The sequence below is a fragment of the Ovis canadensis genome, chromosome 11 (assembly GCF_042477335.2).
Source record: "Ovis canadensis isolate MfBH-ARS-UI-01 breed Bighorn chromosome 11, ARS-UI_OviCan_v2, whole genome shotgun sequence".
NCBI lineage: Eukaryota > Metazoa > Chordata > Mammalia > Artiodactyla > Bovidae > Ovis > Ovis canadensis.
This window is the reverse complement of record NC_091255.1, coordinates 49,636,970-49,707,797: the sequence shown is the minus strand read 5'-3', so window position 1 is coordinate 49,707,797 and position 70,828 is coordinate 49,636,970. Positions and strand designations below refer to the sequence as shown.

At 41.4% G+C, this 70,828-nt stretch overlaps 10 protein-coding genes across 13 annotated transcripts; all 10 read left to right on the top strand.

Annotated features, from left to right (window-relative positions):
• The first annotated feature begins 2,702 nt into the window (after positions 1-2,702).
• LOC138414717 (keratin-associated protein 4-7-like) lies at positions 2,703-3,329 on the top strand. Of its 3 annotated transcripts, none has more exons than XM_069542448.1 (2): positions 2,703-2,890; positions 2,978-3,329. In XM_069542448.1, the coding sequence occupies exons 1-2, from the start codon at positions 2,703-2,705 to the stop codon at positions 3,327-3,329; spliced, it is 540 nt and encodes a 179-aa protein (XP_069398549.1). The 3 variants fall into 3 exon arrangements, with proteins under 3 accessions (XP_069398549.1, XP_069398548.1, XP_069398547.1); XM_069542447.1 differs by having other exon boundaries at positions 2,703-2,897; positions 2,955-3,329; XM_069542446.1 differs by having other exon boundaries at positions 2,703-3,329.
• Positions 3,330-11,212: 7,883 nt separating this feature from the next.
• Positions 11,213-11,842, top strand: LOC138414716 (keratin-associated protein 4-7-like). 2 transcript variants are annotated; one of them, XM_069542445.1, is made up of 2 exons: positions 11,213-11,385; positions 11,503-11,842. In XM_069542445.1, the coding sequence occupies exons 1-2, from the start codon at positions 11,213-11,215 to the stop codon at positions 11,840-11,842; spliced, it is 513 nt and encodes a 170-aa protein (XP_069398546.1). The 2 variants fall into 2 exon arrangements, with proteins under 2 accessions (XP_069398546.1, XP_069398545.1); XM_069542444.1 differs by having other exon boundaries at positions 11,213-11,842.
• An 11,935-nt stretch (positions 11,843-23,777) lies between these two features.
• Positions 23,778-24,176, top strand: LOC138414715 (keratin, high-sulfur matrix protein, IIIA3). Its single transcript, XM_069542443.1, has one exon. It carries the CDS (start codon positions 23,778-23,780, stop codon positions 24,174-24,176), a length of 399 nt encoding a protein of 132 aa, XP_069398544.1.
• A 6,574-nt stretch (positions 24,177-30,750) lies between these two features.
• LOC138414714 (keratin, high-sulfur matrix protein, IIIA3A) lies at positions 30,751-31,149 on the top strand. The gene has a single exon (XM_069542442.1). It carries the CDS (start codon positions 30,751-30,753, stop codon positions 31,147-31,149), a length of 399 nt encoding a protein of 132 aa, XP_069398543.1.
• A 4,724-nt stretch (positions 31,150-35,873) lies between these two features.
• Positions 35,874-36,272, top strand: LOC138414713 (keratin, high-sulfur matrix protein, IIIA3-like). Its single transcript, XM_069542441.1, has one exon. The coding sequence runs from the start codon at positions 35,874-35,876 to the stop codon at positions 36,270-36,272; it is 399 nt and encodes a 132-aa protein (XP_069398542.1).
• An 11,968-nt stretch (positions 36,273-48,240) lies between these two features.
• Positions 48,241-48,639, top strand: LOC138414712 (keratin, high-sulfur matrix protein, IIIA3-like). Its single transcript, XM_069542439.1, has one exon. It carries the CDS (start codon positions 48,241-48,243, stop codon positions 48,637-48,639), a length of 399 nt encoding a protein of 132 aa, XP_069398540.1.
• Positions 48,640-52,340: 3,701 nt separating this feature from the next.
• LOC138414711 (keratin, high-sulfur matrix protein, B2C) lies at positions 52,341-52,799 on the top strand. The gene has a single exon (XM_069542438.1). It carries the CDS (start codon positions 52,341-52,343, stop codon positions 52,797-52,799), a length of 459 nt encoding a protein of 152 aa, XP_069398539.1.
• Positions 52,800-59,588: 6,789 nt separating this feature from the next.
• LOC138414710 (keratin, high-sulfur matrix protein, B2B) lies at positions 59,589-60,062 on the top strand. The gene has a single exon (XM_069542437.1). The coding sequence runs from the start codon at positions 59,589-59,591 to the stop codon at positions 60,060-60,062; it is 474 nt and encodes a 157-aa protein (XP_069398538.1).
• Positions 60,063-64,554: 4,492 nt separating this feature from the next.
• Positions 64,555-65,073, top strand: LOC138414709 (keratin, high-sulfur matrix protein, B2A). Its single transcript, XM_069542436.1, has one exon. It carries the CDS (start codon positions 64,555-64,557, stop codon positions 65,071-65,073), a length of 519 nt encoding a protein of 172 aa, XP_069398537.1.
• Positions 65,074-67,436: 2,363 nt separating this feature from the next.
• On the top strand, positions 67,437-67,985 carry LOC138414708 (keratin, high-sulfur matrix protein, B2D). The gene has a single exon (XM_069542435.1). It carries the CDS (start codon positions 67,437-67,439, stop codon positions 67,983-67,985), a length of 549 nt encoding a protein of 182 aa, XP_069398536.1.
• Positions 67,986-70,828: the final 2,843 nt, after the last annotated feature.

Below are 70,828 nucleotides of genomic sequence, written 5' to 3'. Positions count from 1 at the left end.
GGGTGGGATGGGATTGGGGTGGGAGGGCAGCTTAAAGGGAGGGGACATATACATATAATTATGGCTCAATCACATTGTTGTACTGCAGAAAGCTACACAACCTTGTAAAGGAATTATGTTCCAATTAAAAAATAAAGACTTAAATAACTGTCATTCTTTTGAAAATGAATGTCATTCAGTCATGTCCAGCTCTTGGGACCCCATGGACTATATAGTCCATGGAATTCTCCAGGTCAGAATATTGGAATAGGTAGTCATTCACTTCTCCAGGGGAACTTCCCAACCCAGGGATCGAATCCAGGTCTCCCACATTGCAGGTAGATTCTTTTCCAGCTGAGCTTTCAGGGAAACCCTTCTTTTAACTATTGCCAAACTGTTTGTTTGTTTTCATACTGTTCATGGGGGTCTCAAGGTAAGAATCCTGAGTGGTTTGTCATTCACTTCTCCAGTGGACCATGCTTTGTCAGAACTCTCTACCATTACCTGTCTGTCTTGGGTGGCCCTACACAGCATGCCTCATAGTTTGATTGAGTTAGACAAGGCTGTGGTCCATATGATGAGATTCGTTAGTTTTCTGTGTTCAGTTTTCAGTCTGTCTGCCCTCTGATGGAGAAAGATAAGAGGCTTATGGAAGCTTCCTGATGGGTGAGACTGACTGAGGGAAAAACTGGGTCTTGTTCTGATGGGTGGGGCCATGCAATTTTCTGTTGATGGGCAAGGCTATGTTCCCTCTTTGCTATTTACCTGGGACCAAACTATGATGGAGGTAATGAAGATAATGGCTTCCTCCTTCAAAAGGTCCCATGCACACACTGTTACACTCAATGCCCCGAACTCTGCAGCAGGCCACCACCAACCTCCGCCTCCGCCAGAGACTCTTGGATACTCACAGGCAAGTCTGGGTCAGTCTCTTGGAGGGTCACTGCTTGTTTCTTCTGGGTCCTGGTGCACACAAGGTTTTGTTTGTGCCCTCCAAGAGTCTGTTTCCCCAGTGTTGCCTAAGTTCTTTTGGCTCTGTGGTGGGGTTAATGGTGACTTCCTCCAAGGGGGCTTATGTCATATCCAGGTCTACTGTACCCAGAGCTCCTGCCCCTTCAGCAGTCCACTGATGAAGTGTAACTCCTCAGGAGACACTCAGACACAGTTCTGTCTCAGTCTCTGTGGGGTCTTTAGGTCCTGGTATGCACAAGGAGCCCTCTAAGCGTCTCTAGTATGGACTGTGATTCTAAATGCAATTTTGCCCCTTCTACCATCTTGTTGGGACTTTTCCTTTGCCCTTGGACATGAGGTATCTCCTTAAAGTCACTCCAGCACCACACAGCCACCACTCCAGTGTCAGCTACCATCTTGCAGGTGCTTCTCTGCCCTTGGATGTGGGGTATCTCCTCACAGTCACCCCAGCACCACATAGCAAATGCTCCAGGGCCTACGACAGTCTTGAGGAGCTGCTGAGTGCTGAATTGATGCTTTTGAACTGTGGTGTTGAAGAAGACTCTTGAGAGTCACTTAGACAGCAAAGAGATCCAAACAGTCCATCCTAAAGGAAATCAGTCCTAAATATTCATTGGAAGCACTGATGCTGAAGCTGAAACTCCAATACTTTGGCCACCTCATGTGAAGAACTAACTCATCTGAAAAGACCCTGATGCTGGGAAAGATTGAAGTCAGGAGGAGAAGGGGATGACAGAGGATGAGATGGTTGGATGGCATCACCGACTCAATGGACATGAGTTTAAGTAAGCTCCGGGAGTCAGACACAGCTGAGCAACTGAACTAAACTGACTGAATCTGTTTCTTATGCATGTGTCTTAGTCAAGAACCTATAGGAAACAGTTGAGGAGTTATCTGTCAAGTTCTCTTACTACCCAACAGAATGTCTTGGATCCATATTTTTGAAGGCTTAATCATTCCAAACATGTTTATATACAACAAATGCTTTTATACTGAAATATCCTGTATACAAGTTTGACCACTAAAAGATAAATCACAACATCCCATTCTGATTGCCTAGCCTGGAAGACATAAAGCAAAAATGTGTTTCTTCTATTTAAAAGCTATGAGTATTGCTACGTGCTTGAGACATTAGAGTGCAATCAGACACAGAATTTGAAACTTCCTTGTGGTCTAACTATCTTCCTGATCACCCAAGATGCCCGCATAGGATCATACTCATCCATATTATTTGTGGGACATCCTCCCCACAAATATCTTTCTGTCTAACTCCTTTTCAGTGTTTCATCTGACAAGCCATGTTCCCCTCACCCTTGACACCAAAATATACACAAGCTGTATAAGAAACTTTTTCTCTCTGATGTCCAAAGAGCTGGGATGGGAGAGAATAGCACACTTAAAAAAAAATGTTAGCGTCATATGACTAATGTTTCATAAGACATTGAACCCACCAGGAGCAAAGGTGACACCCAAAAGGAAGAACTGGGACAGGGCTTTCAATTGGACACACAGGAGCACACTAGGAAAAGGAATAGTGTTATTTTCACCATTTTGGAATACTGAATGAGAAACACACAATTATATGATTAAATGATCAATTTTCCTAGGAGGGTAAACAATAACAAGGAAATAATGATGTCATGATAGAAGCTCTTCTGCAGGGTATAAAGTGGGCTGTGGGCCAAGGAGCTCTCAGACTCAAGAAACTCACTCTCCTGGAAACTCACCCAGAACCTCCACCCTCTGACACCATGGTCAGCTCCTGTTGTGGCTCCGTCTGCTCTGACCAGAGCTGTGGCCGAAGTCTCTGCCAGGAGACCTGCTACCGCCCCAGCTGCTGCCAGACCACCTGCTGCAGGACCACCTGCTACCGCCCCAGCTGTGGTGTGTCCAGCTGCTGCCGCCCCGTCTGCTGCCAGCCCACCTGCGCTCGCCCCACCTGCTGCATCTCTAGCTGCTACTGCCCCTCCTGCTGTCGGTCCAGCTGTGGCTCCAGCTGCTACAGGCCGACCAGCTGCATCTCCAGCTGCTGCAGGCCCCAGTGCTGCCAGCCCACCTGCCCTCGCCCCACCTGCTGCATCTCTAGCTGCTACCGCCCCTCCTGCTGTGGGTCCAGCTGTGGCTCCAGCTGCTGCAGGCCTACATGCCGCATCTCCAGCTGTAGGCCCCGGTGTTGCCAGTCTGTGTGCTGCCAGCCCAGCTGCCCCCGCATCTCCAGCTGCTGCCGCCCCTCTTGCTATAGCTCCAGCTGCTGCCGCCCAAGCTGCTGCCTGCGCCCAGTGTGTGACCGGGTCTCCTGCCACACCACTTGCTATCGCCCCACCTGTGTCATCTCCACTTGCCCCCGCCCCGTGTGCTGTCCCTCCTCTTGCTGCTGAATCTCTGCTTTGAACATACTGCTTCCTCATTTCCTCCCTCCCCACAGTTGCAGAGCTTCTTTTTAAAATGTGGAGGGTTCAAGAGAACTCGCCCTTGAATTTCATAAACACACACCGGACATACTGAATCCACATTCTAACTTCTCTCCAAACTCCCTCCGTTGCAAATGAGAACACTCAGAATCTCCCAGCAAATTACATTCTGCCAACACTCGTCCTTATTTCTTTAGGACATCTGTTTTTCATGCTTAAGGAATTTGTCTCTATCACTTGTAGGGCCCCTGATTTCTCTCTCTCTGATATGGAAATCCAATGAAGATTTTTTGGTGTACTCTTTGGTACAGATTTTCTTACGTCTTGTTATTTCCATGAACCTAAATAAACGTCCTCCTATTGGCACTGAAATTTGAATCTGATTGTTACTCTCTTTATTTTTTTAAAGGATTTAGATTTCGATCCAAGTAATTGAATTTTTCCTCTACCTGCCAAACAGCACAAATTAATCAACTTTCAAGAGAGGTCAAATGACATTGATCACTGCCTAGTTATGTCTAGAAAATAGATAAATTAATCATTTTCTAGTCTTTTTGGGGAAAGGAGGTGAAACTGAAGTGATTGAGCATCTGTGAAGATAATAACATGAGAAAAAATTTGGAAAGATTGAACACAATTCATGAGTTTTAACAACACCAGCTTTCAGGGTTTTTTCACCTATAAAAGCAGCAGGTAGATAGGTTAGTAAAGTCTATGTATTTTCTGCTTCGGGTCACAGGCAATGAGTCCTTCGTCCACATATACTGTTGAAATGTTATTCACTCAGCCGTGTCCAACTCTATGTGGCCCCGTGGATTGTATCCCACAAGGCTCCTCTATCCACAGATTCTGCAGGCAAGAATACTAGAGTGGGTTCCCATTCCGTTCTCCAGGGAATCTTTCTGCCCCAGGGATTGAACCCATGTCTCTTGCACTGAGGGCAGATTCTTTATCTTCTGAGCCAGCAAGAAAGCCCCTGCAGGTATACAGTGGAGTTCTGCTTTGTTCTGGTAGCCAGGGCTTCAGTACATTTGGTTTATTATTATTACTATTCAGAATATTCAGTTTATTCTGCCTTATAGTGGGGCTACCTTCAGTGCCAGTCAGGTGATATAAAGCAATGAAACCGACCCAGGGACAGTTCCTTGGTATTACTGCTGACTGTGATTTTATGTCCAAGAGTAAAAAGGGACCTTTCCAGTGCCATGCTTAGATGTCCACTGAAACTCTATCCTAGCTTGATTTCTCCACCTGTCCATTTCTGCTCACTTCCCTTCCCTTTCCTCCTAGCAGTACTAATCCCAAGATCACTTCTCAATAAACACCCTTTTTGCTAATTTTCATCTCTGGGTCTGCTTCCTAGGGAACTCAAACAGTCCCAAAAAGCAATTTGTAATTCACAACAGTTAATTTGAGAGCTGGTAACACTGACAGCAACGTAGTTATCAACTTTTGTATATAATAAGACTTCCCTGGTGGCTCAGACGGTAAATCGTCTGTCTACAATGCAGGAGACCTGGGTTCAATCCCTGGTTCGGGAAGATCTGGAGAAAGAAGTGGCAACCCACTCCAATATTCTTGCCTGAAAAATCCCATGGACGGAGGAGTCTGGTAGGCTACAGTCCATGGGGTCGCAAAGAGTTGGACATGACTGAGCGATAGTATATAATAAGTACAAACTTAAACATAAATGTATAAAACTCATGGAACTGAATTTGTAGAGAGAACTGTGAATTTTATCTGAGGTACTTTTATTCTTTTCCAAGAATTTTATGTCACTTATACACAAACACATGCTTTTTAAAAACAAATTTGAATAACACAAAAGAATGTGATCATACGTGAGTTGTCCATCATTTGTCTTTGCCAATCCCATTCAAAACCAATTTTTACAAATGGATATACATTCTTATTGAATCCTTTTGTATGACATTTATGTCTTTATTTATAAACACCTTTACCTGTAAATTTTTTTTCTGATGTTTATTCAAATATTAATTTTTGGCCTTCAGGCAATGTTAATATATTCCTCCAATACCAGATAAGTATATTATTTGACAGATTTATTTACATATCTCTTTATATTTATTGCTCAGATCTGTGAATTCATTTTTGCCATTTTATTTTGTGAAGAAATATAAAAGTGCATAAGAAATCTATCAGTTTTGTAAGATAGCCCGCTTCCTGTTAACAATAATATTCAGTTAATTCTGTGGGATTTTCTAGGCTTATATCCATGGCAGCTAATAGCTCCCAGCCTCAGGTAGGCCCCAGATTCATTCCTCAGTTACCCACAGTGACAACTGCATTATTAACCCGGACTTACGGGTTTTCCCTTTTTCCCTGTCTTCCTTTCCCACTTCCTCGTGTGCACTTCTGAGAATCGTTCCCCCAGGTGAACTGCTTGCACTCACATCTGTGTTTCAATATCTACTTCGGGTGCAACTCAGACAAAGACAATAGATGTTCAGCAAATATTTTTAGCTGATTGACATTAAACCAGTGATGGTGGTTATTTCTCACAAAAGAGAGCTAAACTGGGATGTCTGGAAGTGAAGAGAACCAGTGTCAGCATATGTGTTCACCTCCTTTCTATCATATCTATTTCTGTCTTAATACAGCATATGTATCCATGGTGTCCTATAGGTAAGATCCACGCTATGGATCAAATTTGAACTTCCACAAATGTGTTTTATCAGGTGACACGTTGCTTGCCACTTAAACAAATGTGGTTATCCTCAAGTGTAACCATGATCCCTTTGTTTGGAATGTTTCTCCTACTTTTCTCCACCAGGCAAAACAGACATATTTTTTAAAGGACCATTACATACCCTTAATTTATCCAAAAGCCTTCATTCACTCGACAAACATTTGTCACTAATGTGCTCTGTCCCAGAAACAAAATTAAATTTTATAGTGCCCTCAGGGTGTCTGCATCGCAGAGAGTGCAAAATTCGGAGCACAATGCAGGGACAAATTGTATTTGAACAGGGTAGTTAATCATTGGTAGGAAGCATTCAGGGGAAAGCTAGGATTTTGACAGAGGAATAGTAGTTTGCAAAGATAAAGACAAAGATGAAACATTCCAGGAAGATGAAGCAGCTTCAGCAAAGGCTTGCAAGCTTTATTTTTCACCCCTTCTCAGTGTCCTAATACAGCTTAACTTCTGTTTAATCTTACACACAAGCTTTCTTTCTTCCCTCTTAACGTTTCTATGCTTCTTTGGCCTATTGCTTAAAGAAGTAATAAGAATACACACTATATTATATTGCCGGGGGCCAGCGTGAGGAACTCTGCCCATGGCAAAGGTCATGAGGAAGGAGGCTTGGCATACGCAAAGGCATGATCAAGCCTCAGGAAGCCCCCCGTTCCCGAGCATCTACCCCAAAACCAGGGTCTGTTTTATGCTCTCACCTATACCTCTGACTTTACGCAGGGCTCTCCCCCATAACCATTTCTCTCGGAGAAGGAGTTAACTTGCAGCTCCAAGTCAATAAAAATTCCTGGGCATGACAAGAGTGTTTCAGCTTACGAACTCCTCTGAAGGTTATCTAGCCCACCTGTATAGGTTCGTCCGGCCACATGTGATTGTTTACAGCCTCCCAATCTGAGAGGCACAAGATGTTTTAGACTTACTAAAGGCAAATTCTTTTGGGGAGTTGGAAATTATTAGTATAGCGGGTTGGTTAGGAATTATATTGGTGAAGGGTTTTTCATTTGTTGTGCCAATAATTGCTGCTAATTCCCTGCCCTGGGTGTGACAAGGGTGTCTTAGGTCAAACCTCTCTGCTGACAGACTAGCTTGTGTGACAGGATATCCATACTCCTGCCACTAAGCACATGACTGTTTACTACCTCTCAACCATAAACAGCACAGAGAGTTTTGGAGTATTTTGAAAGTCTTAACTAGCATAGGGCTTTTCTCATTGTTGAGTCAATGATTGCCGCCAGGGCTCCATATCCTTAGGCACCTGTGAATATATTAATCAATGTATTTGGAATATAGAAAAGGAAATATAGTAGTTTTTAAGGTTAGCAATACTAGACTTTTTGAGTTAATGGATTTTCTCTTTTGTAATAGATCACTGTACTTTGTTATAAATCGCTGTGTCCTTGCTATGTAAAAATGTAACTTTATCACTATCTTAAGCCTAAATAGATCTTAAGGGGAGCATTGGTGAAAGGATTTTCATTTGTTGGGCTGATGTTTGCTGCTAAATCTCCATGTTCCCTGCCCTTATAATGAATGTAACTAGCATATAGGAGAAATAAGTATTAACCTTTAAGCATATAGGAGAAATAAGTATTAACTTTAAGATTAATCATGTTAACCTTGGGTTAAATAAATTCCTTTCTTGATTGTAACACACTACACCATCACCCTATAGGAATGTAACTTTATTTGGAGGGTGGTGCCTGGTTTAAGAAAAAACACCCTTGGAAGAAATAAGTTTTTTGGTTTTCAGAAAGAAAGGATAATAAAATGTCAGCAGGTCTCACTCATGGCCAGAAGATGATGTAAAATCCTAAGACCTTTTTATGTGAAGCACCTGGTTTTGATAAAGGTCAGGACTGCTGACCCCCGTGTGACTCTGTATTCATCCCTAGGTGTAACAAAAGGTATATAAGCAAACCCAAAAATAAAGAAATTGGATCAGTTTCCGGAAAGACTGATACCCCCATGTCGTTCTTTCTTGCTCCCCTTTTTTCTGGCTGAATTCCCATCTGGAGCATGGATTCTATTCCACGTAAACCAAGTTATTCAGCCTCTTTTTCTCCACTAATTTTCCTACTACACTATCCATTTCTTATCTCTGTATATAAATATGTATTTTTCCAAGGACGTCGACTCCGTCCCCACCTTCAAATCACCCTGGATCCACCGGGGCTGGACCTCCGCATTATATGCTGTATTAAAGATTCAAAACAAATATAAGATATTCAGCACAATGCTTAGTGAATACAGCACAATGCCTAGTGAATTTAGCATAATGAATAGTGAGTACTGTACAAATGATACATGTCAGCATTCCTCACCTTTTATTGAAAATGTATGGAACTTATCCACATAGTATATATGTTGATCTCAGTTCTTCATTTAAAATAACATAGGAAGTTCAGTTCAGTGCTCTATGACAACCTAGAGGGGTGGGATGGGATTGGGGTGGGAGGGCAGCTTAAAGGGAGAGAACATATATATATAATTATGGCTCAACCACATTGTTGCACTGCAGAAAGCTACACAACCTTGTAAAGGAATTATCTTCCAATTAAAAAGTAAAGACTTAAATAACTGTCATTCTTTTGAAAATGAATGTCATTCAGTCATGTCCAGCTCTTTGCGACCCCATGGACTATATAGTCCAAGGAATTCTCCAGGTCAGAATATTGGAATAGGTAGTCATTCACTTCTCCAGGGGAACTTCCCAACCCAGGGATCGAATCCAGGTCTCCCACATTGCAGGTAGATTCTTTTCCAGCTGAGCTTTCAGGGAAACCCTTCTTTTAACTATTGCCAAACTGTTTGTTTTCATACTGTTCATGGGAGTCTCAATGTAAGAATACTGAGTGGTTTGTCATTCACTTCTCCAGTGGACCATGCTTTGTCAGAACTCTCTACCATTACCTGTCTGTCTTGGGTGGCCCCTACACAGCATGCCTCATAGTTTGATTGAGTTAGACAAGGCTGTGGTCCATATGATGAGATTCGTTAGTTTTCTGTGTTCAGTTTTCAGTCTGTCTGCCCTCTGATGGAGAAAGATAAGAGGCTTATGGAAGCTTCCTGATGGGTGAGACTGACTGAGGGAAAAACTGGGTCTTGTTCTGATGGGTGGGGCCATGCAATTTTCTGTTGATGGGCAAGGCTATGTTCCCTCTTTGCTATTTACCTGGGACCAAACTATGATGGAGGTAATGAAGATAATGGCTTCCTCCTTCAAAAGGTCCCATGCACACACTGTTACACTCAATGCCCCCAACTCTGCAGCAGGCCACCACCAACCTCCGCCTCCGCCAGAGACTCCTGGATACTCACAGGCAAGTCTGGGTCAGTCTCTTGGAGGGTCACTGCTTGTTTCTTCTGGGTCCTGGTGCACACAAGGTTTTGTTTGTGCCCTCCAAGAGTCTGTTTCCCCAGTGTTGCCTAAGTTCTGGTGGCTCTGTGGTGGGGTTAATGGTGACTTCCTCCAAGGGGGCTTATGTCATACCCAGGTCTACTGTACCCAGAGCTCCTGCCCCTTCAGCAGTCCACTGATGAAGTGTAACTCCTCAGGAGACACTCAGACACAGTTCTGTCTCAGTCTCTGTGGGGTCTATAGGTCCTGGTGTGCACAAGGAGCCCTCTAAGCGTCTCTAGTATGGACTGTGATTCTAAATGCAATTTTGCCCCTTCTACCATCTTGTTGGGACTTTTCCTTTGCCCTTGGACATGAGGTATCTCCTTAAAGTCACTCCAGCACCACACAGCCACCACTCCAGTGTCAGCTACCATCTTGCAGGTGCTTCTCTGCCCTTGGATGTGGGGTATCTCCTCACAGTCACCCCAGCACCACATAGCAAATGCTCCAGGGACTACGACAGTCTTGCTGGAGCTGCTGAGTGCTGAAGAATTGATGCTTTTGAACTGTAGTGTTGAAGAAGACTCTTGAGAGTCCCTTAGACAGCAAAGAGATCCAAACAGTCCATCCTAAAGGAAATCAGTCCTAAATATTCATTGGAAGCACTGATGCTGAAGCTGAAACTCCAATACTTTGGCCACCTCATGTGAAGAACTAACTCATCTGAAAAGACCCTGATGCTGGGAAAGATTGAAGTCAGGAGGAGAAGGGGATAACAGAGGATGAGATGGTTGGATGGCATCACCGACTCAATGGACATGAGTTTAAGTAAGCTCCGGGAGTCAGACACAGCTGAGCAACTGAACTAAACTGACTGAATCTGTTTCTTATGCATGTGTCTTAGTCAAGAACCTATAGGATTCAGATGAGGAGTTATCTGTCAAGTTCTCTTACTACCCAACAGAATGTCTTGGATCCATATTTTTGAAGGCTTAATCATTCCAAACATGTTTATATACAACAAATGCTTTTATACTGAAATATCCTGTATACAAGTTTGACCACTAAAAGATAAATCACAACATCCCATTCTGATTGCCTAGCCTGGAAGACATAAAGCAAAAATGTGTTTCTTCTATTTAAAAGCTATGAGTATTGCTAAGTGCTTGAGACAGTGGAGTGAAATCAGACACAGAATTTGAAACTTCCTTGTGGTCTAACTATCTTCCTGATCACCCAAGATGCCCGCATAGGATCATACTCATCCATATTATTTGTGGGACATCCTCCCCACAAATATCTTTCTGTCTAACTCCTTTTCAGTGTTTCATCTGACAAGCCATGTTCCCCTCACCCTTGACACCAAAATATACATGAGCTGTATAAGAAACTTTTTCTCTCTGATGTCCAAAGAGCAGGGATAGGAGAGAATAGCACACTTAAAAAAAATGTTAGCGTCATATGACTAATGTTTCATAAGACATTGAACCCACCAGGAGCAAAGGTGACACCCAAAAGGAAGAACTGGGACAGGGCTTTCAATTGGACACACAGGAGCACACTAGGAAAAGGAATAGTGTTATTTTCACCATTTTGGAATACTGAATGAGAAACACACAATTATATAATTAAATGATCAATTTTCCTAGGAGGGTAAACAATAACGAGGAAATAATGATGTCATGATAGAAGCTCTTCTGCAGGGTATAAAGTGGGCTGCGGGCCAAGGAGACTCTCAGACTCAAGAAACTCACTCTCCTAGAAACTCACCCAGAACCTCCACCCTCTGACACCATGGTCAGCTCCTGTTGTGGCTCCGTCTGCTCTGACCAGAGCTGTGGCCGAAGTCTCTGCCAGGAGACCTGCTACCGCCCCAGCTGCTGCCAGACCACCTGCTGCAGAACCACCTGCTACCGCCCCAGCTGTGGTGTGTCCAGCTGCTGCCGCCCCGTCTGCTGCCAACCCACCTGCCCTCGCCCCACCTGCTGCATCTCTAGCTGCTCCCGCCCCTCCTGCTGTGTTTCCAGCTGTGGGTCCAGCTGCTACAGGCCGACCAGCTGCATCTCCAGCTGCTGCAGGCCCCAGTGCTGCCAGCCCACCTGCCCTCGCCCCACCTGCTGCATCTCTAGCTGCTACCGCCCCTCCTGCTGTGTTTCCAGCTGTGGTTCCAGCTGCTACAGGCCTACCTGCTGCATCTCCAGCTGCTGCAGGCCCCAGTGCTGCCAGTCTGTGTGCTGCCAGCCCAGCTGCCCCCGCATCTCCAGCTGCTGCCGCCCCTCTTGCTATAGCTCCAGCTGCTGCCGCCCGAGCTGCTGCCTGCGCCCAGTGTGTGGCCGGGTCTCCTGCCACACCACTTGCTATCGCCCCACCTGTGTCATCTCCACCTGCCCCCGCCCTGTGTGCTGTCCCTCCTCTTGCTGCTGAGCTCGCTGTCTTGTGACCACTGTCTCCACTTACCTCTGTCCCACACATGTAGATCCTTTTTCGCGCTGACCCTTAGGACTCACGGAGTCTAGCTGACATCATTCGTTTAGTTGGATCTCATGATTACAGTGGGTCCACCACTGTTCTTCTGACTCTGTGAACATATGCTGGCTCATTTATAATTCTCCCTTGTCATATTTTCCTTTCTATATCAGCACCAAATAAGAATTAAATTGCAATCCATCAGATAAGAAATGATCTCAGTCCTCTGAATGTTTCATTCTTCCTGATATTTTGGTCATGCTCTGCAGGTGGTCCACAAGGTGGCTATTATCTGCAGGTGCTGAGTGGCACTGACTTGACACCCTGAGATCGGGGGTAGGGGAGTCCAATTTACCCTTTATTTTCTCCTCAAGTGAATTTCTTTTGTTTTGTCACTTCTCTGCTTTCTAATAAACTTCCCTGCACATAAAAATTCACTGGCATTTTTTCCTATTATTTTCATGATCATTTTACTTACTAACTAGGCAATTTATATTGTATATGAAGATACAGGAAGAATAACCCATGTTGAAATCACTTTGACAATAGATACTACATCAGATTTAGATGATTTAAGATTTTAGAATAAAACTGGCATGTATGTATATGTGCACGTTCATGTGACTTAATATACTAAATTAGGACAGAGTTCATTAAAACACATTATACCCTTTAATACCACTAGCTCCCTTTTGGAAAAAAGGATAAAATTTCTGAGCGTGGAGTACATGTCAAAGAAATTTTTTTAATTGCCTGTAAGGAATTTAATGTATTCAATTCCTTTCACTTAATAAACAATATTTCCAAGTTATAATCATAGATGGGTTATATGTCCCATTGAGTTCAGTTGAGGAGATACCATGTTTCATCGTATTAAAAAAAAAAACTTTATTAAGGTCTGATTGATGTATTAAAAAGTTATATATATTTAGTGAATACAACTCAATGAGATATATTACTGTATTTTTAAGAAAATATGCCGGATCTGGATGGTGTGCTGTGTTTCTGAGTATCTCTCTCAGAGTTTTCCTCATAATTCAAATGTCTCCTCACTTAACAAATGTCTCCTCACTTAACAATTCAAATGTCTCCTCCTCCTCACTCACTTAACATAACTTAAATGTCTCCTCCTAGGAGGTTGGAATTTCAGAGTTCACTTTTTAAAAAGATTCTTTTAACTAAAGCTAATTTGTAGTTTTGAGTAGTTCTCAGTTGGGGTACACACTGACTCGGGGTGGGGGGCACATTGATACTGAATTCTACAAAGAAGATTGAAACCTACCCAATGAGTAAGTAATGGCGAGATTTCCTAACCCCTGATTTAGAATTTGAAATAGCAACACCTTTGGATTATGTCCACTCCAGTATTTTGGGGTTTCCCTGTGGCTCAGCTGGTAAAGAACCTGCCAGCTGGTAAAGAACCCACCTGCAATGTGGGAGATCGGGGTTTGGTCCCTGGGTTGGGAAGATCCCCTGGAGAAGGGAACAGCCCCCCACTCTAGTATGCTGGTCTGGAGAATTCCATGGACTGTAGAGTCCATGGGGTCGCAAACAGTCAGGCAGGACTGAGTGACTTTCACTTTCACTTTTGGATAGTGTCAGAAATTACTTTCCAAAATAATGTTCTATGACTTGTCTATAAAAATATTTAAAAATTGAACTAAAATTTAAAGCATCATTAGAGCATCAGACATTCTCAACTACTAAAACACTTTCTATGATGGCTACTTCCAGGATGAGGAAAGTAAGGGGAGCTCATCTGAAGGAAACACACAGACCACCTTCTTCACAGGGGTAATTATCACATGTAGAAATAAACTGAATATATATATTGTCTCAGTTGCCAATTGCTCCATCACAATGCATGCCAAAGTCTAATAGCCAAACACTGCAACAATTTTTTATTCCTCACAATTCTGTGCATTGACTGGGTATTCTGATGATCTTTCCTGTTCTCACTCATACCACCGTGCTGATCTCAAAATTTAACTGGGACTCAAAGTTCCAAGACTTACATGTCTGGTAGTTGACTCTTCCAGGAAGGAAAGGAAGGTGCTTGAAGACTTCTTTTTTAATTTAATTTTTTAATATAAATTTATTTATTTTAACTGGAGGTTAATTACTTTACAATATTGTATTGGTTTTGCCATACATCAACATGAATCTGCCACAGGTATACACGTGTTCCCCATCCTGAACCCCTCTTCCTCCTCCCTCCCCATACCATCCCTCTGGGTCATCTCAGTGCACCAGCCCCAAGCATCCAGTATCATGCATCGAACCTGGACTGGCGATTCGTTTCATATATGATACTGTACATGTTTCAATGCCATTCTCCCAAATCATACACACTGAGGAAACCAGAATTGAAAGAGACACGTGTACCCCAATGTTCATCGCAGCACTGTTTATAATAGCTTGAAGACTTCTTTTTTTTAAATTTTTATTTTTACTTCATTTTACTTTATAATACTGTATTGGTTTTGCCATACATTAACATGAATCCACCACAGGTGTACATGCGTTCCCAAATATGAACCCTCTTCCCACCTCCCTCCCCATAACATCTCTCTGGGTCAGGCTTAGATTCCAAAACTCATGTAACACTATTTCCACTGTATGCTATTGGTCAAGGCAAGTCATAAGGCCAAACCAGACACAAAGAGTAAGGAAACAGAATCCACCTCTTGATAGGAAGAACTGCAAGACATGCTGGCCAGTTCAGGGCTGAGGCAGAATGTGGGAGCTCTACTAAGTCAATATCAGTCCTGAGGATTCCTTCCTTCCTGTCTTCCACTTATTTGAATACAAAGTAAGAACATTGATTCATGCAGGTAATACAGATTCCCACCTCTATGAATTACAATGAGAAAGTTTTGGCTACAATCATTGGCAGAGATGGGGCTCGATGTAATGACAGCTCTCCATATTTAAGAGAAGAGAAATAAGGAAAATGAGAACTTCCAGACTACAGAACAGTCCCATGTGTGCACCTGACATTAGTTGCTCACGGGTTGTGAAAATTTGTCATCTAGTAACAAAAGAGACTGTATGACCCCTACACACTTTAGATTTGATATGATGGAAAAAGTCAAAAGAGATTTTTTACTTAAAAAAGCAAAAGTGAAAATGTCAAGAGGCAATGCTCCTCTTGCAATCTGTCCCACCTTATCCTTCCCCCACTGTGCCCACAAGTCCATTTTCTATGTCTGCATCTCTATTCCTTCCCTGCAAAGAGAGCAGCATTGACATATATACACTACCATGTGTAACATAGATAGTGGGAAGCTGCTGTATAGCACAGAGAGCTCAGCTCAGTGTTCTGTGAGGACCTAGAGGGCTGAGATGGTGGGAAGGGAGATTCAGGAGGGAGAGGATATACGTGTACATATAGCTGACTCACTTTGTTGTACAGCAGAAACAGACACAACACTGTAAAGCAATTATAGTCCAATAAAAATAATAATAACTAACAAAACTACAAACTACCAGCCAAAAAATAAATGTCAAGTGGCAGAGAGTGCTATCTCTTTCACTTCTTTTATCAAGAGACTAAGACCACTGAAGCTTTGCAGAAGACGTGGAAAGAGACTCTGAAGCTAAAGAGTTCAGTGTTATTGGCTTGATCTCAAAAGACAGAGAACCCAGAACATCTCTTTGATTTAGGAGGAGGTATGGCAGCTTCCCTGGTGGCTTAGACGGTAAAGCGTCTGCCTGCAACATGGGAGACCCGGGTTCGATTCCTGGGTCGGGAAGTTCCCCTGGGGAAGGAAATGGCAATCCACTCCAGCACTCTTGCCTGGAAAATCCCATGGACAGAGGAGCCTGATAGGCTGCAGTCCATGGGGTCACCAAGAGTCGGACATGACTGAGCGACTTCACATTCACGTGGCAGTTGGACAAATTCTCCAGTCATCTCCTGCTAAAGCTAATATTTACTATGGATTAATGGAATATTTACTCTCCAGTGCCCTCCATCCCCCCCCTCCACGCCGCCCCAGCTGAAAAAGCAATTTCACCAAACCAAAGTCCCTAAAAGACTTTGGAAGCCACCATTTCCACTGTTATACAGATGAACGGTGTGGTTTCTGGTGTTAGGTAACCACATGGTTGAAGGAGTGGAGGAAAGTATTATTTGTCATCATAACATCAAACTGACAAGAGTAGAACCCCCACTATTCAGGGGCAACCAAGACCAATAGCTGGTTAGCAAATAAAAAATAAAGTCATAGAGCACTTCCACACCCAAGGAACATGGAAGTTCTAAGGCAAAAACAATTCCTGAAGAACATTAACTCATGATAAATAATGACACATCACAAGAGGAAATGGACCTCCACTGGTTCACCCACATAATGGTTTAGACCTTGCTATTGCTGGGAGTCCCATGGATTTCTCTGGCCCAAGACAGATGATTTTCTCAGCCTGATATTCCAACACCATAGCAAAGACTGAAATTGGATTTTAAACTCATTTATATTATAAGCAGTTCTACATATAGATTTTGTGTTTCTTCTATCAACATTCACATAGAAGAAGATTCACTGGGCTTCTCTTGCTAAGAATTTCCAGTTCTGGCTATCTCAGATGAGAGATCCTTCCAGACTCTTTTGTAATCTTTTGGGCCCAGTAAGGGAGTTAAAACCCTTGCCCAGAGTCATCGGTTCCTATCCTGAAGAAGCTTCAGCATCAGTTCACAGATTGAAAAATTTGATCTTAAATTCCAGCTTCATTTTGGAATCTGGAAATTTGTGTTTTCTTTCTTTTTTAATTTTTATTAATTTCTATATTTTTCATTGGAGGATAACTTCCTTGCCACCAAAAGTTGGACATGACTGAACAACTAACATTTTCAAAATTTCTTTACAATAGTGTGTTGGTTTCTGCCATATATCAGCATCAGTCAGTCATAGGCATACAAATGTCACCTCCCTCTTGGAACTCGCTCTCACTTCCCACCCCATCCACTCCTCTAGGCAGTCACAGAGCACTGGGTTTGAGCTCCCTGCATCATACAGCAAATTTTCATCAGCTGTCTCTCTTACATATGGCAGTGTATATGCTTCAGTGCTGTTCTCTCTGTTCATCCCACCCTTTCCTCCCCCGACTGTGTCCACAAGTCTGTTATCTATGTCTGCATCTCCACTGCTACCCTGCAAATAGGTTCATGAGTACCATCTTTCTAGGTTCCATATATATGTGTTAACATATGGCATTTGTTTTTCTCTTTGACTCACTTCACTCTGTGTAATAAGCTATAGGTTCATCCACCTCATTAAAACTGACTCAAATGTGTTCTTTTTATGGCTGAGTAATATTCCATTGTATATATACACCACAATTTCTTTATCCATTCTTCTGTCGATGGGTATCTAGGTTGATTCCATGTCCTAGCTTTTGTAAACAGTGCTGCAATGAACATTGGAGTACATGTGTCTTTTTGAATTATAATTTCCTCAGAGTATATGCCTAGCGGTGGGATCGTTGGGTCATATCGTCGTTTTATTTCTAGTTTTTTAAAGGACTATCCATACTGTCCTCCATAGTGGCTGTATCAGTGTACATTCCCAAAACAATGCAAGAAATTTATTACCTTAAAAATTATATCCAGGGACTTCCTTGGTGGTTCAGTTTAAGACTCTGCGCTTCCACTGCAGGGGACACAGTTTAATCCCTGGTTGGGAAACTAAGATCTTGCATGTCATGGCACAGCCAAAAACTAAAAGTGATGTGGAGAACAGGAATTCTTCTGCAGTCCAGGGATTAGGACTCAGTGCTATGGACTTGGGTTTGATCCTGCAAGCCACTCAGTATGGTCAATAAATAATTAAATAAAACAAATAATTATATCCAGAATCCATATATATGCATATATATAGTCGGGGGGAGATTTCATATCAGTTTGGTATCCGTGTTGCTGAAGTCCTTCAATTAACTTTCCCAAGAGAAAATTTTGTCTGCTAGTCATTGAAATAATTGGCACACAATGAAATATGATTTCTAATGAAATCTTTGATTAAATCAATAGCTGCTTTCATCAAATCAGTGCCATTCCCAGACTTTTCCCTGTTGAATACCTAATCGAAGACAAACTATTAGGAGATAGATAACATGAATTTCTTATGGAGAAACCAAGCAGCTTAAACATAATCAATGACATTTCTTGGTTGATCAGGATGAAAAAAGTGAAATGAAAATTACCCACATGAATGGAGATCCAGAGGATGAAACCCAATTGGACTTTCTAAAAGTCTTTATCCAAGCTTCATGACAAAGGTTATACAGATTAGATCACTCTTCACTAATATTTACTGTCTGCCTCTCCTACGTCTTCGGGAGACGTGTCCTCTCCCCATTTCCTATCCATGATTTGGACTTCACCGTGTGATTTGCTTTGGCCAATGGAGTATTAGAAGACACAACCCTAGCCAAGATTTGGAATGTGTTTGCATGACGAGAATTGCTCTCTTGTGCTGTCAGAAATAGGGTTACCAGGTAAAATGCAGGATGCCCCCTTACTCTGGAATTTCAGATAAACAACAAATAATTTTTTATGTAAGAATGCCCTGTGCACACTTACACATACTTACACTAAACTATTATATACTTACACTAAAATATTGTTTGTTGCTTATTTGAAATTCAAATTTAACTGAGGACTGTGCACTTTTATTTGCTGAATCTGGAAACATGAATTCAGAAGGAAGTCCAAAACTAATCCATGGCCGGAAACCAAGGCCAGCCTTAGAAATCAGCCAAACTCAACTGAACTGCAGACAAGTGGCCAAGAAATAAATACTTGCTATTGTATGTTGTAAGAGTTTGTGGTTATTTGTTATACAGCAAGAGTTGACTAATTCAACTGTGGTAGCAATGAAAAACTAGTAAACATATCAATTAGTATGAAAAGATTAACCAGATAGTTTTCCATAAATGAAATAACAATAGGGGAGTGCCCAAGTGTTTTGCTGGACTTGATTTTATCTCAACAAACTTTCTGGAAGACTAGGTTAATAATAATCTCAGGTTTATAGACAAAATTAAGTTCTTACAATTTGTCGCTGATGGCCCAGGCAGGATGGCTGCCTCTTTGAGAGTTCATGTGGTTGCACACTGTTTGAGAGCTCCACTACTGGTGTCCCCATAACTAGGGAGAGCCACAGGTGCACCCTACCTCCCCAGGAGACACTGCAGGACCAGCAGTGCTGCACACAATTGTTCCATGGCCCAGAAGAGAAGAGCTGGGAAGCAGGCTTTGGGGGACCCGGTCAACAGGAGAAAGTTCCTGCCCACAAAACTCCAGCACAACAGCCCCAACGTGGACTGCAAGGAAAGGCTGCTGACCAGACAGAGGTGGAGAGTCAGGAAAACCCCCTGGAGACCAACCATCACCCTAGCACATGGAGCAAAGAGGAGTGGCCCTAACTTTAGTTCATCTTTGGCACCACAGACCCAGTCTTACTTTATGGAGAACATGCAGTTTATGTAGTGGGAAAAGCACATGCTAATGTGTAAGCAGAGCCAGATATTTATTTCCCTCAGCATGCACTAGAGAGGACGGGTTTTCCTTCCATAGCTGTGGAGAGTCCAAACACAATCCACAGAGCATCTTCAACCCCAAGCCAAACAGGAGCACAGGTTTGGACTGTCCCTCTGTCTGAAGAACATGAAGGGTACCAAGCCTCACAGTTGAAGGGGATCTTGACTACCTAAAAAAAAAGAAAAAAGAAAAACCCTGCAAAATAAGCTTTAAGACATTTATGATATGCCATATGAGATGCAGTCTCTATTTTGAAATTTTGTTTTATTTTTTATTGAAGTTTAGTTGATTTGCAATATTATATTGGTTTGGGGTGATCAGCATGGTGATTCAATATTTTTATAGATTATACTCAATTACAGGTTGTTGGTTATGGTCCTCTGTATTGTATGATATATCCTTGTTGCTTATCTATTTTATACAAAACAGTTCATATCTCTTAATCCCCTGAAAGGGAAAGTGTTAGTAGCTCAGTAGTGTCCAACTCTTTGTGATCCTATGGACTGTAAGCCTGCCAGGCTCCTCCATCCATGAGATTTTCTAGGCAAGAATACTGGGAGTGAGTTGCCATTTCCTTCTCCAGGGGATCTTCCTGACCCAGGAATCGAACCCAGGTCTCCTTTATTATAGGCAGATTCTTTATTGCCTAAGCTACCAGGGAAGCCCCTAATCCCCTACCCCTAATTTTATTTTGAAATGTTAGGGTGTGCTTCTCCCCAGTTCATGGTAACCCCCACTAGTCCCTGATAGACGTAGTGCTTTCAGGAATAGGACCATCACAGACCACTTTGTGCATGAAGCTGAAATTGAAGGACATGCAAGATATCTCAATAGTTTATTTAAAAATAAGTGGAAATATTTTTAAAGCACTTAAGAATAGTAAAAAGTGAAATTATTCATCTTAAATTGAAGAAAAATCCCATTGGATTTTGTAAGCATGTTTGTTAAAATGTAAGTTTAAGGGTCAGACATACTTGGGATGAACCCAGACTCTTGAGAGCTGTGTTATTCCAATTATTTAAGAACTGTATAACCTTGGGCAAACTAGTTAAACTCGCTGAGGTTCAATTCTTATTCTACAGAGGTAATAATATGTAACTCATTTGACTGCTATGATGACTAACAAGGTAGGTAAAGACACCTATTATAGTCCCTGGACTGTACGTGTGTGTGTATGTGTGTGCATGTGTGTGTATGTGTGTACATGTGTGTATGTGTGTGCATGTGTGTGTATGTGTGTGCATGTATGTGTGAATGCACATGCTCAGTCATGTCTGACTCTTTGAAAACCCATAGACTTAGTCCACCAGGTTCTGCTGTCCATGGAGTTTTCCATGCAAGAATACTGGAGTGGGTTGCCATTTCCTACTCCAGGGGATTTTCCTGAACCAGGGATCAAACACTCCTCTTCTGTGTCTCCTAGTACTCAGTACATATAGTAACTTAAAGCTCTTACATACTGAGAAGAAAAATGAGTGCTCACAGCATCAGCAAATGAGACAATACATCCAGAGGGAACTATTATAAACTGTTCTTAGGGGGAAATGGGTATAAGCTTCCGGTAAGGGCCTAGTGAAGAAATTCCTTGTAAAACTATGATACATTAGTTCAAAGGTGTGTTGAGGCCAAAAATGTCCACAGAATGTAAGTCATAAACAAAAATGCTATTTGTAAGCATCAGAATATACTACCCTTATATCAAATTAAAATGTGACTTTGCCCACAATATTTCATGTAATTCTAGCCACATTATGTCAGAGAACATTTAGTCTGTACAGTAAAAATCAACTAATATTATAAAAGGAGCCAAGAGGGTATCTTGGCATGAGGAATATAGAGAATGAACTTGATATAATTCATATTCATGATATCTTTCATGATGTCATTGAAGCAAAAATAAAACTGATACCCTCATGACAACAACAAAAAGCCTCCTCCTTATAGCTCAAGGGGGTAAATTTAGGACAAATGTCATTTTAAAAGCATTTGATTAGTGATTTGCAAGCTCTTGGCCCTTCTTTTTCCATTTAGTACATGGCTGACAGGACAGGATTCTTTTTTTTTTTTTTCAAATTCAAAGGAAAAGTGTAAATTTACTCCATACATCAGTTCAGTTCAGTTCAGTCACTCAGTCGTGTCCGACTCTTTGCAACCCCATGAATCGCAGCACGCCAGGCCTCCCTGTCCATCACCAACTCCCAGAGTTCACTCAGACTCACGTCTATCGAGTCCGTGATGCCATCCAGCCATCTCATCCTCTGTCGTCCCCTTCTCCTCCTGCCCCCAATCCCTCCCAGCGTCAGAGTCTTTTCCAATGAGTCAACTCTTTGCATGAGGTGGCCAAAGTACTGGAGTTTCAGCTTTAGCATCATTCCTTCCAAAGAAATCCCAGGGTTGATCTCCTTCAGAATGGACTGGTTGGATCTCCTTGCAGTCCAAGGGACTCTCAAGAGTCTTCTCCAACACCACAGTTCAAAAGCATCAATTCTTCAGCGCTCAGCTTTCTTCACAGTCCAACTCTCACATCCATACACGACCACAGGAAAAACCATAGCCTTGACTAGACGGACCTTAGTCGGCAAAGTAATGTCTCTGCTTTTGAATATGCTATCTAGGTTGCTCATAACTTTTCTTCCAAGGAGTAAGCGTCTTTTAATTTCATGGCTGCAGTCACCATCTGCAGTGATTTTGGAGCCCCAAAAAATAAAGTCTGACACTATTTCCACTGTTTCCCCATCTATTTCCCATGGAGTGATGGGACTGGATACCATGATCTTCGTTTTCTGAATGTTGAGCTTTAAGCCAACTTTTTCACTCTCCTCAAGATTTAAATTTATAGAATTCATTATAAAGGGTAAAGTATAGGGTGAAGATACAATTGAAAAACAATAAAAGGAATTAGACAAGTGCATATCTCACAGAGCCACAACGTGCTACCAAGGGAAACCAGACTATACTTTAAGACCTGAGAAAAAGCAGCAACCCCACCCCATCCCAGCTCTAATAAGTCAACCTCTATTGATCCTCTGTGCTGGTGCACAGATCTGACCTAGCAAGCAAGCCCTGAGGCCCTTTTGGATTATCTGTCATTGGGGTAAGTTGTTTCCTCATTCATTTTTAGTTGGGGACTTCCCCGGTGGTTCAGGGGTAAAGAATCTGGGTCGAGAAGATGCCCTGGGGAAGGAAATGGCAATCCACTCCAGAATCCCATAGACAGAGGAGCCTGGCAAGGTCTCCAGCCCATGGGGTCACAAAGAGTCGGACACAACTTAGCGACTAAACAACGGCAGCAATCACTCTAAGTGATCCCTACTTGAGATTGTCAATTATATTCCAGTAAAACTGGGGAAGGAAAAAATACTTACGATATTCTCTCTCCTGCCTGACAACTGTATCATCTGCAGAGCCTGATAAACAGAAAAGTCAGAGTAGACATTGTTTACTGAGGAATGAGGAGACTGGGGCCCCATTAGGTGACCATGGTGAAACCACATGACCCTTTTTATAAAATGAGGAGATATTTGTATAAGTTCTCTGCCATCTCCTCGCAGAATCTATACATGCAATGACAACCCCAAGAAATTACACAGATAAAAATTGCAGTGGATGCTTGATGAGGGTGCTATCGTTAAGCGAGAGGTTGAGTTTGGTTTGGAAGGTGAGGAGGGAAACCACCTGGAGGTGAATGGGAAGACACCAGCAACCAAGGCAGGACCACCCAGGCCCTCCTGGGGAGGAGTGATTAAACCATGTGGCAGCCATCCTGGGTGCCATGTGGCCCTCCTCATATGGAAAACCACAAGCTTGTCTTTCAGTGAGTCATGGAAGGAGACACCTAGGCAACAGGTGACTCCGGGATGCCTGGAGTGCTACTGTGAGCCTGTTAGCTTCATGTGCACGGTTGTAAATACCAGGTCACTGTTTGGGTGGAAATTATGGGAGTCTTTGAAGTCCAGAAATAAAATGCTAACTACAAGGCCAAAGGGTAATTAGATACTAGCATAATTTGGAAAACACATTCTTCTTTATATGGATTAGAATATTTCAAAGGAAATTTCACTAGCTTCAAATCATGTAGCTAGATTTGGTGAATATAAACAAAACAAGAAAACAGAAAATATCTGTGGGGTGTGTGCGTGGATATAGGGGTAGAGGGTTACCAAAACTGATATTAGTCAATGCTAAATCCTCACTTAATTGGCCAGAATATTAACAAGGAATGGCATGAGTCTCTGGGGATCATCAGCTCCTGGCCAGGGTATATAAAGGGCCCCGAGCAAGGGGAAGACACTCACACCTGAGAACACTCAACTCCGCTCACCACCTCAACCCCACTCGGCCCCACACACCACCATGACCGGCTCCTGCTGCGGCCCCACCTTCTCCTCCCTCAGCTGTGGCGGAGGCTGCCTCCAGCCCCGCTACTACCGTGACCCCTGCTGCTGCCGCCCAGTATCCTGCCAGACCACCGTGAGCCGCCCTGTGACCTTCGTGTCCCGCTGCACGCGCCCCATCTGCGAGCCCTGCCGCCGCCCGGTCTGCTGCGACCCCTGCAGCCTGCAGGAGGGCTGCTGCCGCCCCATCACCTGCTGCCCCACGTCGTGCCAGGCCGTGGTCTGCCGCCCCTGCTGCTGGGCCACCACGTGCTGCCAGCCCGTCTCTGTGCAGTCCCCATGCTGCCGCCCCACCAGCTGCCAGCCTGCCCCCTGCCGCACCACCTGCCGCACCTTCAGGACCTCCCCCTGCTGCTGAGACCCCACTTTCCTATAAAGCAACATCCTGCATTTTAAGCATCCACTCTGCATTTTAATTAAGTTGAAAGAAAAATAGACATTTTTTTCATAAGGTGACAATCGTCATTTTATATTTTACCATCTGGATATATAAGCAGATGTCCAATCAAATGTGCAGGTGTCTCCATCAGCAGAAGTCACAACGGATGCTAAAGCCATCTTTAAAAGTCCCCAGAGTGGGTGTTGCAAACCCATTCTGAATTCCAGAGGCTGCTCAAACTCTCCCCTCCATCTTTTGTAATGTGTTGCCTGCTTATTTTTCAATAAACTAATTTTTTTCCTGTAACCCCCCCTGCTACCTGATTCATTCATTAGTGCACGTTTATTAGTGTACACAGATGAGCAAACAATGAAAAGGAAGACAGATGGAGAGGATGAAGGAGACAGGAGAGGGAAAGGAGAGGTACAGGGATCCAGGTACGAGTCTTAACCAGTGGTACAGGACTGTGAGACCAGTCCTCAGACTGCCCACGTGCATAGGAAATCTGAGCACACTAGGTCCTGTGTGGCTTGTCCTTTGCCCACATCTCCAGGTTCATGTCTCAACACTCCCCAACTATGTTTCACTCTAAACAACTCTGAACTTCTCACAGTAGCTGGCACAAGTCACAAAGTTCCCTGTCTTTGCTTTTGTCATGTTCTTCATTTAATCTGGAATATCTTTTCATCTACTCCTTCCCTCCACCGTCTCCATCTACCTAACCCTGAGTCATTTCCAAGATTCAGCTCAGTCCTCTCCAATTGTTCTAAGCCCTCCATCATGTATGGATGTGAGAATTGGACTGTGAAGAAAGCTGAGCGCCAGAGAATTGATGCTTTTGAACTGTGGTGTTGGAGAAGACTCTTGAGAGTCCCTTGGACTGCAAGGAGATCCAACCAGTCCATTCTGAAGGAGATCAGCCCTGGGTGTTCTTTGGAAGGAGTGATGCTAAAGCTGAAACTCCAGTACTTTGGCCACCTCATGCGAAGAGTTGACTCATTGGAAGACTCTGATGCTGGGAGGGATTGGGACAGGAAGAGAAGGGGATGACAGAGGATGAGATGGCATCACCGACTCGATGGACGTGAGTCTGAGTGAACTCCAGGAGTTGGTGATGGACAGGGAGGCCTGGCATGCTGCAGTTCATGGGGTCGCAAAGAGTCGGACACGACTGAGCGACTGAACTGAACTGAAGCCCTCCATCACACAAACACGCATGCATGACATTCATGAACACACATGCACACACCCACAAGCTAGGTTAGGTGCCCGTGAGTTGTGCCAATAACATCCTATACTTCCTTGCCTCTTCACAAGGCACAGTATTGTGATTATCTATTTCTCTACCTCCAATGAAGGAGCCACAATTTGCCTGGTTCCCATTACTGAGGCTGATGTTTAGAATATAGCTGGTAGTCAATTTCTACTTATTGAATCAAAATACATGAGAAGCGAATTGTCTTTATGAAAAGAATTCTAAAAGGTATATATTTACTTAAAGCAAAAAATTCATCAGTTTAACTTAAATTTTCTGACCTCCAGTTTTCCCTGTCTACAAAATGAGAAAATTAATATTTATCAATGTAAATTTCTGGGTAAGTTAAGCAACTTAATGTATATAAAGTGCCTGGCACATAGGAAGCACCCCTACTGTTACCAAACCAATTTAGATCTGCTCGCTCACACACAGTAAAACAAATCTTTTGACACTGCATTGTGGTGAAGAAAAGTACAGAGTTGACTGCAAGGATACCAACATGGAACCAAGCAAGGAGAATTGGCAGCTTGGGCTCAAAAGACCTGAACTCCCCAATGGATCTCAGGGAAGTGTTTTTAAAGACAAGGTGAAGAGGAGGGTCTTAGGGTCCAGGATCAGCTCACACTCAGTTTTCTGATTGGTTGATGGTGAGGTTAGTAGGGTGATATTTTAGGAATCTGCCTTCAACCTTCTGATTCCAATTGGTCTGGGGTCTCTGCGCTTGTGATCAGCATGCAATTAATTTCTTCCGCCTGATGGGGGGTTCAGTGTCTGCAAAACAACTGAAAGGTATGGCTCAGAATAGTATCCTTGACAAGGAACTGAAAGTCCTTGACTTTGTTTTATGGCTGAACTATCATGATTTTATCTTGCTTGACTGTCTTCCTTTGTTTCTGTGTTTTCTCATTTCTTCAATTAAATTTGCTCTTTGGAACTTGGGGGAGGCTTAGGAAGCTAAAGCTTTTCTGCAAACAAAAAGTAGGCAGGGGACATGGGGGCCCCACAGCGTCCTGGCCTGTTTCAATACCATTCATATTTGTTGAACATTTGATCATCGCTATAACAAACAGGCTCAAAAAATGTGCTACTTATTACATATCATGTTATTTTGAGTTGGAAGGCATTCAGGGGAAGACTTTTTTCAGCAGGATAATCCATAACCATTGCCAGAGGCTAATTTTCTAATAAATATAAATGGCACAAAAAAATTCGTCATTAGGTCAGGGCTGTTTCAGGATGAAAGGGCTCTTTAAAGGCTGGTTTACAGTATGTAGGAAAGAGTCCTTGATGGCAGGGTTTATGAATATGAATAGGGGTTTATCATCAGGGGTAATAAGAACTGGGGATATACATGCATTTAATAGTTATACTTTCCCTTTCACCCTAACCCAAAGGAATTAAACACAAAGCTGTAGGAGACTCCAAAAGATTACTTGTTTAGTCTTCCTTAGATTTAAGGAGATAAATACTTAAACCACTTAGAAGAGATATTTTTTTAAATTCCAGAAATAAATCCCACTAGTTCCGTGATCACACAGACCTTTTGTCTTTTCCAAATTAAATATTTTCTCTTTTCAATTAATAATACCTGTATCTTCTGTCTTCTACATTTTTATGGATTTTATAATAAACTTGGATTATGAAGAACATCAGAGACTCTTATTACAGATGAGGAAACTGGGGCTGCTAGGGTTAAAGTGTTTTCTCTAAATTTCAAAATTGACAGGTGGTGGAGGAAGAATTTATATTTTAACTTTTCATTTTATACTGGCATATAGCCAATTAGTAATGTGGTGATAGTTTCAGGTGGATGGCAAAGGGACTCAGACATACATATATACACATCCTTTCTCTCCCAAACTCCCATCCCAACCAGACTGCCACATAGCACTGAGCAGAGTGCCCTTTGGTATACAGTAGGTCCTTGTTGGTTAGCCCTTTTAAATAAAGCAGTGTGTACATTTTGATCCCATACTCCCTATCTCTCCCTGCTATCCTTCCCTCCTGGTAACCATAAGTATTCCATTCTCTAAGTCTGCGAGTCTGTTTCAGTTTTATAAATAAGTTTACTTGTATTATTCCTTTTTAGGTTCTGATATTTCTCTTTCTCTGACTTCTTTGTGTTCCCCACCCTCCTCCTGCCCTTTTTCCCTCAATCTTCCCCATTCCCATCTCTGACACTTATGATTGGAGGCTATTTTAAGGATCATTTTGGAGAACACAGAATGCATTTTCTATTTTCAGAACTTGAAAAATGTCCCAACATCCAGGGCCCCCAAATTAGTTTCTAAAAAAAACATAACTCATGACACTCATACCAAAACACAACTCATGAAACTACTGAGATGAGGGCATGGCTTTTTCTGACCATCAGAAAATGTCATCATCACTACATGCTTTTTCAATCCAACTAAAAAATCCCAAAATTTATCACCACCTTGGATAATGTTTACTTGTTTCCACTCTAACGATTATGCTCTTGCAGAGCATCTGGAATTTGCACAATGTAACTAAAAAAGCCCATGAGATAAAGGCCAGGGACACATCCCTTTTCTAACAAACTTAGGTCCATTAGTGTGCTATAGCAAGGGAGACCACACGGCATTAGGAACACAGGACATCCCACCAAGGGAAGGTAAAGGTTTTTTATAGGGTTTAGAGGAATGGGAGAATTTAGGTAAAATTACATGAAATGGTAGGTTCAAAGCAAAATGTGGCTTTGTGTAAAAGAATTAACAGCAGCACTGGGCAGTGAAATGGACTTAATGTCTCCTTTCTCTGGAAACCACATAGTTAAGACAACTGCGGAATGTGATATCTGAAAATCTCGTTATCTGATTCTCTGCCCCCTGGATTGGATATTGAGACTGCTTTTGTGTTAAGGTGATTAAGGTCCTATCCAAGCAATAGTGGGATGTCCCCTTATTACTTGGGATTCCCAGGTGGCTCAGTGGTAAACAATTCGTCTGCCAAGGCAGAAGATGCAAGAGAAACAGATTCCAGCCATGAGTCAGGAAGATCTCCTGGAGTAGGGAATGGCAACCCACTTCAGTATTCTTGCCTGTAAAACTCCACGGACAGAAGAGCCTGACAGGCTACAGTCCATGGGGCCACAGAGAGTCAGACATGAATAAGCATAGCACAGCCCTTGTTACTATTATTACTTCAAATAGCAAAGTTTCTGACAGTCCATGATCACAGAACACAAGATTTCTTAGGACTATGTCCATTTGTCAGTTAAAATAAGCAATGCATTTACAGACGTATTCCTATTCCTAATGTTTGAATCTCTGTATATATTCTAAGGGCTTCCCTGGAATCCCTTAGGTAAAGAATCTGCCTGCCAATGCAGGAGGTGTGGGAGACTCAGGTTTGATTCTTGGGTGGGGAAGATTCCCTGGAGGAGGAAATGGCAACCCATTCCACTAGTCTTCCCTGGGAAATCCCATGGACAGAAGAGCCTGCTGGGCTACAGTTCATAGCATCGCAAAAGAGTTGGTCACAATTTAGTGACTAAACAAACAACAATATATTCTAAGCCAAATAACAATATGCTAAAATAAACCATAAATTAAGCAAGTTCTTTTTTTATTTCCTTATATGAGACAGAAGTTTTGATTACTACTACTACCTGTTCACTCTTTTAAAATGACTCAGAGTTGGAAAAAGACCAGAAGTTATGCATCAGTGTTTGTGCTCAAAAGATGCTGTGCAGTATTGCTGAAGCTTTGCCACTCTTTTACCTCTACTTCTCTGGAGAAATCATTTCACCAATTTGGCTTTCCACAAATTGGGATAAACTATCATGGATCAGAAACTCAAAGGCCTTTAAGAACCAGAATTATGGTGGACCAAAGTGTGTCAATTGCCTCAGCAACCTTTGTTCAATGTTATCTTTTTTTAGCATTTATTTATTTATTGTCACATTTTTTGAAGTATAGTTGGTTTACAATGCTATGCCAATAGAAAAGAGTACAGTGTTATTTTTAACCTTTTTTCCAATTTACGTTTATTTTCTGTACCCCCATTTTTCTCAGCTGAGACTGAAAAAGACAAAACAATTTTATCAGTCACCAGCTCACTTACTTCCCTTTGTCATTTTTTAAATTATTATTTTTTTTGGCTGTACCATGTGTCATCTGGGATTTTCTTTCCCCAACCAGGGATGGAACCTATGCCCCCTGCAGCGGAAGCACAGAGTCTTAACCACTGGACCACCAGGGAAGTCCCTCCCCTTGTCTTTCTTAGAAGCCCACCTTCACACTTGATGTGTAAGCAAGCAAAATCCTCAGCCAACAAACCAAAGCATCTACAACAGAAAGATAATTAGTCCCTTTATAAATATTTTAATGTGTGTTGAAGAACTCGGTGTAAGTGCTTATGTCACGCCTAGGAAGCAAGAAATATTCCAATTTCGGTGTTATTTCTAAGACTCAAGAAGGAATACTCAGAAGGGCATAATATGAATAAAATCTTTACTTCTTTGGCCTTACTGTTGCATGAAAAGTTTGTCTCCTTTAATTGGTTTCCTTGCCTTTGTCTTGCCTTTCTAAAATTTGCAATTACTCTGTGATAAGAAACTACAGTATAGCACTGTTTACTTAGCAAGGGTCCTGTATGTTGCTATGAAGTGATAGGCCAATTCAGGCCTCGAAACAGCATTACTTGAGTGACTTAGGTGGTGATTTCCTGATAAACAAGGTGAAATAACACATTATTTTGCAGAAGCACAGACTGGGCCATTTGCTCCATTGCAGAAGCAGTACACGTCACCTTTTTAGTTTGTGTAAAACCAAAACCAAGCCATTTTGGTTTTCCAGAAACTCATCCTTCATTTCAGTGTCAATCAGAAACCAGGCTTATGACTCATGACCCTTATGATCCCATGCTTAGTCATGGATGATGAACAGAGGAAAGTGGGAGGGTGCCAACACTGGACTCCTCCAACTTTCAGCTCGTCTGTCGCATGACATGGTCTAGAAGGATTAGCTGTTCAACGAGTAATTTTTCAGATGATGCAAATCATCAAGTATTCATTTCAAGGAGAAAAGCAGACAGGAAGAAAGAAAAGCACCTATCAGTGATGCTGGTATTGCTGCCTCAGCAGTTGAATCCACCAATCTGGGGTTTTCATTTCAATGGGCAACCACAACTCCAGGAAACAACAGCTTCTCATGGGGATCATCAGCTCCTGTCCAGGGTATATAAAGGGCCCCAAGCAGGGGGAAGACACTCACACCCGAGAACACTCAACTCCTCTCACCACCTCAGCCCCACTCGGCCCCACACACCACCATGACCGGCTCCTGCTGCGGCCCCACCTTCTCCTCCCTCAGCTGTGGCGGAGGCTGCCTCCAGCCCTGCTGCTACCGCGACCCCTGCTGCTGCCGCCCAGTGTCCAGCCAGACCACCGTGAGCCGCCCCGTGACCTTCGTGTCCCGCTGCACGCGCCCCATCTGCGAGCCCTGCCGCCGCCCGGTCTGCTGCGACCCCTGCAGCCTGCAGGAGGGCTGCTGCCGCCCCATCACCTGCTGCCCCACGTCGTGCCAGGCCGTGGTCTGCCGCCCCTGCTGCTGGGCCACCACGTGCTGCCAGCCCGTCTCTGTGCAGTCCCCGTGCTGCCGCCCCACCAGCTGCCAGCCGGCCCTCTGCCGCACCACCTGCCGCACCTTCAGGACCTCCCCCTGCTGCTGAGCAGCGCTGCAGGATATCACCCCAGGTATTCAGAAACATGTGCCAGCCCTTCAGATCAGATGCGAGACACTACTTTTGAAACCCACGTGCCTGCAACAATTAACTGAGCAGTAACTCTTGATCCATTTTCCCACATAAATATGTACCTAAATCTGGCCTTCTTTGACAGTCTTTAGAAAAATTCCAGCTTTCAGGATTTGAATTCTTGGCTTTAAAAAATGAATAAACAAAGATTAAAATTGCTCTTGAATAGAGCCCTAGTCCACTGACTCATCATCACTTCTCTACTATTTCAAGATGAGATATTTTTCTAGGACAATATTACATTTATCCTGGGGCTTTGCATGGTAAAATAATAAATTTTTATTTCTCAGAAGCAAATGTGTTTCTTTAATGTTTATTAATCTTCAAAAGTTCATTTTTTAGCTTATGTTATACTATGGGGGGTCAGAAGTAACAAGTGAAGAAAGATTTTCCAAGGGCCATTTATTTTTTAATTTTAGGAACAATTCATGAACAAGGTCTCTAATTTTAATAGCAATCCAAATACTTTAGAACCTCTTACATGGACCACCTTCATATTTCAAGTCAAAGTTTTCATTCATGCTGAGGAAGTGCAGAGTTGACAGGAAGTCTCTCTGATCCCAAACTTGACTAATGAATCATTCTCACATCTGTGATAAGGGGGAGGAAACCTAAGTCCTAAATATTCATTGGAAGGACTGATGCTGAAACTTGAGCTCCAGTGTTTTGACCACCTGGTGCAAAGAGCTGATTCATTGGAAAAGATCCTGATGCTGAGAGAGAGACTGAAGGCAAAAGGACAAAAGGGCAGCAGAGGATGAGCAGTTAGGTAGTATCGCTGACTCAATGGACGTGAATTTGAGCAAACTCTGGGAAATAGTGAAGGACAGAGTAGCCTGGCGTGCTGCAGTCCATGGGTTCACAGAGTGAGACACAACTTGGTGACGGAACAACAACCACCTAAGTCAGAATCCCATTTGTTCCCTGACCTAGAAAACTGCAATGAATTGATACCTAGAATTCCTAACCACTGAAATGCCTGTCCTAGAAGAGCCAGTATGCCATATTTTCCAGAATCCCTCCAGCCAAGGAAGGAGAAATGTAGCTTGGCTAGAACCATTTCTAATTTAGAACTCTAACCAATTTTACTATGCAAACCATGCTAATGTATTTGAAAAAATAACATTAATCCACAGTAGATATGTTTTTGTGGCTTTTACATACTTGTAGGCTGGTCAGGAGACTAGCCACTATTGTTATCCTGAGAAATAATGTACTGACTTCCTGACATCTGATCTTAAAGAGTTTTTGGAATGTGCTGTTTACACACCTGGTCTCATCTACCTGCCCAGCTACAGAAATCAGGCAAGGAAATCTTTGTGAAGACCCAGAACTTGACTGACTTTCTTTACTGCTGGATTCCCATTGACCAGCACAATACTTGACACATAGTATATGATCAGAAATTAGCTACTACATAATTGAATGAAAAAATTCGAAGGGGTTGGAAGACCGAAATATTTCATTACACCCCAGTTCTCTTCTCAGGCTGGACATGTGCATTCTTACAGTCAAACAATAAGCCACCGCTTGAAGAGAAGTAGTTTTCTTGGAATAAAGTTTTCTCAACAAGTAGCTCATTATTTTTAAAACCTTTACATTGTCAGTATGTACAATGGAATTTCCTCTTAATTAAGTTTGACACTTTTGTTGTTGTTTAGTCGCCAAGTCATGTCCAACTCTTTGTGACCCCATGGACTACAGCACGCTAGATTTCCCCGTCCTTCAATACCTCCCGGAGTTTGCTCAAATTCATGTCCGTTGAGCCAGTGATGCTACTTAACTCTCTCATCCCCTGCCTCCCTCTTCTCTCTCTTCTCCTTTTGCTTCCAATCTTTCCCTAGCATCAGGGTCTTTTCCAGTGAGTCAGCTGTTTGCATCAGGTGGTCAAAGTATCTGACAGTTTACTGGTTGACAGTTCAAACATCCAATTTCTGTCTATATATTCTTGATCATTGTTTTTTGTTAATAATTTTAAAAACTATTTTCTTTAATTCTCTCACTACACTTTGTTTTCCTTTTGTCAGAATTTTCCTCCTTAGCCTTCTAGAGACTTGCTCATCTTGTAGCATTTTCTCAGATGTAGAATGTTCTGTTTGATCCCAAGCTCATCATTATTATTGGATCATGTTTGTTGCACTGTAACACCACACCCTGGTCAGCCACAGTGGCTGGTGCAGGTCTGGATAAGCCTGCAAGGGATTCTGTGGACAGAATGCTTGAAAAGAAGGCTTAAATTGCAGCCTTCAGTCACAGATCTAGAACAGACTTAATTGTAAAGCACAGGTCAGAACCAAGCACATCCAGAGACAGAGGGGGAAAAAAAAACCTGCTGAGTGACATGATTTTCCTGCAGACCCTGACAATTTGAAATAATTGAAAATCACAAGGGGTCTGTAAGCAGAAGGAAGCCTTCTGAATGAGGAGACACTGAAGCAAGAGACAGTGGGGTAAAGGCAAGGTGGGCTTGAGACCACCTAGGGCTGTGGGACCTATACCTGGAAGGGTTCATCGTGCTGGCAGGCTGCTACCTTCATCTAGATGGTGGTTCTGTTTATAGCGCCTCAGGACCACTCAACTATGTCCAACTTTAATACTTTGTCCTTAAAGTGTGCTTTGGAATTCCGAGAAGGCTCTGAGGGGGATAATTCCTCACATTCCTGAGGATACTGATTAAGACATAGAGTTCTTCCAGATGACTCTCAAAATTAGCCATTTCACACACAACAACAATTTTAAAAATAATTTGTCATTAAAATTCCTAAATAAAGCAGACATTCCTTATTGACAGGGAATGAAGTTTCCACAATTTCATTCTTCAACTCCTTAGGCTTCCAATGTTGCCATAGATTGGAATAAATAATAACTGTTGGAATAACTACTGGCTCCAACACTAGCAGATGACTTTAGGCAAGTCACTTATCTGGCGTTATGCGTAAACTAAGAGATACAACAACAACTACCGCATAGGATTTCTTTTTATTGAAGTATAGTTAATTTACAATGTTCTATCATTTTCAAGTGTACAGCAAAGTGGTCCAATTATACATTTATATAGATACATATTCTTTTTCAGATTACTTTCCTTTATAATTTATTGCAAGATATTAAGCATAGTTCCCTGTGCTATACAGTAGGCCCTTGCTGTTTACATATTTTATATAGAGTATTGTGTATATGTCAGTCCCAAACTCCTAATTTGTCCTCCTCTGCCTGCTATCCAGGCTTTCCCAGATGATGCTAGTGGTAAAGAACCCATCTGCCAATGCAGGGGACATAAGAGAGGAAGGTTCAATCCCTGCATCAGGGAGGATCCCCAAGGAGGGCATGGTAACCTACTCCAGTATTCTTGCCTGGGAAATACCATGGACAGAGGAGCCTGGCAGGCTACAGTCCATAGGGTCACAAAAAGTCAGACACAACTGAAGCAATTTAGCACAGTATAACACAGCACCCGCTATCCCCTTTGGTAACCATAAGTTTGTTCTCTAGTATCATAAGATATTTTGAAGAATAAATTAATCCATTTATTTCTTTTAGTATAATGCTTAGAATGTGGTTAGAATGCAATAATTCTGGCTATCACAAAAATTACATGAAATTTACCATGATTTGGAAAGATACAACTAATAGAAATTAATTAACATGGACCTAAGACCAAAAAAGCTTAACACATAACAACAGTAGAATGGTGCTTTCCAGAAGCTGGGTTTATATTCCACATTTTACATATAAGATACCAGATAACTGACTTGACTACAGTCCTTTAGCTAGGACCAATATTTGTGTTGGAAACAATATTTATGGGATGTCAGGGGGGAAAGGGGAGATTTTTTTAAAGTTACACTGAAGATTTCCAGGGGCTGGGGAGAGAGGGTCATGGGGAGCCATTGTTTAATGGGTACAGGATTTCAGTTTTGCAAGATGAAAGAGTTCTGGTGATGAATAGTGCTAATGGTGGCAAAACAATGTGGGTGTACTTAATGCCACTCAACTGTACACACACAAAAAATGATTAAAACAGTAAATTTTATGTTCTGTGTATTTTAGCACTAAAAAACTTGGGGGAAAAACTACTGATGACAGAGTTTTACTAAGATGCATTGCTGTAGCTCCAAAATGTAGACAGAAAACTTCTTCTTTTGCTGACAAACAAAATATCTCTATAGTATTTTTCTGAACTTGCTTTACCCAGGAAGCTTAACAGTGTTAAAGGACACTCATAAGTTGGGGAATCCAATTCCACTATTAGTAAGAGCATGACAACCAGTCTCATGTTATCAAAACATCAACTGGCAAAAGCATCACCGAATTATGATGATAATTGGACACTTTGAAGTCAGTGTCATTAAATTCATACTTGAACCGTAAATAGAAAAATATAATGAGTCTTCATTAAATAAGGAAAACAGTCTTTTATGAGCACTTGAGCATCTGGAAAAAATGTCCAGGGAACTTACTAAACTTACCAGGGCTATTTCAGAAGGAATAAACAAATACAAGGAAATGATTATGTGTCGTGGGGGCCATCAGCTCCTGGCCAGGGTATATAAAGGGCCCAGAGCAGGAGGAAGACACTCACACCTGAGAACACTCAACTCCTCTCACCACCTCAGCCCCACTCGGCCCCACACACCACCATGACCGGCTCCTGCTGCGGCCCCACCTTCTCCTCCCTCAGCTGTGGCGGAGGCTGCCTCCAGCCCCGCTACTACCGCGACCCCTGCTGCTGCCGCCCAGTGTCCAGCCAGACCACCGTGAGCCGCCCCGTGACCTTCGTGTCCCGCTGCACGCGCCCCATCTGCGAGCCCTGCCGCCGCCCGGTCTGCTGCGACCCCTGCAGCCTGCAGGAGGGCTGCTGCCGCCCCATCACCTGCTGCCCCACGTCGTGCCAGGCCGTGGTCTGCCGCCCCTGCTGCTGGGCCACCACGTGCTGCCAGCCCGTCTCTGTGCAGTCCCCGTGCTGCCGCCCCACCAGCTGCCAGCCGGCCCCCTGCCGCACCACCTGCCGCACCTTCAGGACCTCCCGCTGCTGCTGAGCAGTGCTTCCTGGGCGCTCATCATCACTAAGTAGAGGGCGGGGTCTGTCCTGTTGTCCCACAGCTTCACAGCAGAAACACCTCTTTTCTTGAGAAGCCCATTCTTCCTCTCTTCAAACTAGGCGGCACCCTTTTCAAACTAATTACTGATGAAAACTATCCTGTCCTCCCAAGACCCCTGCTCACTCCTATATTGTGTTGCTGGTTCTCTAATAAACGTAACACTTTGGGCATAGAAATCATGGTCTCTGTGATATTTCCTTTCATTAGATTCTGTCTCTATTTTCCAGAGAAATCCAAAGCAAGACAGGAAATAACCCTCTTGTTGTTCTCTAAAATAACTGAAATCTGGGCAGTTTCCTCATTATCGTTGTAAATGGCATTTATAGGACACAGTAGCTGATTATAAAGACAAAAACAGCTATATCTCCAAGTCACCAATGCCCACAGTTCAGACAGGTAGGTACCAAACACCTGAGAAATGGTCTTCAGTAGTGACCAGTAAGGAGTCTACATCAGGTTACCACTTACATTCCCAGTCTGAGTATTCATTCACGGAAATGACACCTGTTAAAATCCCATGGACAGAGGACCCTGGTAGGCTGCAGTCCATGGGGTCGTGAAGAGTCAGATACAACTGAGCGACTTCACTTTCACTTTTCACTTTCATGCATTGGAGAAGGAAATGGCAACCCACTTCAGTGTTCTTGCCTGGAGAATCCCAGGGACGGGGGGAGCCTGGTGGGCTGCCATCTATGGGGACACACAGAGTCGGACACAACTGAAGCGACTTAGCAGCAGCAGCAGCAGCAATGGCATAAAGTAAGGTCCACTTTCAATATGTACCAATAAAAATTGTTGAAAATTGCTAGCTGTTTTTGATTACATGTATAATTGCTTTTCTCCTTTTGTATAGCAACTGAGAATTGAGAATTCAAGACAGTATTTTTCATGTTAAAATTTGCTCATAATGTGGTTGTTGAATGATACTGTTAAATAAAGCCCTAGCATTCATTATGCAAAATATGTTGTCCATCATCACTAAGAATCTGACTAAATTTTACGCCTTTTCTTTTATGATTGTTTTTTAGGACCTCCCTCTGTTGCATGGGCTGTGGGACTCTCACACATTGTGATAGTTAGCGTGACAATCCACAATTCTGACACACGTTCTTCTCATCAGTTCTATAGTAGCCTGGCTCCCCTTTACAGAGATTGGTGCTCAAATAGAGGGAATGATAATATCTTCCTTCAAGATATTTTTATTTTACATGATTAATGAAATCCCCCACTGAATAATCCTATTTAATATGTATTTTCTGGTGACAGAGCAGAGAACTGGCTACTTAGCACTTCAAACACCATTCATCTTTGTTCTAAATTCAAAATTTAGAGCTTATAAAGCACCACTGAAACAATACCTATTAAAATATATTTATTAACTCAACAAATATAAGACACTAAGTGCCAGGCACTGTTCTTAGTGCTTGACAAAATTATTAGCTCATTTAACCTTCACAACAACCTTAATTACACATCTATTATTATCCCATATGGCCCAAAGACACATAGTAAGTTGCAAAGTTTTCAATGAGTGTTGTCTGGTTTTAGAATAAGTGGCATCAGAAAATAGCACATAACTTGCCACCAGTGTCAAATCACAGAGCTCAGTGGCATGAATTATTCACACATGACCCATATTTTCTCTGCCAGGAAATGAAACTTGGGTGTGTGGTAGAATGCGTATCCTCAACTGAAAACACTGGAATTACTTACTGAAGGGCTCATGGCCTCTCATTCTTTGTATATCTTTATAAAAGAAAGAAAAAAGTCATCTTAGAACAGTTTGGATCAGAAGTGTTTAGAGTAGAGACATGAGTCTTCTTACCTGAGATTGTCCTCTGAAGAGGTTCTCCATGCCCAAAATGTGACCATTATGAAGACACCTCACCCCTAGCAAGAGGAAAAACTGATTGTTAGACAATGTGCCTTGAGAAGAATCTAGCATAAGCAATAAAAGCAAAAATTAGCAGACGGGACTACATCAAACTAAAAAGTTTCTATGGAACGAAAGAAGCAAACTACAAATGAAAAGGCAACCCACCAAATGGGAGAAACTACTTGCAAACTGTGTATCTGATAAGCAGTTAATATCCACAAAACACAAGGAACTCCTGCAACTAAATAGCAACAGACCAAAACAAAAGACAGCAGAAAACCAATCCACTTAAAAAATAAGCAGAGGATTTGTAAACATTTTTTCAAAGAAGGCATATAGATGGTCAACAGTACATGTTGAAAAGATGTTCAACAATGCTAATCACCAGGGAAATGCAAATCAAAACCACAATGTGATATCACCTCACGCCTGTTAGAATGGATATTATCAAAAAGACAAGAGATAACAAATACTAGTGTGATGATGTAGAGAAAAGGGAACCTTGGTACACTGTTATTTGGGAGGGGGGTGTAAATTGCTACAGCTACTATGGAAAACAGTTTGGAGGTTCTTCAAAAAACTGAAAATAGAACTACTCTATGATCCAGCAATTCCACTTCTTGGTATACATCCAAAGAAGATGAAATCACTATCTCAAAGAGATTTCCACATGTTCACAAGAGTAATTTACAATAGCTAAGACATTGAGACAACCAAATGTCCAACAGATGAATGACTAAATAAAATTAGTTGTTAATTAGGCTAAATTATATATATATATATAATAGCCACAAAAAGAAGGAAATCCTGCCTTTTGTGATAACAGGGGTGAAACTTAAAGGCATAATGCTGAATGAAATAAGTTGGACATGAGAAAAGCATATATTGTAATGATTTCACTTATACATGGAATTAAAACCATCAGACTCAAAGAAACCTAGAGTAGAAAAGTAGTTACCAAGGGCTGAGGGGTAGAAGAAATGAGGAGATTTGGGTCAAAAGGCACAAACTTTCACTTATGAGATGAATAAATTCCAAGGATCTAATGTACAGCATGGTGACTATAGTTAACAATACTATGATTGACCCTTGAACTACTCTGGGGTTAGGGGCACTGACTCTGCACAGTCAAAATCCAAGTACAACTTATATTCTGCCCTCCATATCCGAGACTTCATATCTGTGGTTCCTCTGTACTTGCAGTTCCTCCATATCCATGATGAAACCAACCACAGGTCATATGTCACTGTAGCATTTATGACTGAAAAAGATTTCCATATAAACAGACCTATGCAGTTCAAACCTGTGTTGTTCAAGAGTCAACTGTATACTGTATACTTGAAAGATACTCTGAGAGTAGAGCTTTAATATCCTCATCATAACAACAACAAAATGACAATTAGGTAAGGGAAAGAATGTTAACTAGCCTTACTGTGGTAAACATTTTGCAATATAGACATATATCAAATCATCACAACATGCACCTTAAAATTACAGAGCTATATGTCAGTTAAGTTCTGTCGCTCAGTCATGTCGGACTCTTTGTGACCCCATGAACTGCAACACACCAGGCTTCCCTGTCCATCACCAACTCCCAGAGCTTACTCAAACTCCTGTCCATCAAGTTGGTGATTCCATCCAACCATCTCACCCTCTGTTGTCCCCATCTCCTCCTGCTTTCAATCTTTCCCAGCATCAGGGTCTTTTCCAAAGAGTTAGTTCTTTGCATCAGGTAGCCAAAGGTTTGGAGCTTCAGCTTCAGCTTCATCAACAGTCCTTCCAGTGAATATTCAGGACTGATTTCCTTTAGGATTGAGTGGTTTGATCTCCCTGCAGTCTAAGGGACTCTCAAGAGCCTTCTCCAATACCACAGTTCAAAAGCATCAATTGTTCAGTGCTCAGCTTTCTTTATGGTCCAACTCCTACATCCATACATGACTACTGGGAAAACCATGGCTTTGACTAGATGGACCTTTATCAGCAAAGTAATGTCTCTGCTGTTTAGGGTGATCATAGCTTTTCTTCCAAGGAGCAAGTGTCTTTTAATTTCATGGTTACAGTCACCATCTGCAGTGATTTTGGAGCCCAAGAAAATGAAGCTTCTCACTGTTTCCATTGTTTCCCCATCTATTTGCCATGAACTGATGGGACCAGATGCCGTGATCTTCGTTTATTGAATGCTGAGTTTTAAGCCAGGTTTTTCACTCTTCTCTTTACTTTCACCAAGAGGTTCTTTAGTTCCTCTTCACTTTCTGCCACGAGGGTGGTGTCATCTGCATATCTGAGGTTATTGATATTTCTCCCAGCAATCTTGATTCCAGCTTGTGCTTCATCCAGTCCAACATTTTACACGATGTACTCTGCATATAAGTTAAATAGGCAAGATGACAATATATTGTGTTGACGTACTTCTTTTCCAGTTTTGAACCAGTCCATTGTTCCATGCCTGGTTCTGTTTCTTTCTTCTTCTTCTTTTTTTTTTTTTTTTTTTGATGGATAATTGCTTTACAGAATTTTGCTCTTTTCTGTCAAACCTCAACATGAATCAGCCATAGGGATACATATATTCCCTCCCTTTTGAAACTCCCTCCCATCTCCCTACCCATCCCACCCCTCTAGGTTTTTGACCTGCATAAAGATTTCTCAGGAGTCAGGTAGGAGGTCTGGTATTCCCATCTCTTTAAGATTTTTCCACAGTTTGTTGTGATCCACACAGTCAGTCAAACCTAGGCAATCAATGAAGCAGAAGTAGATGTTTTTCTGGAATTCTCTTTTTTTTTTTCTATGATCCAATGGATGTTGGCATTTTGATCTCTCGTTCCTAAGCCTTTTCTAAATCCAGCTTGAACATCTGGAAGTTCTCGATTCATCTACTATTGACGCATAGCTCAGAGGATTTTCAGCATTACTTTGCTAGCGTGTGAGATGAGTGCAATTCTGCTGTAATTTGAACATTCTTTGACATTGTCCTTTTTTGGGATTGGAATGAAAACTGACCTTTTCCAATCCTGTGACCACTGCTGAGTTTTCCAAATTTGCTGACATATTGAGTACAGCACTTTTGGGACTTGAAATAGCTCAACTGAAATTCCATCACCCCCACGAATAGTGATGCTTCCTAAGGCCCACTTGACTCCACCTTCCAGGATGTCTGGCTCTAGGTGAGTGTTTACACCATCATGGTTATCTGGGTCATTAAGATCTTTTTTGTATAGTCCTTCTGTGTATTCTTGTCACCTTTTCTTAATATCTTCTGCTTCTGTTTCTGTCCATTATTGTGCCCATCTTTGCATGAAATGTTCCCTTGGTATCTCTAATTTTCCTGAAGAGATCTCTAGTTTTTCCCATTCTGTTGTTTTCTTCTGTTTCTTTGCACTGATCTCTTAGGAAGGCTTTCTTATCTCTCTTTGCTCTTCTTTGGAACTCTGTATTCAGTTGGATATATTTTTTCTTTTTCTCCTTTGCCTTTCATTTCTCTTCTTTTCTCAGCTATTTGTAAGGCCTCCTCCAACAACCATTTTGCCTATGGCAAGTAGATCAAGAAACAATGGAAACAGTGACAGACGTTATCTTCATGGGCACCCAAATCACAGCTGATGGTGACTGCTGCTGCTGCTAAGTCGCTTCAGTCGTGTCCAACTCTGTGCAACCCCATAGACGGCAACCCACCAGGCTCCACCATCCTTGGGATTCTCCAGGCAAGAATACTGGAGTGAGTTGCCATTTCCTTCTCCAATGCGTGAAACTGAAGGCACTCAGTTGTGTCTGACTCTTCGCGACCCCATGGACTGCAGCCTACCAGGCTCCTCCGTCCATGGGATTTTCCAGGCAAGAGTACTGGAGTGGGGGCAACCATGAAATTAAAAGATGCTTGCTCCTTGGAAGAAAAGCTATGACAAACCTAGATAGCATATTGAAAAGCAGAGACTTTACTTTGCCAACAAAGGTCTGTCTAATCAAAGCTATGGTTTTTCTAGTAGTCATGTCTGGATGTGCGAGTTGGACCATAAAAGAAGCTGAGCGCCAAAGAATTGATGCTTTTTAAAACTGTGGTGTTGGGGAAGGCTCTTGGGGGTTCCTTGGACTGCAGGGAGATCAAACCACTCAATCCTAAAGGACATCAATCCTGAATGTTCATTGGAAGGACTGATGTTGAAGTTGAAGCTCCAATACTTTGGCTACCTGATGTGAAGAAGTGACTCTTTGGAAAAGATCCTGATGTTGGGAAAGATTGAAGGCAGGAGGAGATGGGGATGACAGAGGGTGAGATGGTTGGATGGAATCACCAAATGATGGACATGAGTTTGAGCAAGCTTGGGAGTTAATGATGGACAGGGAAGCCTGGTGTGCTGCTGTCCATGGGGTTGCAAAGAATTGGACATGACTGAGTGAACTGAACTGCTGATTTCTTTTTCTTGGGGATGCTTTTGATCACAGCCTCCTGTACAATGCTATGAACCGCCATCCATAGTTCTTCAGGCACTCTGTCCATCAGATCTAATCCCTTGAATTTATTGTCACTTCCACTGTATGTAAGGGATTTGATTTAGGTCATACCTGAATGGTCTGGTGGTTTTCCCTACTTCTTCAATTTCAGTCTGAATTTTGCCATAAGGAGTTAATGATTCGAGCCACAGTCAGCTCCCAGTCTTGTTTTTGCTGACTGTATAGAGCTTCTCCATCTTCAGCTGCAAAGAACATAATTAATCTGATTTTGGTATTGACCATCTGGTGATGTCCATGGATAGAGTCATTTCTTGTGTTGTTGGAAGAGGGTGTTTGCTACAACCAGTGCATTCTCTCGGCAAAACTCCGTTAGTCTTTGCCTTGCTTCATTTTGTACTCCGAGGCCAAACTTGCCTGTTACTCCAGGTATTCTTGACCTCCTCCTTTTGCATTCCAGTCCCCTATGATGAAAAGGACATCCTTTTTTGGTATCTCAGTAAAGTTGGAGTGGGGGGAAGGGAAAAAAGAACAGAATAACAAGTTTCTTTCTAGGCTCTGGTTATGGCTTTGAAGAAATCCTGAGTGTACATGGACAACCAAATGTAAGCAAGAGAGTTGAGGATCTACTTCAATGAGATTGCGCTTGGCTTTCTCCCAAATGTGACTGTATGTTCGGTCAATTTACATTCCTTTTAAAGTTTTGAAATTATGTTTGAAACTCCATTTTGGGAGCCTTAGTTCTTGAGGCCTGAGTCACTTTCTTTTGAATGATGGAAATGATACTAAAGTGATCCAATACCTTGTCTGGTGAATCATAGGAAGAGTAAAGCTGAAAAATAATGAGGATGTTTCCCCCATGCAATTCCTCAACTGCCATGGCAATGATTCCTGAAGAAGCATGCCCATTAATCACATTTCAGACTGTGTCGTCACAGAACAGCTGCATAGTCTCCCAGCCCACCACCTCTGAACAGTGTATCAATATGCACACAATGTTTATGGGAAAAAACTTCTTTTAAATTAATTTTTATTGGAGTATAGCTGCTTTACAATGTTGTGTTAGTTTCTGTTGTACAGCAAAGCGAGTCAACCATATGTATACATATATCCCCTCTTTATTGGATTTTCTTCCCATATGTTATCACAGAACACTAAGTAGAGTTCCCTGTGCTAAACAGGAGACTTTTATTAGTTAATCTAGTTTATACATAGTAGTGTGTATATGTCAATCTCAATCTCCCAATTCATCCCACTCCCCACTTCCCACCCTTGTATCCATAAGTCCACTATCTATATGTGTCTCTATTTCTGCTTTGCAAATAAGTTCATCTGTATCATTTTTCTAGATTCCACATATAATCAATATTATACAATGTTTGTCTTTCTCTTTCTGACTCTGTATGACAGTCTCTCGGTCGCCAGTGTCTCTGCAAACTTCACAATTCCATTCCTTTTTAGGACTGAGTAATACTCCATTGTACACATCTTCTTTATCCATCCTTCTATTGGCGGACATTCATGTTGCCTCAATGCCCTGCCTCTTGTAAATAGTGCTGCAATAATCGTCGGAATGCATGTGTTTTTTGAATTATAGTTTTCTCCAAGTATCCTCTCAGGAGTCGGGTTGCTGGATCATATAGTGGTTCTATTTTTAGTTTTTTAAGGACCCTTCATGCTGTTCTCTATATTGGCTGTATCAATTTGTATTCCCACCAACAGTGTAAGAGGACTCCCTTTTTTCCATACTCTCTCCAGCATTTATTGCTTGTAGACTTTTCGATGATGGCCACTCTGACTGCGATTCCTCACAGTAGCTTTGATCTTCGTTTCTCTAATAATGTGTGATGGTGAGCATCTTTTCATGGGCTTGTTGGCCATCTGTGTATCTTCTCTGGATAAATGCCTATTTAGATCTTCCACCCATTTTTTGATTGGGTTGTTTGTTTTTTGATACTGATTTGATTTTGATAGTAAGTGATATCAGTATTGTTTGTGTATTTTGGAGATTGATCTGTTATTGGTTGCTTCATTGCAAATATTTTCTCCCATTCTGCGGGCTGTCTTTTCATCTTATTTATGATTTTCTTTACTGCATAAAAGCTTTTAAGTTTCACTATGCCCCATTTGTTTATTTTTTGTTTTATTTCCATTACTCAAGGAAATGAATCAAAAAAGGTCTTGTTGTGATTTATGTCCAAGAGTATTCTGCCTATGTTTTCCTCTAAGAGTTTGATAGTGTCTGGCCTTACCTTTAGGTCTTTAATCAATTTTAAGTTTATTTTTGTATATAGTGTTGCTGCTGCTGCTAAGTCACTTCAGTCGTGTCTGACTCTGTGCGACCCCATAGACAGCAGCCTACCAGGCTCCCCCGTCCCTGGGATTCTCTGGGCAAGAACACTGGAGTGGGTTGCCATTTCCTTCTCCAAAGCAGGAAAGTGAAAAGTGAAAGTGAAGTTGCTCAGTCGTGTCGCTCTTAGCAACCCCATGGACTGCAGCCCACCAGGCTCCTCCGTCCATGGGATTTTCCAGGCAAGAGTACTGGAGTGGGGTGCCATTGCCTTCTCCAGTATATAGTGTTAGGGAGTGTTCTAATTTCATTATTTTACATGTAGCTGTCCAGTCTTCCCCCCACCACTTACTGAAGACACTGCATTTCTCTATTATATATTCTTGCCTCCTTTGTCAAAGATTAGGTGACCATAGGTGTGTGGGTTTATCTCTGGGCTTTCTATCTGGTTTCACTGATCTATATTTCTGTTTTTGTGCCAGTACCATGATGACTGTAGGTTCATATTATTGTCTGAAGTCAGGGAGCTTGGTCCTTCCGCCTCCGTTTTTCTTTCTCAAAATTGCTTTGCCTATTTGGGGTATTCTAATTCTGTGGAAAATGCCCTTGGTAATTTGATAGGGATTGTACTGAATTTTTAGGTTGCTTGGGGCAGTACAGTCATTTTCACAATGACTTCTTCCAAGCCAAGAACATGGTGTATCTCTCCATCTGCTTGTGGCATCTTTACTTTCATTCATCAGTGTCTTATTGTTTTCTGAGTACACATCTTTTGCCTCCTGGGGTAGGTTAATTCCCAGGATTTCATTCTTTTAGTTACAATGGTAAATGAGATTGTTTCCTTAATTTCTCTTTTGATCTTTCGTTGTTAGTGTATGGAAATGGAAGAGATTTCTGTGTATTAATTTTGTATCATGCAACTTTACCAAGCTGCTTGATTAGCTCTAATAGTTTTCTGGTGGCATCTTAAGGATTTTTTATGTATAGTATCATGTCATCAACAAACAGTGACAGTTTTACTTCAGTTTGAATTTCTTTGATTTCTTTTTCTTCTCTGTTTGCCATGGCTGGGACTTCTAAAACTATATTGAATGAAAGTGGTGAGAGTACATATACCGGTCAGAATGGCCATTATCAAAAAATCTATAAACATAAATGCTGACGAGGGTTTGGAGAAAAGGGAACCCTCTCACACTGTTGGTGGGAATGTAAATTGATACAGCCATTACAGAAGACAGTATGAAAATTCCTTTTAAAAGTAGGAATAAAACTACCATATGACCCAACAAGCTCACTACTGGGCAAATACCCTGAGGAAACCATAACTGAAAAAGACACATGTACCACAGTGCTCACTGAGGCACTATTTACAACAGCTAGGACTTGGAAGCAACCTAGATGTCCATCGACAGATGAATGGATAAAGAAGCTGGAGTACATATATACAATGGAATACTGCTGTTGAGTCTCCAAGTCATGTCTGACTCTTTGTGACCCCATGGACTGTAGCAAGCCAGGCTTTCCTGTCCCTCACCATCTCCCAGAGTTTGCCGAGGTTCATGTCCATAGAATCAGTGATGCCGTCCAACCATCTCATCTTCTGTCACCCTCTTCTTCTATCTTCAATAATTCCCAGTGTCAGGGTCTTTTCCAATGAGTCAGGTGTTCACATTGGGTAGCTAAAATATTGAAGCTTCAGTGTCAGCATCAGTCCTTCCAAAGAGTATTCAGGGTTGATATCCTTTAAGACTCACTGGTTTGATCTCTTTGCTTCCCAAGGGACTCTCAAGAGTCTTCTCCAGCAGCAAAGTTCGAAAGCATCAGTTCTTTGGAGCTCTGCCTTCTTTATTGTCCAGCTCTCACATTTGTACATTACTACTGGAAAGATCATTGCTTTGACTATATGGACCTTGGTTGACAAAGTGAAGTCTTTGCTTTTTAGAATATGTACTGCCAAAGCAAGCACTATCCACTCTTTTTTAGATTCTTTTTTCATATAGGTCATTAGAGAGTATTGAGAAGAGCTCCCTGGGCTATATAGTAGGTCCTTAAAGTGAAGTCATTCAGTCGTGTCTGACTCTTTGTGACCTCGTGGACTGTAGCCTACCAAGCTCCTCCATCCATGGGATTCTCCAGGCAAGAATACTGGAGTGGGTTGCCAGTGAATTGAGTGGGAATTTAATTCATATAGTGGTGTGTTTATGTCAATCCCAATCTTCTAATTTATTCCTCCTCCACTTCCCCCTGGCAAACAAGTTTGTTTTCTACATCTATTATGTAGGGAAAAAAACCTCTGCCTTATTACTTCATAGTTGTAGCAACCATGTCAAGGTACAGTAAGAAAAAATTTATTACACAATTTCATATCACATACACAAGAAAGACAAGTATAAAAAATATCATGCCTCAGGGAAAACCAATATTAAGAAAAACCAGAAAAATCAGAGTTGCCACAACGTGAGCTGGAAAAAAAGAAAAAAAATAGATGTCAGTCTTGGGTATTTTATTCTAATGCTCAGTGTATGAAAGTCAACTTTAACCTTTTCAATACAAATCTATGAGCTGCAGTACTATTCAAGGCATGTACATTTCACCATGCTGTTCAGTTGCTCAGTTGTGTCCAAGTCTTTATGACCCCATGGACTGCAGCATGCCAGGTTTCCCTGTCCTTCCTCATCTCCCAGAGCTTGCTCAAACTCATGTCTATTGACTCCGCAATGCCATCCAACACCACAGTTCAAAAGCATCAGTTCTTCTGTGCTCAGCAGTCCAACTCCATATGAAATGAAACACTAACGTTTTCCCAAGGAATCCACACCAAAGACTATGTCTAACACCTGTCTGATTCACATGCAGGCTTTTCTGGGAATCTCTTGGGGGTCAAGGGTAGGATCTAGTCAGTGGTCTAGAAACTCTTATGCCTTTCATGTCTTTAAAAATTGTAGCCCCTTCAGCACTATTTTGCCCAGGTTTTGTCAGATGCCATCTATTCAAAATAAGCATCAAGAGCTGCTTCACCTCCAACGTTCCAGAGTACTTAGATTTTGATGATGAGCAGCATGAATACATCCATATTTAGGGATGCAACAGATGTTCTTTAATGAGATTATGTCACCAACAATGCAACCATTAGTCAAAACAAATTTCTATTTAATTGAGCAAAAAATAAACAAGAGGCGGCGTCATTATCTCCTGGCCAGGGTATATAAAGGGCCCCGAGCAAGGGGAAGACACTCACACCTGAGAACACTCAACTCCTCTCACCACCTCAGCCCCACTCGGCCCCACACACCACCATGACCGGCTCCTGCTGCGGCCCCACCTTCTCCTCCCTCAGCTGTGGCGGAGGCTGCCTCCAGCCCTGCTACTACCGCGACCCCTGCTGCTGCCGCCCAGTGTCCTGCCAGACCACCGTGAGCCGCCCCGTGACCTTCGTGTCCCGCTGCACGCGCCCCATCTGCGAGCCCTGCCGCCGCCCGGTCTGCTGCGACCCCTGCAGCCTGCAGGAGGGCTGCTGCCGCCCCATCACCTGCTGCCCCACGTCGTGCCAGGCCGTGGTGTGCCGCCCCTGCTGCTGGGCCACCACGTGCTGCCAGCCCGTCTCTGTGCAGTCCCCGTGCTGCCGCCCCACCAGCTGCCAGCCGGCCCCCTGCCGCACCACCTGCCGCACCTTCAGGACCTCCCCCTGCTGCTGAGCAGTGCACTGCCTGCGCAGAGCAAGCAACCGACCGTCTGAAAAAGTTCAACCCCCATTTCTCTACCTAACAAACTTCTTGCCCTGAGCCCTTAAGACCTCGCATCAACTAGGAACTGGAGATGCAGGCTCATCTATTAAGGCTTGGGCTATTCTCAAGTAACAACTTCCTTCTTCCCTTCTTATATCTTAAGTCTTGAAGCATGTTTGTTTTCTAATAAACTTCTTTTTTGGCCCAGCAAACACAACTTTGGTTTTACTTATTCATTCTATTTTTTGTATTAAATGTAAGCATAACAAAAATAGACAGATTGCCTACCGTCTGCAAACCATAGACTGTATTAAAGTTGGGTTAATGTCATCTTATTCAAGAAATTTCCAGGAGATGAAACAAACTCACAGTAATTAACCAACGATTAGAATATGAAAATGTACAACAGACTGTCAACAGAGAAGTGAAGTCGCTCAGTCGTGTCCGACTCTTTGCGACCCCAGGGACTGTGGCCCATCAGGCTGCTCCGTCCATGGGATTCTCCAGGCAAGAATACTGGAGTGGGTTGCCATTTTCCGTCAACAGAGAAGTTACTATCAATTGGGGAGAACAAGAAAGACTGAAAAAGAAGCTAACATTTCATATGAGTCAAGATTTAGGTGTCCAGATCTCAGGGAAGATGGCATTTTCAATAATGGAAACAGTATTGACAAAGGTATAAAGAAGTTGTTCAGAGATTATTAGAGTGGGATATAGATAAAATGCTAATGAAAGATCATTTTCAAAAGTTGGTGTGCTTTTAGAACTAGCCAAAAGAATATGCCATTTATTCAACAAACACAAAGAGCTGTTGAAAGCCTTAGGGCAGGGGAACGGCATGGCAGGAGTTGGGCATAAGGATGATTTCTGTGTTAGATGTTTATAAAAACAAGGGGCCAGAGGCTAGACATGATAATGACTATACAGAAGCAATCAAGAGACCACTGCCATGGTCTAAGTGATACACAGTAAGAGTTAACTGAGACATTGCCACGGAATAAAAAAGACACAAAGAATATGGCAGACACAGAAACCCAGGTGGAGAATTAACCCATCTGAATGTAGGAAACAAGAAACCACTAGGGATAAAATAATTAGAAATTGCAGATCTATGGGAAACTCTTCTGGTCAGAAGATACTTAAAACAATTTTTACATATTTATACTTACTTGCTGTGTATTTAAAACCACACAGAAATGTTAGAAGAAAACAGAGAAGACAGTGAGTTTTACTAACTTTAATTGATTCTGGAAAGCAACACAGTGTAAAATAAAATGAACTGATCTAGGAATGAGGAATAGAAGTTTTATACCCATCTCTTCTGGCTGTGTACTGGCTGTGTAAATGGAGCAAGTTACTAGCCTCTCCAAAGTGCAGTCAATCCTAAACTCCATAGCATTCTAATATCAACTGATGCTGAGAGGAAATTAGAAATAGTTCACACCACAACAATAATATTTCAATTTAGAACTTTGAAGCTGAATGTTTCCTTCTTTTTTTCTGTTTCACAACATCAATCTTTTTTCAAATTTATTTATTTTTAATTGGAGGATAATTTCTTTGCAATATTGTGTTGGTTTCTGCCATACGTCAACATGAATCAGCCATAGGCACACGTAGGTCCTCTCCCTCTTTAACCTCCTTCTCACTTCCCACCCCATCCCTCCTCTCTAGGCAGTCCCAGAGCACCCAGTTTGAGCTGCCTGTGACATACAGCATATTCCCACTGGCTATCTGTTTTACGTATGGTAATATAGATGTTTCAATGCTAGTCTCTCTATTTGTCCAAACCTCTCCTTTGCCCACTGGGTCCACAAGTCTGTTTTCTGGTCTGCATCTCCATAGGAACATCCTGTTCCTATGTTCAAGTCTGGCTTATTGCTACTATGCCAATTTGTGCGCTAGAGTAAAACATGAGGCAGCAGATTGAGTCTTGCCGTCTACATAATCCTTCAGTGCCCCAGGCATAATAGTATTCAATAAACATGTGCTATTTATAAAAAGAATGATGTCAGTTTCCAAACCTATAAAATTAAATGGTTGGACAAAATGATATACTAAGTTTTTGATCTCTAACATTCAGTGATTCCCCTAACCATCCTTTAACATCATACTTGTAGTCATGGTTACCATGATGTGGACATCTTTATTGACACTGCCATGAATCACTCTTTAATGGAATTCTATCGCTGTACAAACCAAACCTCCACCTCATAAAAGCTAACTATGTGCTTCTATTCAGGGTTGGACAGCAAGAACAAACCTACCACAATTAGCAAAAACGTATGCTTTTGACCACCACTCTTTTCATTTCCTCCTGTATAACTCCAAACTTCTCATGGAAAATCGCAAATTTTGGAAACCACCAAGAATTGTTTTGACCTTTGTTTTGCTGAAATTTATCTTAATCTCTTTGCACTTTATCTACTGAATGACATTTGATCATCCATTCCCTTCGTTGTGTTCAGTCGCTGAGTAGTGTCCAACTCTAATCTGCCTTATAAGACTGTGATCCAGCATTCTAACATGTATACTATCATGTAAGAATTGAATCGCCAGTCTATGTCTGATGCAGGATACAGCATGCTTGGGGCTGGTGCATGGGGATGACCCAGAGAGATGTTATGGGGAGGGAGGTGTGCGGGGGGTTCATGTTTGGGAACGCATGTAAGAATGAAGGAATTTAAAATTAAAAAAATAAAAAAAATAAAAAATAAAGTGTTTCCTAGCTTCTGCTTCTTCTTTTATTGGTTCTCTTTCCTAAACTCAATTGTCATGCTCTTTGGTCCAATATCATCCTTTCATAGGAAACAAGTTGTAGTTACATAAAAATTGACATAAATTGAAAATGAATCCCACCTTTGAGAAATAAATACTGTTCAGATAATCCACAGAGAAGTGATTCTTATCCTTCAGAGAGAAATGTCAATTACACATAAAATTTTTGTGACTTTTTTTCCTAATTACTGGGTATGAATTTTAGTCCTTCTTTTAAATTTGTGTTATTAATATTAACAACAAAATATAGTAAATTGGGATGGAGATTTCATACTCTCCTCAGTGATAAGTATTTCATCAAGTCTGAATGTGTGAAGTTCAAGAGAGATCATAGAAAGTGGAGAGATCCAATTTCTGGAAAGATCTATGAATTCCTATGAATGTGAAGTTTATCAGTTTCTATCTGGCTGTTTGTAGAAACTATAATTTCAATTACTTAAAAAAGTAGGAAGGCTTAGACACGGGACAATCAATGGTTAATAATTTTATTCTGGAGACTGAAGGTTTGGAAAATATGATCCCATAGTCACATTGTCTTATGAGTGACAGTGATGTAATCATAAGCATAATACAAAGGCTGAGACTTGAGAAATTACAGCATTATTTGAAAACAAAACATCAGTATTTTTACCAAAGACAAACACGTTTGGTGAGTATTAGCTGAGTAATAAGGAAAATCCAATTTGGAGATATATTTAAAATAACTCATTATTTCAACAATCAGAGGGGCCTATTACTGTGGAAAAGATCGTTTAAAAGAGTAATAAGATAAAAATGCTGTCCATCACAAAAACAGGAAGTGGCAAAATTCTATAAAAGGCCTGGGTGGAACAAGCAGACCAAACTCAGAAACTTCTCCAAGCATCCCAGCTCTCAGCCTAACCCCTGACACCATGGCCTGCTGTTCCACCAGCTTCTGTGGATTTCCCATCTGTTCCACTGCTGGGACCTGTGGCTCCAGCTGCTGCCGATCAACCTGCAGTCAGACCAGCTGCTGCCAGCCAACTTCCATCCAGACCAGCTGCTGCCAGCCAACCTGCCTCCAGACCAGTGGCTGTGAGACCGGCTGTGGCATTGGTGGCAGCATTGGCTATGACCAGGTGGGTAGCAGCGGAGCTGTGAGCAGCCGCACCAGGTGGTGCCGCCCTGACTGCCGCGTGGAGGGCACCAGCCTGCCTCCCTGCTGTGTGGTGAGCTGCACATCCCCGTCCTGCTGCCAGCTGTACTATGCCCAGGCCTCCTGCTGCCGCCCATCCTACTGTGGACAGTCCTGCTGCCGCCCAGCCTGCTGCTGCCAGCCCACCTGCACTGAGCCCGTCTGTGAGCCCACCTGCTCCCAACCCATCTGTTAAAAACCTACTGATGGAAATTCTAAGACAATGGCACTTCAAAATTAGCCAATGTACAGTCCCAACAAACTTCTAAGGAATAGTACCCATAACCCAGCTTACCACCTCATGTCAGAAGGCTACATAATTTCCCTAACATGGAAAATTGATTTATAATAAAAAACCAAAAATATTTCATAGATCTGGATATCAACAGAAGTCTTACAGCGTGAAAAGAAATGTGTAATACTTTACTATAAATATCTTCTGAAATGTTTCAACAACTCATTGGCTTTTGGGTTTAATAAAATTTTTCATTCTTCAGTGATGAAGTCATTGTTGGAGCTTTCTTTTCTTTGGTATCTGTTATTGATATTGGGATACTGGGATTTCTCAAAATGTCAATAAATGTAGCGTAGCACTGCGGTTTTTCTTTATTACGGTGCTTTTAGCAGTGGCCTTTAAAAGGTGGTTTTCCTTGTCTATCTACAGTCAAAATATATGATTAAAAGAATACATCAGTATTTAGACACTATTCCCTGAAGTCCTCAAGTATGCAAATTAATGGGTTAGGTGTCCCAGAATACCAATTTTATGTCATTTGGCTTCTTGAGGTGTCACCAAAAACATTCAGTTCATTCATATATGATTCTGTGGACAGTTCTTTAAACTATCAAGGATATAAAAGTAATGCATAATTGGAAAGACAGTTATTAGGATAAGATGTGGGCTTCCCTGGAAGCTCAGCTGGTAAAGAATCTGCTTGCAATGCAGAAGACCCCTGGGTCTGATTCCTGGGTCAGGAAGATCCCCTGGAGAAGGGACAGGTTATCCTCTCCAGTATTATTAAGCTTCCCTGGCGGCTCCAATGATAAAAAAAATCTGCCTGCATTGTGAAAGACCTGGGTTCAATCCCTGGGTTGGGAAGATCCCCTGGAGGAGGGCATGGCAACCACTCTAGTATTCTTGTCTGGAGAATCCCCATGGACAGAGGGGCCTGGTGGGCTACAGTCCATGGGGTTGCAAAGAGTTGGACAGGACAGAGTAACTAAGCACAGCACAGCACATCATAAGGTGTAAGGCGTCCTGAACTCTAGTCCCCACTTTGTAACCCACAATCCATGACCTCTTGAACAAGTCCCTTTGCTTGCCTAGGGCCCTGTTTCTAACCTGGAGAATGATATAATTGAATTTTATTTCTTGCAATGTCCCTTACAGGCATAGGATATTAGATCATTTCCTACATACATGACACATTGATAATTAGTCCCTTCACATGCCCAAAGGGGAAAGAATATTCAATGGTCAAATAGTGTTACATGTGTTATCAACATATGGAAGGTATATACAGCACCTGAGAAAATTAAAAGGACTGAGATGCCCTATGATGAAGGAATCTCTATAACCATCACTCACTGGTTCCCATAGAATCCTTGAGTCATTTATTACCAACTATTGAAGCTGAAGCTCCAATACTTTGGCCCCCTGATGCAAAGAACTGACTCACTGGAAAAGACCCTGATGCAGGGAAAGATTGAAGGCAGGAGAAGAAGGGGATAACAGAGGATGAAATGGTTGGATGAAATCACTGACTTGATAGATATGAGTTTAGGCAAGCTCCAGGAGTTGATGATGGACAGGAAAGCCTGGAGTGCTGCCATCCATGGGGTCGAAAAGAGTTGGGCACAACTGGGAGACTGAACTGACTGACTCTGAACATCCTGTTAGCAGTTAATTCTAGTACTCCTCAAAATATTCTTTGGAAAGTGAGGAAAGGGAATTATAACTGATGTATTTTGTAATATCTACACAATTCCCTCCTGTATGGTGAAGCAAAAAATAAATGGCCATTGCAGGGCTGGGTTTATATGAACACGAAGTTGGTATCCACCATCCTCATGCTAACCTCCAAGGAGCGTTCCAGAATGAAGCAAAGATGAAATAAAAGACACTTCGTGGAACTTCTGTGCTAAAGGATGAAATCTTTGGTCATAAAATCAAAGTGGTGAGTCAATCACTGGAGGTAGAGGAGAATGGGAATGACTTGTTGTTGTTCAGTCACTAAGTCATGTCTGACTCTTTGTGACCCATAAACTGAAGCAGGCCAGGCTTCTCTGTCCTTCACTATCTTCCTGAGTTTGTTCAGACTCACATCCATTGAGTCAGTGATGCCATCCAATATTTCATCCTCTGTTGCCCCCTTCTCCTCTTGCCCTCAATCTTTCCCAGCATCAGGGTCTTTTCTAATGAGTCAGCTCTTTGCATCAGATGGCCAAAGTATTGGAGCTTCAGCTTCAGCATCTGTCCTTCCAATGAATATTCAGGGTTGATTTCTTTTAGGATTGACTTGTTTGATATCCTTGTAGTCCAAGGGACTCTCAAGAGTCTTCCCCAGCACCAAACTTTAGGAATGTTTACCTAAGGGTTATTAGATGTTCTTCTGGGGGATGAAGAAGTTTTGAAACTGGAGGGAGGTGTGGTGGTTACACAATATAATGAATGCACTAAATACCACTCAGTTGTACACTTTAAAACAGTTCATTGTCTATTATGTGAATTTCACTTCAATTAATCCAAGAGATGGGGTCTCCATTAGTGCAAATTTCAAGAATTAGAAAAAGGCACCACCTTGAGGTAGACGCAATGAGGAATATACATTTTGTTGAGACATAGCTCTGTGTAAAGAAAGAATCTACTTCCTCTGAGTAGGCAAAGTCCCTCATCGGGACACAACCTACACACTCAAACACAGTGGCTCCAAAATGTGGTCATCACTCTACCCACTCAAATACCACTCTCTTGTCTCCCATCAGGTTGGTAAGATTTAGCTTGGATTCACCTTTCATTTAGAAGGACCTCAGTTTCAAAGCACAAGAAAGAGCTCGTTGGCACTGAGGAGAGAAGAGAAGGGTCTTGTTTGTGTGTGTGTTAGTCACTCGGTCTTGTCCTACTCTTTGCGACATCATGGACTATAGCCCATCATGCTTCTCTGTCCATGGAATTCTCCAGGTAAGAATACTGGCTTGGGTAGGCATTCCCTTCTCCAGGGAATCTTCCCAACACAGGGGTCGAACCCAGGTCTACCACATTGCGGGCAGATTCTTTACTGTCTGAGCCACAAGTTGGGGATGAGATGAAGTCCTTGAAGTTTATGTGCTATCTAGTCTTGGTCACTGGAATGAGAGCCTAGAAACACAGAATCCCAGGTAGGATAGACTGTTCATTTGGTTGGTACTTCAACCATGTCTTACGTCTGAGGAATCTAAGAAAGGTAGACGCAACTTAATTTAAAAACCAGTAAAATAGAGTTTAAGAAATTGGAAAGAACCCCTTACACTTTAACTAGAAAACTGGAACCCTAACATCTTAATGAATAATAACTCAAAACTTTAATATCTGTGAACAAAGGCCAACATTGAAGCATAACAGACAAACACATTTTATGCATAACAAACACACATTTATGATTCTGGTATTGTCTGGGCCCCATAGCTTCAGTGAAGTAATCAGAACCAAAGAGAATAAGCACAGCAATAAAGAAGTGTTAGTGATAAAGGACCTGGCATTTTTTTTCCCCAAAGAAGACTACAGATAGGGGTACCCAGGATAGAAAATTTACACAGGGAAGCATCACAAATCATTACAACTTCTTACTCTATTTCTATGGAAACTAATCAGGAAGACATGGGTTTAAGTGGTAGGAAGAAAGATTCTGATTAAACTTTATTTTCTTGATTTATTTAGAGAGGGTGAAGAAATGGTCAGATTAGTTTTCATTCTGTAGCAGAACAATAGAATTCTCAAATTTAAGTGTCATATCTTGCAATGGTTAACCTTATGTAGCAACTTTGACAGCTAAGGAATCCCTAAATAGCTGGTAAACATTTCTGGGTATATCTGTGGTGGGTATTTCTGAAGAGATTGGCATTTGAATTGATGGATTGAGTAAAGATTGCCTATCACCAATATCAGTAGGCACTGTCCCGTTCACTGAAGGCCTGAATAGAACAAGAAGGGTGCTCTCTCTTGCTTGCGCATATCCGTCTTCCCCAGCCCTCGGGCATGGGGCCCTGACTCTGCAGGCTTTGGACTTGAACTGGAACTTACACCATTGGCTCCCCTGGTTCTCAGGCCTTCAAGTTTGAAGTGAAATTATAATACTGACTTTCCTGGGTCTTCAGCTTGTAGACAGTAGATCATAAGACTTCTCAGCTTCCAAAATTGCCTAATAAATCCCTTTGTACATATTTATATCTATGTAACCACTTCTGTTTCTCTAGAAAACACTGACTAATACATCTTACTCTTAATTCTATAAGTGTAACTAAAGACAGAAACACGAAAACTGAGCTAAATTTTGCACTGAGAGAGTTGTTGCAAATAATGCCACAGTAGAAAAGTATAGAAATGGAAGGCTGATATGCAATTCTACTGTCTCCAGTGCCCTGCATTTCAGCTCTTCAAACATCTAAACTTTTTGCAAGGGGATAAAAATACTTTTAGTATCAAAGATTCTGCTGAGTTTCACTATGAATTAAATAGCTGGTGAGATCATAATAATGACAATTACTACAATTAGCATATTACAAACATCCGAGGTGAAAAAAATAGCTAATCAAAGAATCTATGTTATATAGATTTGCTTAAGGAGAAAAAGCAAAATAGTCACAAAGAAATATACCAAATTCAATGTGGGATTTGAAAATACTTAATTCAGACGAAGGAAGAGTTAGGGCATAAACTCAAAGCTGTCATACCTGGAGAAGCACAACAAGCATTTATTGTTCTGGTTTAAGCCTCATAAGTCCAGATTACCTTTCACTGTCCCTAAACAAAACCTTTATCTTCACCTTATCAGTTGCCTCATTCAAACTGTACAGTTACACAAACTTTATAGCTAACTAGATTACTCTCTAACATCTGAAATAAACTACACACTGAAGCTCTAATGCATTACAGTATGCTACATAGTCCAGGATTAATGTATTGAGTGTGGTTTTTCTTATGGTTACCAAAGGGGAAAGGTGGGGGAGGTGTATAAATTAGGGGTTTGGGATTAACATATATACACACACATATATACACACTACAAAATAATCAACAAGGACCTGCTGTATAGCACAGAGAACTGCTCAATGTTTTGTAGAAGCCTGGATGGGACGGAGTTTGTGGGAGAATGGATACATGTATATGTATGGTTGAGTCCCTTTGCTGTCCATCTGAAACTATCACACCATTGTTAAATGGCTATACTCTAATACAAAATAAAAAGTTTATTAAAAAAACCTTCAGTTCTGGTTTCCTCAGGATTCATGTTGATGTATGCCAAAACCAATACAATATTGTAAAGTAACTAGCCTCCAATTAAAATAAATAAATAAAAATAAAAATTAAAAAACCAAGGACCTACTGTATAACACAGGGAACTCTGCTCAATACTCAATAATAACCTAAATGGGAAAAGAATCTTTATGTATATATATATGTTGAATCACTTTGCTGTGCACCTGAAACCGATACAACATTGTAAGTCAACTATACTCTGATACAAAATTTAAATTTTTAAAAAAAATTTTAAAGAGTGTGATTTTATGCAGTTAAGAACATTGAAATCTATAGAAAATCCTAAAATCAAAGATTAAAGTCACAAATCAAGTAAGTTAACTTTTTAGCACTTGCTATTTCCTTGAAGTGTGCTTTTGTATAGTTAAAAAATAAAATCTCCAGAAATGTCTCTACTGAAGAGCATTACTACTTACCCTATGGTTTATCTTTCTTCCCTTCACCCTAAAAAATGCCTAAGAAAGTGGTCAAATTGTAACATCTTGTCACTCACTCTTTGATTTTCCCTAGGACAATGGCTTAGCTAGGAAAGAACAAATTGACTATAGTGGTAAAAAGAGCTTAGTGTGGGGACTTTCCTGGAAGTCCACTGGTTAAGACTGTGCTTCCATTACAGGAAGAGTAGCTTTGATCCCTGGTTGGAGAACTAAGATCCCACTTGCAGCATGGTACGGGCAAAATATTTTTAAAAGTTAGTTTAGTCTGGAAACCCATGGTGTGGATTCAAATCGCAGATTAGGCACTTCTTAGTGTGAACTTGGACAAATTACTTAATCTGTGACTCGGTATTATCACATGGATGATGGGAATAGCAATGGTACCTCCCCTATAGAATTGCTATGAAGAATAAATGAACCGATACATGCACCGCTTCAGAACCTCTTGGGCATATAATAAGTGCTCCAAAAATATTATCAGTGGTAAATCATCCATATTTCCTAGTCCTAAAGACAGAGTCTTTTTCTTTCTGACCAACTTCACTGTCAAGGTGAAGATGAAAAAAGCAGAGAATGCGCAGCAGTTAACATTGGAGGCCACTTGGCTGGGAGTTAAACTGTCATATGAGACTCGAGAGCTCAATTATAAGGGTCAACACTGAGTAACATTGACACTCCCTTTAAAGGTGAAGCATCACTCAATTATTCTTTGGGCGATAAGCATATTTTAACAAATATGTGGAATTAGGGGTTACGTATGCAGTGAATGCTAATGACTACTTGACCATAGTGAAAAATGCTAATTGAAGACCAAATAAAATTAACTTTCAAAGCTTTCAGAGAAAAACAAATAACTCAGGGACAGGCCAATTACCATTCAGAGACAAGTTGTTTTAAAGCAAACAAGGAAGAGACATTAAGAATTATGCAAATAGCAGCCAGTAGAGGCTTATAAAAGGCCCACTGTGGAAGTGTCCATCAAAGCTCAAAAACTTCTCTTAACAACCCTCCTCTCAATCTAACCCCTGACACCATGGCCTGCTGTTCCACCAGTTTCTGTGGATTTCCCATCTGTTCCTCTGTTGGAACCTGTGGCTCCAGCTGCGGCCAGCCAACCTCCTGCCAGACCAGTTGCTGCCAGCCAACTTCCATCCAAACCAGCTGCTGCCAACCGATCTCCATCCAGACCAGCGGCTGCCAGCCAACCTGCCTCCAGACCAGTGGCTGTGAGACCGGCTGTGGCATTGGTGGCAGCATTGGCTATGACCAGGTGGGTAGCAGTGGAGCTGTGAGCAGCCGCACCAGGTGGTGCCGCCCTGACTGCCGCGTGGAGGGCACCAGCCTGCCTCCCTGCTGTGTGGTGAGCTGCACATCCCCGTCCTGCTGCCAGCTGTACTATGCCCAGGCCTCCTGCTGCCGCCCATCCTACTGTGGACAGTCCTGCTGCCGCCCAGCCTGCTGCTGCCAGCCCACCTGCATTGAGCCCGTCTGTGAGCCCACCTGCTGAAAGCAAGGCTGCTGATTTTCAACTTGAAAGTTCAACTTCAGTCCATGAAGTAATTATCTCTTCCACCATCCTTGAACCATTAACAAGTTCTTGAACTTTAATCAAAATTTTATGAGGGGTTACCAAATATTTGGGCTTCATAGACTTATCTGATTCCATTCAATATTAAAAAGATGTTGATTTCTCCTCTAAGCTGACCAAAATACAAATATGACCCAGTAAATGGGAAAACCAGTTTGAGTCAGGATTGACTTTCAGCAAGCCTCCTCTTCACAGCTCATTGCTGCCAAGGCTGAGGAAGAACCATCTCTCCTTCTCAGATACATTCACCTCCTAAACTCCACCATTTTGCAAATTGCACTTCTTATGAAAAGGGAATAATATACAAAGATCTAATAAAATATATACATTTGATACAGCAAACATCTCTTTTTCTTCATTGAGTGTTGCACAAAAGATTCTAATCTGACTATATTCCATGCTATTCTTCTTATACCATGTTAGGAAATATGATCAAATCCCAGAGAGGTTAATCCCCATAAAAAGCACAAACTAAAAAAAATTGAGGGTTTATCAATAGGGGGGTGATTGAATAAAATGTTGTATGATCATACTCTGGAATATTACTGCTGCTTAAATGACTAATATGCACAATCAAGATGAAATGGATAAATTTCTAGAAACACACAACATACTGAAACTGAATCATGAGTAAATAGAAAATCTGAACAGATGTATAATTAATAAGGAGATGAAATCAGTAATAAAGTTTCTCAACAAAGAAAATTCTGGTACCAGAAGTTTTCACTGGTGAATTCTGTAAAACATTTAAGAAAAAATTAAGCACTAGTCCTCCTAAGATTCTTCCAAAAACTTGAAGATAAAGAAACTCTTCTAAATTCATTCTGCTAGACCAGCATTACTCTAATACCAAAGCCAAACAAAGAAAATACAAGAAAGGAAAGTTACAGACCAATATCCCTGATGAATACTGACACAAGAAATATCAGTGAAATATTATCAAACAGGCTTCAACAGCATATTTAAAAAGACTATACACCATGACCCAATGAGATTTTGTCCTAGGATACAAATATGGTTTAATATATGAAAATCAATCAATGTAATACATCATATAAACAGAATTAAGTGAGGGAACATTTGGTTATCACAATAGATGCAGAAAAAGTATTTGAGGTAATTCAATAACCTTTTGTAATAAAAAAAAAAAAAACACTCAACAAACTAGAACTAGAAGGAAACTGCCTCAGCACAACAAAAGCCATACATGAGAATCCCATGTGAATATCATACTCAACACTGAAAAACTGAAACCTTTCTTCTGGATCAGGGACAAGAGAAGGATGTCCACTTTCACTTATTCTATTTAATCATAGTACTAGAAGGCATAGCCAGAGCAATTAGGCAAGAAAAAGAAATGAAAGTCATAAGATTTACAATTGTCTCTATTTGCAAATGATGTGATATTATAAACAGAAAATCTTAGATTCTACCAAAAAAATGTTACAAATTTAGTGAAGTTTTTGGATATGAAATCAATACATAAAGTTTCTTGCACTTCTATACACTAACAACATTCTGTCAGAAAGAAAAATTCAAGAAACAATCAAATTAACAATAGCATTAAAGAGAATAAAATACTTATGAATAAACTTATCCAGGATGTGGAAGGTCTGTGCACTGAAAAGTGTAAGACGTGAATGAAAGGAACTAAAGAAGATACAAATAAATTAAAGGTAGTCCATGCTTGTGGCTGGAAGAATTAATATTGCTTAAATGTCCATACTACCCAAAGCAATCTATAGATCAAGGCAATCCTTATTAGAATATCAATGGCATTTTCCTCAGAGATAGAACAAACTATCCTAAAATTTGTGGAACCACAAAAGGCCCTGAATATCCAAAGCAATCTTGAGAAAGAAGAACAAAGCTGGAGGCATCTTACTCCCTGATTTCAAACTACACTACAAAGCTAAAGTAGTCAAAACAGCATGGTACTGACACAAAAGCAGGCATAGAGACAAACATGAAACAGAACAGAGAGCCCAGAAATAACCCTCATCTATATTGTCAAGAGATTTGCAAGAGAAGTGCCAAGAACATTTAGTAGGAAAGGACAATCTTTTCCACAAATGGTGTTGGGAAAACTGGATATCAACATGCAAAAGAATGAAGTTGGACCTTTATCTTAAAACTTCTACAAAAATTAACTCAAAATGGATCAAAGACTTAAATAAGAGTTAAAGCTATAAAATTATCTAAAGAAAACATACAGCAAAAGCTTCATGATACTGGATTTGATGATTTCTTGCATATGACACCAAAAGAACAGGCAACAAAAGTTAAAAATAAACTGAACTACACAAAAATTAAAAACTTCCCTGCATCAAAGGACACGCAAAGAGTCAGACACAACTTAAGTGACTGAACAACAATAACAATTAACAAAATGAAAGGGCAATCGACAGAATGGGAGAAGATATTTGCAAATCATAGATTCCAGAATAAAAAAGAATCCCTACAACTCAATAAAAGGAACACCAACTCTAAAACAACAACAAAATTTGGGCAAAGGATATGAATCCACATAACTCCAAAGAAGATATACAAATGGCAAAAAAAAAAAAAAGACCACATGAAAAGATGCTCAGTGTTATTGATAATTAGGAAAATGCAAACCAAAACCACAATGACATACCACCTCACATCCATTTGAACAGCTATTCTTAAAACACTCAAAAAGTATTGGCAAGGACATGGAAAAATTGGAACCCTTGTGCACTGCTGGTGGGAATGTAAATGATATACCCACTATGGGAAGCAATATGACAGTTACTCAAAAAATCAAAGATAGAATTACCATCTGATCTAACAATTGTACTCTTAAGTATACACCCCCCAAAATTGAGAGCATGTTCTTGAAGAGATATTTGTACACTCATGTTCCTGCATGATTAATTATAATAATTAAAAGATGGAAGCAGCCCAAGTGTCATTGATGGATGACTGGATAAACAAATTGTGGGATATGCACATAAAGGAATCTTATTCAGCCTTAAAAAAGAAGGAAATTCTGTCATACTCTTCAAGGTGGATCAATCTTGAGGACATTATGCTTAGTGAAATAACCCAGCCACAAAAGGACAAATACTGTCTGATCCAACGTAAATGAGGTACAAAGAGTGGTTGAATTCATCAAGACACAGAGTAGGATAATGATTGCCAAGAGTTTGGGGAGGGGAGAATGGGGAAGTGGGATTTAATGGATACAGAGTTTCAGTTTTGTAAGATAAGAGTTCTGGAGATTGATTGCACAACAGTGTGAACATGCTTAACACTAGTAGAGTGAACTATTAAAATTTGTTAAGATGGTAAATTTTATGTTGTGTATATTTTATTAAAAATTTTTAATAATAAATAGGTATAGTGTGTTAGTCATTCAGTCATGTCAAATCTTTGCAACCCCATGGACTGTAGCCTGCCAGGCTCCTCTGTCCTTGGAGTTCTCCAGGCAAGATTACTGGAGTGGGTATCCTCCCAGCCCAGGGATCAAAAGCAGGTCTCTTGCATTGCATAAACAGGTATAAGAGATTCCAACTCTACTAAGTTAAATGATGTATATGTACATACTCTGGTTTACGTTTGCAAAAGCAGGGAGAAATGTGATAGAACATGCCCTAAAACTGTTAATATTGATTATCTCTGAAGTACTAGTTTTGGGAGGGATGTGTATGTTTTGGGAAAAGGGAGAATAACATTAATTTTTCTTTATATGTCTGCATACTGTTTGACTTATTAAAATGTGTATTCATTGCTACCTTATTATTTTTAAATTAGCAAAGTCAGAAAACAAGCTACAGGAAAAGTCACTAAGGGTTTCGGTTGAGAATGTATACATTAATAACAAAAATACTAGAGTGCTGAGGATCCTGTAGCTTACACAAATGGGGCATAGAAAGGCATGCTTCTTTTGATGTTGGTGACTCAGGTGATAGTTCATGTTCTGGTGACACTAATAGACATTCCAAGTCTAGACAAATTGTTTACAAAATCATGATCCTTAATTGAATGACCACTTAGGAAGGGAATGTTCAGTTTAGACAAACTCTGCCTAAAGGCTATCAAAGGACATTTATGACAAAGCAAGCCAGGGCAACGGTTAGCCAAAGTCTAATCTATCACACAACTTCCATGATGAGTCTTGGCTTGACCCAAAGGGCGAAGAAGAAACATAATGAGATTTAATTGAACAATGACAAAAGCAGGCTATTCAAAATGCTATTTATAACCTTCTTAACAACTCAAATATTAGCCAATCAGAGACTGAATTTCAATGGTATCCAGGAAAAATGCTAAATGTGAGGGAAATAACATAGCTCTACAGGATGTATAAAAGGACAGATGTAGAAGGTGGAGCCAAAACTCAAAAACTTCTCTTAACAACCCTCCTCTCAACCCAACTCCTGACACCATGGCCTGCTGTTCCACCAGCTTCTGTGGATTTCCCATCTGTTCCACTGGTGGGACCTGTGGCTCCAGTCCCTGCCAGCCGACCTGCTGCCAGACCAGCTGCTGCCAGCCAACCTCCATCCAGACCAGCTGCTGCCAGCCAACTTCCATCCAGACCAGCTGCTGCCAGCCAACTTCCATTCAGACCAGCTGCTGCCAGCCAACCTGCCTCCAGACCAGTGGCTGTGAGACCGGCTGTGGCATTGGTGGCAGCATTGGCTATGGCCAGGTGGGTAGCAGCGGAGCTGTGAGCAGCCGCACCAGGTGGTGCCGCCCTGACTGCCGCGTGGAGGGCACCAGCCTGCCTCCCTGCTGTGTGGTGAGCTGCACATCCCCGTCCTGCTGCCAGCTGTACTATGCCCAGGCCTCCTGCTGCCGCCCATCCTACTGTGGACAGTCCTGCTGCCGCCCAGCCTGCTGCTGCCAGCCCACCTGCACTGAGCCCGTCTGTGAGCCCAGCTGCTGTGAGCCCACCTGCTGAAAGCAAGGCTGCTGATTACTTAAGAATGAAGGGGGAAGCAAAACAAACCTGCTCTGATCTCTGAAGAACCGTTCAATTTTTCTTGGATGCTAAGTATCATGAAGTTTCTAAGCTGCTCAGAAATGAAAGTCTTAGGACACTTTTGAATGTTCTGAAATAGCACGCTGAAAACAGGCCTCAACCACGGTGTCTGGATTTCCTGCCTTGCTTGAGCAGAGTACCAGACTCGAGTAGCTCTTCATTTCAGTGACATCTCTGATCTCTTTCCTCTCTCTTGTTCCCATATATTTTCAGACCTGCTTTCTCCTTCAATATCCTCTGTTAATTTCAAATAAAATATTTAAACTTGCAAAGCAAACTGAGTTATTTTCTTCCTTCTACCTTCAAGAGTGAATTTGACAGTAATGCTAAGGCATGAACATAAAGTCTAAGCCAGAGAGATTAAATACAAATTACATTATGCTTAAATCTATTGCTTAGCAAAATGCTCCATGCATTAAATAATCTTTGTAGTTGTTCAAATACTTACCTGATCTAATCTGTTGTGAAAAGAAAGAAAGTGAAGTCATTTAGTCGTGTCCAACTCTTTGCAACCCTATGGACTGTAGCCCACCAGAGTCCTCTATCCATGGGGATTCTCCAGGCAAGAATACTGGAGTGGGTTGCCATTTCCTTCTCCAGGGGATCTTGCCAATCCAGAGATCAAATCCAGGTCTCCCACACTGCAGGCAGACTCTTTACCCTCTGAGCCACCAGGCTCTTTTTACCTAACATTTTCAGATTGATCAAAGCTACAGATGTAATCCTATCATATTTTAATCTCCTTCTGCTTAATAGAGTAGATGTTCTCCTTCATGCAGGCCCCATATCTAAAGAAATTGTACTACCTATTAACTAGATTTCAAAATATCAACCAGATACTATCAGATACTATCTATTTTCCAAGATCATTTATGTTCAGTTCCTATACCTTAGCCTATTGTATTCTTCCCGCTGATTCCCAAATTGCTCTCTAAGTTTCAAACCCAACACTAACTGCCATTAACTGTATTTTTATGGTGTATCTATGGTCTCAATGAGAATAGAACAAATAGCTGCAGAGATAGCCAGTGAGTTCTACCATCCCCATTCTAATGGATGTGTCAGACACATCCATTAGAAATCTGAAACAACTATGTATTTTATACTTTGCAACCCAATCTGAAAAATGTTCCCAATAAATGCACACACATCTGGAACAAAAAATACCTCTTAAAATTTAATTTTTTCAGTTCTTAAGTATGTGAGCACAACATACAAAACACAATAGGAGAAAACGTAGAACACATTGAGAACAATATTTTTGAGACAATTACAAGCTCCCGGCACTCACCTCTATCGTTCAGCTGGTGGCAGTGATAGGTCACACACAAGATTACTTATTTCAGAGAAGAATAAAGTAGATACAGTGCACCCTTCAAAATGTCAGAGCTTATCGATGCTTTTTCTTCAGACTTAGTTCAACTATTAAATACAAAAAGATGTCAGCTTCTCCTGTTCCCTTTTGACAATCATAAGGACTGCTTCATGAGAGGCACTACAGCTTAAAAGTTCTATTTAATCATTTATAAGTGGTATAGACACTCATGAATCATGCCTTTTACTCCACCCATTGAAAATCAGATTCAATAAACATTTATTAAGGTTCTACCAGAAGCGAAGCACTGTGGTGGTGATCTTTCTGTATACTATATCATTTGGTTCACAAGGAAATATTTCTGGCCTGGAACACAAGTAATATTTACACATTTCAAATTGGTTGAAATCAAAGGAAAAATGATGGTGATTTATTTGATGTTGGAATAAATGAGTTGGAAGCTTTTAATTATGTGTGACCAAAGGTACCTTTCAATTCAGTGGATGTCTTGATGTTCTAAATTCAAGAGAATTCAGTCTATATATTCAAGAGGGGGAAAAAAAAATAGCTAAAAACAGCACAATTACTCTTAGCCTTAGAGACCTGGACAGAGAATCACATGGAATAACTACCTCTACAAAATGAGGGTGTTGACATGGACAAAAATGGGAGGGCTCTTTGAACATGGAAAACCACAAACCTATTCCAAAGAGCAAAGGACCAATATGAGGAGTCCAAATGAAACTATAAAACGAAGTAATTTCTAAACTGCTGCTCATAATGTATCATAGGTATTTCAATGTAAGCCAATCAGAGGACCACTGAAAAACAAATTTATACAAAAACAAGGAAGATATGCCAAGAAGTCTATAAATAGCAGCTAGCGCAGATATATAAAAGGCCTGACACAGAAGTCACCACCCAAAATCCTCCAAGCATTGCAATTCTCAGCCCAACTCCTGACACCATGGCCTGTTGCTCCACCAGCTTCTGTGGATTTCCCACTTGCTCCACTGGTGGGACCTGTGGTTCCAACTTTTGCCAGCCAACCTGCTGCCAGACCAGCTGCTGCCAGCCAACCTCCATTCAGACCAGCTGCTGCCAGCCGACCTCTATCCAGACCAGCTGCTGCCAGCCAACTTCCATCCAAACCAGCTGCTGCCAACCGATCTCCATCCAGACCAGCTGCTGCCAGCCAACCTGCCTCCAGACCAGTGGCTGTGAGACTGGCTGTGGCATAGGTGGCAGCATTGACTATGGCCAGGTGGGTAGCAGCGGAGCTGTGAGCAGCCGCACCAGGTGGTGCCGCCCTGACTGCCGCGTGGAGGGCACCAGCCTACCTCCCTGCTGTGTGGTGAGCTGCACATCCCCGTCCTGCTGCCAGCTGTACTATGCCCAGGCCTCCTGCTGCCGCCCATCCTACTGTGGACAGTCCTGCTGCCGCCCAGCCTGCTGCTGCCAGCCCACCTGCATTGAGCCCGTCTGTGAGCCCACCTGCTGTGAGCCCACCTGCTGAAAGCAAGGTTGCTCATTTAAAATTGCCCAGGACACAGTATCTCTGAATAATTTATCGCCTCAACCACCCATGGACAGCTAACAAGCTCTTAGTCTCCCATTTGGGTTTTTGTTATGGGCGCTACCGAGTATATGAGTTCTATCTGATTTCATTCTACAATGAATATCTGTACTTTCCACGGCAGATGCTGCGTACCACCTGCTCATCATCAAATTGCTTTGGCTATACTATTTCTGATTTTGATGCAAGGTTGAATATTGCTGACATATTGTGGAATTTATCCTTTTGAACTGCGCACAAGCCTATTTCTCCTGCTTTATGATCTATTTTTAGCTTCTGTTTGTCCCCAAATTTTTACAACATCAAAGGCACCTGAGTATAGATAAGTGACATCTTCAGATGTCACCAATGAGAATAGAAGCTCTTCACCCAATGTTCAGCTTCTAAGACGGAGACTAGACTTTTCCATATTTCAGCATCTGATTCCATCCTCCTCTTTGCCTGTTGGCTATTTCAATTATATCTGTGATTCAGTGTCTTCTGTAATTTTTTAATAAATGTGACATACGGGGCAAAGAAATCACGGCCTTTGTGTCCACTTACACGTAAAATGGGTTAATTTCTTCTGATTAAAAGATGCCTATTTTAAAGAAATACATTTGTTTCTTTCTGAAAGGGACTGAAGTCATATACAGTGTAATAATTTAGTCATTTTTCCAGTAAAAATTTATTGACTACCACTTCTAAAGCAAGAACTAAGAAGATCAGAAAGATGAAAAATTGGTTCTTATCCTTGAGGACTTTACTATCCAACAAAAAAAAGTATATGTGGAAGTAGTTACATACAATATGGCAAGATAAATTGTATTCCCTTAGCAGCTGATAGAAGAAACTCTCTCTGTCTCAGGGGCAGACGCTTTTGTGGCCAGTATGCCTTGACAGTCAACTTTCTTTCTCTTTTTTTTTTTCAAACCTGGCTGTATCTATTTATTTTATTTTTTTGGAGGCTAATTACTTTACAATATTGTAGTGGTTTTTGCCATACATTGACATGAATCAGCCATGGGTTTACCTGTGTTCCCCATCCTGAACCCCCCTCGCACCTCCCTCCCCATCCCATCCCTCTAGGTCATCCCAGTGCACCAGCCCCAAGCACCCTGTATCATGCATCGAACCTGGACAGTGAACTTTCAACAGGTACATCCACATGGGAAGAAGTGTGTTAGCAACCCCAAAAGCCCAGAGAAGAATGTAAAATAAATTACACATGAAACAAAGAAAGGAACATTTTTTACTCCATAAAGAGAGTGAAGGAAAAAGAGAGGAGAGATCTAGTTCAGGAAGTTATGAACATTACTCTCTTTTTTGTCCTTTCCCATTAAATCACCAAACTAACAAAATTCTCATGTATAGATCGTCCTTCCTATGAAAACCAGTGAAGGAAGTCAGTTTCCTGTCTGGATTGATTCAAGGAAAGATGGAGTTCAGCCCAGGAGCCAGACAGAAAAGTGGGACCACAAGAAAGTAATGCCTCAGGAACTCTCAGAAATTGTAGAGGTGATTTGATAGGCATTACTGTGGAAAGTAATATCTTGGTTATGTAGACTTCAGATAAAACAGAAGGACCAGCAACAGGATTTCAAAATGGAAGTGATCACTTTGAAACAAGAAGGGACTATCCTGGGGGAAGCATCAGAGAAGGCTTCACAAAGAGGTGATCTTTGAAGTGGACCTTGAAAGTCATTCTAAATGTAAGGAAAAGAGTTAAACACCTTGTCAGTCGTATCACTAGCAATTTTTTTTTTCCATTTGGTAGGTCGTCTTTTCATTTTGTCAATGTTTTCCTTTGTTGTGCAGAATCTTTTAAATTTAAGTTATTTATTGGTTTATATATGATTTTATTTCTTTTGCCGTAGGACACAGATCTAAAAAAAATATTACTATGGCTTATGTCAAAGAGTGTTCTGCCAATATTCTCTTCTAGAAATTTTAAAGTTTCTGGTCTTACATTTAGGTGATTTTGAGTTTATTTTTGTATACAGTGTGAGCAAATGTTCTCATATCATTCTTTTATGTGATATGTAAAAAGCCACAGTCATCAAGACAGTATGGTACTGGCACAAAGACAGAAATATAGACCAATGGAACAAAATAGAAAGCTCAGAGATAAATCCACACACCTATGGACACCTTATCTTCGACAAAGGAGGCAAGAATATACAATAGGTTAAAGACAATCTTTTTAACAAGTGGTGCTGGGAAAACTGGTCAACCACTTGTAAAAGAATGAAACTAGAACACTTTCTAACACCATGCACAAAGATAAACTCAAAATGTATTAAAGATCTAAACGTAAGGCCAGAAACTGTATAACTCCTAGAGGAGATCATAGGAAAACACTCTCCGACATACATCACAGCAGGATCCTCTATGACCCACCTCCCAGAATATTGGAAATAAAAGCAAAAATAAACAAATGGGATCTAATTAAAATTAAAAGCTTCTGCACAACAAAGGAAACTATAGGCAAGGTGAAAAGACAGCCTTCTGAATGGGAGAAAATAATAGCAAATGAAGCAACTGACAAACAACTAATCTCAAAAATATAGAAGCAACTCCTGCAGCACAATTCCAGAAAGATAAACGACCCAATCAAAAAATAGCCCAAAGGACTAAATAGACATTTCTCCAAAGAAGACATACGGATGGCTAACAAACACATGAAAAGATGCTCAAAATCACTTATTATTAGAGAAATGCAAATCAAAACCACAATGAGATACATTTTCATGCCAGTCAGAATGGCTGCGATCCAAAAGTCTACAAGCAATAAATGCTGGAGA

What these genes read in the sequence shown, in the direction of transcription:
- LOC138414717 (XM_069542446.1), top strand. Translation starts at nt 2,703, where the DNA reads ATGGTCAGCTCCTGTTGTGGCTCCGTCTGCTCTGACCAGAGCTGTGGC.
- LOC138414716 (XM_069542444.1), top strand. Translation starts at nt 11,213, where the DNA reads ATGGTCAGCTCCTGTTGTGGCTCCGTCTGCTCTGACCAGAGCTGTGGC.
- LOC138414715 (XM_069542443.1), top strand. Translation starts at nt 23,778, where the DNA reads ATGACCGGCTCCTGCTGCGGCCCCACCTTCTCCTCCCTCAGCTGTGGC.
- LOC138414714 (XM_069542442.1), top strand. Translation starts at nt 30,751, where the DNA reads ATGACCGGCTCCTGCTGCGGCCCCACCTTCTCCTCCCTCAGCTGTGGC.
- LOC138414713 (XM_069542441.1), top strand. Translation starts at nt 35,874, where the DNA reads ATGACCGGCTCCTGCTGCGGCCCCACCTTCTCCTCCCTCAGCTGTGGC.
- LOC138414712 (XM_069542439.1), top strand. Translation starts at nt 48,241, where the DNA reads ATGACCGGCTCCTGCTGCGGCCCCACCTTCTCCTCCCTCAGCTGTGGC.
- LOC138414711 (XM_069542438.1), top strand. Translation starts at nt 52,341, where the DNA reads ATGGCCTGCTGTTCCACCAGCTTCTGTGGATTTCCCATCTGTTCCACT.
- LOC138414710 (XM_069542437.1), top strand. Translation starts at nt 59,589, where the DNA reads ATGGCCTGCTGTTCCACCAGTTTCTGTGGATTTCCCATCTGTTCCTCT.
- LOC138414709 (XM_069542436.1), top strand. Translation starts at nt 64,555, where the DNA reads ATGGCCTGCTGTTCCACCAGCTTCTGTGGATTTCCCATCTGTTCCACT.
- LOC138414708 (XM_069542435.1), top strand. Translation starts at nt 67,437, where the DNA reads ATGGCCTGTTGCTCCACCAGCTTCTGTGGATTTCCCACTTGCTCCACT.